Source organism: Leiobunum rupestre, chromosome 3 (assembly GCF_980474605.1).
Source record: "Leiobunum rupestre chromosome 3, qqLeiRupe1.1.hap1, whole genome shotgun sequence".
Taxonomy (NCBI): domain Eukaryota; kingdom Metazoa; phylum Arthropoda; class Arachnida; order Opiliones; family Sclerosomatidae; genus Leiobunum; species Leiobunum rupestre.
In genome coordinates this window covers 59779282-59848668 of record NC_143386.1, presented here as the reverse complement: position 1 = coordinate 59848668, position 69387 = coordinate 59779282, and the positions used below count along the sequence as shown (strand labels likewise).

At 38.0% G+C, this 69387-nt stretch overlaps 9 protein-coding genes across 11 annotated transcripts; 5 read left to right on the top strand and 4 right to left on the bottom strand.

Moving 5' to 3' along the window:
• Positions 1-9776: 9776 nt before the first annotated feature.
• LOC149953485 (pyruvate dehydrogenase phosphatase regulatory subunit, mitochondrial-like) lies at positions 9777-16173 on the top strand. Its single transcript, XM_090168858.1, has 14 exons — positions 9777-10179; positions 10254-10463; positions 10522-10685; positions 10746-10867; positions 10939-11053; positions 11281-11436; positions 11503-11627; positions 11991-12183; positions 12249-12407; positions 12736-13021; positions 13613-13901; positions 13966-14145; positions 15601-15772; positions 15833-16173. The coding sequence occupies exons 1-14, from the start codon at positions 9950-9952 to the stop codon at positions 16090-16092; spliced, it is 2661 nt and encodes an 886-aa protein (XP_090024984.1). The 5' UTR covers positions 9777-9949; the 3' UTR covers positions 16093-16173.
• A 4-nt stretch (positions 16174-16177) lies between these two features.
• Positions 16178-17495, bottom strand: RpL13 (ribosomal protein L13). The gene is made up of 3 exons (XM_090168859.1): positions 17355-17495; positions 16532-16957; positions 16178-16473 (listed from the first exon to the last, which is right to left on the bottom strand). The coding sequence occupies exons 2-3, from the start codon at positions 16949-16951 to the stop codon at positions 16234-16236; spliced, it is 660 nt and encodes a 219-aa protein (XP_090024985.1). The 5' UTR covers positions 16952-16957; positions 17355-17495; the 3' UTR covers positions 16178-16233.
• A 25-nt stretch (positions 17496-17520) lies between these two features.
• Irbp18 (Inverted repeat binding protein 18 kDa) lies at positions 17521-19197 on the top strand. 2 transcript variants are annotated; one of them, XM_090168860.1, is made up of 2 exons: positions 17521-17717; positions 18094-19197. In XM_090168860.1, the coding sequence occupies exon 2, from the start codon at positions 18096-18098 to the stop codon at positions 18567-18569; it is 474 nt and encodes a 157-aa protein (XP_090024986.1). In that variant the 5' UTR covers positions 17521-17717; positions 18094-18095; the 3' UTR covers positions 18570-19197. The 2 variants fall into 2 exon arrangements, with proteins under 2 accessions (XP_090024986.1, XP_090024987.1); XM_090168861.1 differs by lacking the exon at positions 17521-17717 and adding an exon at positions 17858-17980.
• A 582-nt stretch (positions 19198-19779) lies between these two features.
• Galphas (G protein alpha s subunit) lies at positions 19780-31727 on the top strand. The gene is made up of 10 exons (XM_090168857.1): positions 19780-20250; positions 20596-20668; positions 21296-21350; positions 21425-21544; positions 22211-22308; positions 22380-22508; positions 22580-22759; positions 22822-22952; positions 24942-25021; positions 27564-31727. The coding sequence occupies exons 1-10, from the start codon at positions 20112-20114 to the stop codon at positions 27708-27710; spliced, it is 1152 nt and encodes a 383-aa protein (XP_090024983.1). The 5' UTR covers positions 19780-20111; the 3' UTR covers positions 27711-31727.
• Positions 31728-33656: 1929 nt separating this feature from the next.
• Nup44A (nuclear pore complex protein Nup44A) lies at positions 33657-35442 on the bottom strand. The gene is made up of 6 exons (XM_090168854.1): positions 35264-35442; positions 35122-35172; positions 34956-35061; positions 34133-34707; positions 33982-34060; positions 33657-33924 (listed from the first exon to the last, which is right to left on the bottom strand). Exons 1-6 carry the CDS (start codon positions 35372-35374, stop codon positions 33731-33733), a joined length of 1116 nt encoding a protein of 371 aa, XP_090024980.1. The 5' UTR covers positions 35375-35442; the 3' UTR covers positions 33657-33730.
• A 70-nt stretch (positions 35443-35512) lies between these two features.
• On the bottom strand, positions 35513-36460 carry LOC149953480 (G patch domain-containing protein 11-like). The gene has a single exon (XM_090168856.1). The coding sequence runs from the start codon at positions 36341-36343 to the stop codon at positions 35558-35560; it is 786 nt and encodes a 261-aa protein (XP_090024982.1). The 5' UTR covers positions 36344-36460; the 3' UTR covers positions 35513-35557.
• LOC149953479 (neuralized-like protein 2) lies at positions 36321-39471 on the top strand. Its single transcript, XM_090168855.1, has 4 exons — positions 36321-37104; positions 37184-37352; positions 37419-37630; positions 39132-39471. The coding sequence occupies exons 1-4, from the start codon at positions 36768-36770 to the stop codon at positions 39251-39253; spliced, it is 840 nt and encodes a 279-aa protein (XP_090024981.1). The 5' UTR covers positions 36321-36767; the 3' UTR covers positions 39254-39471.
• Positions 39472-41436: 1965 nt separating this feature from the next.
• On the top strand, positions 41437-44671 carry LOC149953478 (zinc finger TRAF-type-containing protein 1-A). The gene is made up of 5 exons (XM_090168853.1): positions 41437-41707; positions 43095-43333; positions 43406-43617; positions 43767-43953; positions 44022-44671. Exons 1-5 carry the CDS (start codon positions 41501-41503, stop codon positions 44221-44223), a joined length of 1047 nt encoding a protein of 348 aa, XP_090024979.1. The 5' UTR covers positions 41437-41500; the 3' UTR covers positions 44224-44671.
• A 60-nt stretch (positions 44672-44731) lies between these two features.
• LOC149953477 (uncharacterized) lies at positions 44732-46276 on the bottom strand. Of its 2 annotated transcripts, XM_090168852.1 has the most exons (4): positions 46076-46276; positions 45767-45989; positions 45280-45702; positions 44732-45000 (listed from the first exon to the last, which is right to left on the bottom strand). In XM_090168852.1, the coding sequence occupies exons 1-3, from the start codon at positions 46151-46153 to the stop codon at positions 45284-45286; spliced, it is 720 nt and encodes a 239-aa protein (XP_090024978.1). In that variant the 5' UTR covers positions 46154-46276; the 3' UTR covers positions 44732-45000; positions 45280-45283. The 2 variants fall into 2 exon arrangements, with proteins under 2 accessions (XP_090024978.1, XP_090024977.1); XM_090168851.1 differs by having other exon boundaries at positions 44732-45702.
• Between the last annotated feature and the right edge of the window lie 23111 nt (positions 46277-69387).

Genomic DNA, 69387 nt, shown 5'->3' with positions numbered 1-69387 from the left:
TTTTTTCCTTATTTTACCCAAAAATATTTACAACTTTAACCCAAAAATGTTAAAATTTACCCAAAAATATGTTCCAATTTACCTAAACGTGGTCGAAATTACCTATTTCGTGATTTTAATTTTTTTTTTAAATTTTCGTAGGTAAAACCGAAAACATTCCATGCTTTTTAAAATGGAGATTTTTTGTTTAAAGTGGTCAAAACATTTTCAGCTTCCATGGCAAATCGAAAGGGAAGTGCAACGTCTCCTTTTGGAAAATTTCATATCTCAGATAGGTCTACATTATATCAAAGATAATTTAAACTCGTTGTTAAGAAACTGTTAAAACTATGTGGAATGTTAAAATTAAGAATTAAAAGTTTCAAAACTAAATGTCAAAAAGATAAAAATTAAAGGTTTTCTTAAAAAGTATTTTGTATTTTTAAACTTGTCTTTCTGTCGTTAATGATGTATTCGTACACGTTTTCGAGTTCGACAAGCCCTTGTAATGGCTGCCAGATGAGACCGGGGACCCCCGCATTGTTCGCGGATGCTCCTTTTCTAGAAGGCCCAAGACACGTGTTAAGTGACATCTTTTGGGGGGAGCGGAAAGGGAACGAGCGGGGTTTAAACGTTATCTTTGGCTTTTCGGACGCCAAAGCGTTCACCTTGTAAAAAATAAAAGTCCTCAAAAATAAAGCTATGTTTCTCGGTTTTAAATATACTTTGTTTCACTAGTTATTTCACCAATTCGATCAAACGATAGTTTAGTGGATTGTTTCAGTCCGATTGCTAAAATCAAACGCTCTCCTAAAATTAAAATTGTTACGAGAAGAAATAAACCGAAATTCTTCACTCGTACCCTAGATTCGAATACTGAGAGCTTTCCCATTGACGGTTTTGTTACGAAGCGTTTACCCTTTTCCGGCACGTGACTTCAGAAAAATTAATTTCAATAATCTTGCTTTAGCCACAAGCGGGCGTGACACATAGGAGGTTTAACTCTGCATAGTGTAACTAAATACATTTCGGAGAAATGGGACTTCGGTGATATGAGCTTTCGGAGTAAAATCAAGAATATGTCAATTCGGTGAAAAGGGAATTCGGTGATATGGGAATTCGGAGAAAGGGAAATCCGGTAATATGGGAATTCGGTGATATGGGAATTCGGAGAAAGGGAAATTCGGTAATATGGGAATTCGGAGAAATGGGAATTCGGAGAAATGGGAATTCGGAGAAAAGATAATTCGGAGATGTGAGGTCACTAAATACAATTCGGAGAAATGGGACTTCGGAGATATGAACTTTCGGAGTAAAAGCAATTCGGAATTATATCAATTCGGAGAAAAGATAATTCGGTGATATGGGATTTCGGAGAAAGGAGAATTCGGTGATATGGGATTTCGGAGAAAGGAGAATTCGGCGTTGTGAGGTCGACCCTTCGACAATTTGCATTTATTTATGCTTATTCAAAATCTTTACAGAGTACCATTTAAATCTCTATTTAACTCGTTTTAACTTTTAACCGTTTTTAATTGGGTGAATTCTAGGGATGTGCGAGTCATAGAAATAGAAATGAGACTAGAACCACTGCGCTATCCGGTAATATCAATGGAAACGGGCAAGCTAGAAGGCTTCCATGGGAGAGGAATCCCTACTAATCCACGCGGGAATGCGCCATCTATTAAAAAAAAATTGCTCCCACAAAGAATACTGGCAATTCCACTCTCATGGTAGCCTTCTAACTTGTACATCTCACCACAGTTTAATCTTGCTTCTAGTCTCATTTCTATTTCTATGGTGTGAGTACTCGAACATCATCGATTACTTGTCATTTTATTAATCGAGTACTCGAACTGGACCTCGAGTAAGTAATTGGAATACACTCTTCGATTATCGAGACCAAAAAATTTAATAGTCGGGTATCCGATTACTCGAATAAGCTGCTGTAAGTTCAAAGACGGGTTTTTGCAACTTTTTGGGGTGGAAATAAGAAACGGTACCTACAAGACGTACAAACCACAAATTCTTAAGTTCTTAAGTTCAGTAATAGCTTAACAAAGGGTCGAAACCCATCACGTCAAGACAATAAAAATGTTAAAAAAAATGTTACTCGTACATGTCCAGGTACGAAGAGAGTGCCTTCCGGAAAGGAACACGGCTCGGAATGTCTTTCAGATGCTCCGGAAGAGAATTCGCGGATGGAGGAGGGGAGGAAAGAATGTTTTCGAACGGCGAGGCGAAAACCGGGGAGAACCACAGAGGCCGCACGATTTCCTCTAGGGGGGCGATGCCAGCCAGAGATGGCCTTCGAAAGCGGAGCGAGGGCACCACAAGTGCGATGTACAACACTATTTACGATAACCAATCTCTTAAGCCGACGACGCGAAGCCATGTTATCCCATTTGAAGTTTTTGAGAACTCTGGTCATTGAGGTACTCCACGAAAAGCCAACACTGGCAGCGAAGCGGAGGGCACGCCGCTGAATGCGGTCAACCGCATGGACACCCGCAACAGTCGAGGGAGCCCCATAGAAATCTCATAGGTAACTAGAATGCTGCCGTGTAACTGGCAAATGGACCAAACGCCGTGGCAGACGATAGCCAGATTTCAGCCAATCAGAGCTCAAAGAGTGGTTCTGCCAAGAATTTAATGTCACCAGAGAGAATGACGTCACCTATCTCCCGCTATAGTAGCGGAACCAAGGAGGATTATTATCCTCCTTGGCGGAACCACTCTACGGCCTCTCATTGGCTGAAGGTACAAGGCGAACTGGCGTCAAGCTCGGCCGTAGGCGGCAGCATTCTAGTTACCTATGAGATTTCTATGGGGAGCCCAGACGGCAGAACAGTACTCTAGGATCGGAAAAACATATGTTTTAACTCCAAGAGACTTCGTGGTGAAGGAACAGTGAGAGAGGTGGCGGCGAATGAAACCCAGCGCTCTCGCAGCCTGCGCGGTAACCCGGGTGATGTGTGTGGTCCACTCTAGTGTATCTGTGAGCGTCACTCCCAGATACTTTAGGGAGGGGACCTGTCGGAGATCAACTCCATGGAGGACATATTTAGCGACTTGCTCTGGCTGGCCCACCCTTCGAAGGGAAAGGACAGAGCATTTGGCTGAATTTAGCGGTAGAAGCCAACGCTCGCTCCACTTGCCGATAGAGTCGAGGTCAGATTGTAGGATGGCGCAGTCCTGCTGCGAGAAGATAATCCGGGAGAGCGCCACGTCATCCGCAAAAATATATAAAGTGGAGACAACGTTTTCCCCAACGTCATTGACGTATATGATGAAAAGTAGCGGCCCCAGGACATAACCCTGCGGCACCCCAGAAGAAGCTGGAAGCCAGTCTGACGTGGCTCCTGGAAGGACAACCCTGAATTCCCAATTTTCAAGGTATGCCGACAGCCAGTTGAGAGTGCGGCCTCTTACTCCGTAAGCGTGGACTTTCGCTTTGAATGACCTTGGGGATGGATCCTGGTTTTTAATACGTAGTGCGCCTGCGTGGTTTTTCTTCAAACAATACTATTAAGTTTTAGTTTTGGTTTGGAGTGTCACTTCATGAATTCGGATGTCGGCCTAAGCAATATACGGACAGACGGTACATTAATAATTTTTTTTTATATTGTATTGTTATTTTACTATTAATTACTATAATTAGGCTAGTAGCTTAGTATACTAGTCTTTTTATATCCCACCAGTCACTATAAGGTTACTAAAGTTCTGAAAATTGTGTTTCATTTGAATTAAAGGAATATTTTTCAGCATTGAAAGCTATTTTATACTCATTTTAAATTTAATTTTCAATTACTCGAATAAGACCAGCTCCTAATCAAGTATACTCGATAACCCTACTCGTTAAAAATATTACTTTTTCTGAATTACTTGACTCGAATAAGATAAAATTTCCCCTTATAGGGGAACGGTCAAGCTTTAACCAGTTAGATAGCCCTATAGCCCATTAAAAACTAAAGTTTATGGCGAAAACCGCATCAAAAAATATTGATTGGTTAATTTTTAATGAAATCGAAAAGCGCGCGTCCGCCGTGACACCTGGTGAGAAGTCGGTGAGACAGAAAAACAACGTAAAAGCGCGCGCTGCTGAAGACGCAAAAAATTTGTTTTGCACGAGCGACGCGGCTAAGTTATAAGAGACCTAAGGCTAAATTGCGCGATTTTAAAAGTTAGGATAGTTCGCAAATCGCTCATACGGGGTTAGGGACGCTGGCGGCAGCCCCTAAGATGGGCCAAAAGCTATTTTTTCAAGACAAAAAAAGGTACGTGTTAGTATATTGAACGTCTTGTTAATCTTTTGATACGGAAATAAGGCCATATTTGGAAAAGCTTGGCCGTTCCCCTTTAAGCCGGATGTTCTTGACAGTGAGCTGCGTGTCCCCCAATACACCATCAATAGACAGGACCGTTTTGGCCCACACAAGGGAGGTGGTGTTGCGCTATTTTCCCCTTTCTTCCTGCATATCAGCCCAGTCCTGTTGCTGTCACTAATTCATGCTCTTAGCAATATGGGTTGGACCTTGTAACAGTGCAATGTTCTTTCCCGGCCTTGACTACAGTTTTCTGCTTACTCTCCATCTTACGTCAACCACAGCGAGGTAGACAACTTACTTGACAATGTCACTCGTCACTGTAACGCGATTGGAGCCTAACTTGTACTCTTGGACAACTTTACCTACCGCAACATCACAGGCATGGCCTTTAGAAAGAAAAAACCCTCCCTGGAGCAGATGAAGCCACCAAGACTTTCCTGAACCACGTCACTGAGCTGCACCTATTCCACCATGTCCATGACTTCACCCGCTCGGGACGTCTGTTTCAGAGGCCTAGCGTGCTGGACCTTTCCTTCACTACGACCGAACACTTTACATACGACATTTCACAGTTACCTCCTCTGGCAAAAGCGACCACCATGTCATCCTATTCAGACTAGTCTGCCGCACCCAACTGGGCAACAGATAACCCGAATCTGCAGGGATATCTGGCACAATTTAGGTGGGACGTGGAGCTTGCCCACGATGACGTGGAATGCTGTTGGACAAAATTTTTAGACACCCTCACTTAAGGCATTAAGTTCTTCGTCCCCTTCCGAAAAAGCATCAACCTGATTTCTCCGCGCGCTTTGAGCGGTCCCAAAATTATAATCGATCAAACTGCTGGCGCGATTTCGGAAATACCAATTAATATCGAGCCTAATGTTACAGATTTAGTTGAAAACCCCAAAAGCAACTCTGACATTGAAGAGGCATAAAGCCTCAACGCCTCGTCTAATTTAACTATTAGAAGTACGTTGAGCATTTTAGGAATTATTTTGGATAAAGATTGTTTGCCCGTTCAACCTACGCTAACTTCCGTTCCAAAACTTTGATTGATGGTAACTAGGGCGTCACAAAACCCCAACGGGTATTTTTGACAAAAACCTGAGCGGAACGAGCTAGCGACAATATAAATAATTCAAATATTGAACACACATTTAAAGAAATTAAGGTAATAACTTTTATTTTTATGACATACATATCATAGTAGTTTCAGCCTCTCCAGTTCTTTTTTTTTGAAAGCTAGCCCGGTCCTACTATTGACTTTCAAGTCGTTCTACGTTAAATCCGGGATCGAAAATTATGCCGTCCAATGTTTTTACGCGCTAAACGGCAACGTATGCCATGCCGAGAGCGAATTCGTTGGGTCCGAGATCAACAACTGCTTGCTCAAGTGTTAAGCCCTGGGAACGATGAATGCTGATTGCGTAAGCAAGTTGCAGTGGGAATTGCTTACGAGTAGAAGTGGCCGCCCCCTTTTTAAACGAAACGGTGACTGGTGGGATCGGTATCAGATTGTTGTATAACGACGGACCTGAGTATGTTGGAAAATTAACAAGCACACAAAGTGGCAACTCGTTTAAATACTCGCGAGTATTGGTGGAAATATAGATAATGTCAATGACTTTGCCTATAGTACCATTGCCAGTTTCCCTATCTCTTAAATAAAAAAACCCTCGAAGGGATTCCCCTCATCAATTACTGTTTTCGAGATATTGCGAAATTTCTGCGAATAATCAGAGCCCCCATCCCCCTCCACTTCTCTATTCATATATGAATTCTCTCTGTCTCTACAAAACGTTCCCGTACAACTCGCTCCTATCCCGCCGAGCGCCCCATCCTCTACCCTCTCGCAACCCGTGGCTCATACCATTCCTCTTTCTCTTCTGCTCCCCCTCCTTTGAAACTTACTAACGGACGACCGTTCCTATCCCCGTCTAGCACCCCCATACCCTCTCGCTTTCTCTCTCTCTCGCAACCCGTGGCTCATACCATGCCTCTTTATCTTGCGCCCCCCCCCCCCTCCTTTGAAACTTACTAACGGACGGACGGACAGACGGACAAAACTTTCCCATTGAACTCGCTGCTAAGAGAGCTACGCTCGCTCCGCTCAAAAATCCAGTCTTAAATTCCTTTGGTACACTAACAAGGAGACGACCCGAGGTGTAACGCACCAATTTGGTTGAAACTCGGGGGTTTGGCAACCAAAAATGTTTTTGACAATACAAAATGGAAATTTTCCTATTGAATATAACATGGGAATCTGACCAAATGTAATTGTTGGGAGCCCGAGCCCAAGCCCGAGACCACCCGTCAAATTGTAAATATAGTGAGCACAAGGCCGAGACTGCCCGTTTATTTATCACTATGTAAAGTTAGTCCGAGCCCGAGACGGTTTGTAGGTTTTAAATGTAGAGCTCAAGACCTCACATCGGCGGGGAAATAATTGGTGAGACCAAGGCGAGCCCGAGACCAACCGTAAGCTCGTATACGAATATTCAGTGAGGTGAGCTCGAGCCCAGCTCTTGGCGTTGACCTATGTTAATGACCACCATAATCTGGGCGTTATTCGTAATAGAGGGGTGTTATAGCTACTCACTTGGAAATTGTTTTATTATGCACCCAACAAGATCTCGCGCTTCGGGGACATAGGCCAGGCGACGAAAATGAAAATTTCGTTGAAATTTTAGAACTATTGAAAAGGAAATGTCCTGATTTAAAGACCAAGTGCGAGAGTATGCCAAATATATGCATAGTACTATTAAAAACGAACTAATTAATATTGTGCTAGTTTAGCTATATAGGAAAACCATTGTCCAAGAAGTTAATGAATCCGGTGGCTTTTACTCTGTTACTGCCGATGAAACTCGTGATAATGTAGGTGTTTGCGTTCGGTATACTAGAGAACAAATAGGCGTCATTGAGAGATTTTTAGGGTACACAGATTTGCATTAGTTTGATTCTGAAAACATCAGCTTCTAACGCAAAGCGGTTTAATAATTGGAAATTGCGTTGCACAAACGTACGATTGGGCTAGTGTAATGAACGGACACGTAACAATTGGAATTTTTGCTCTAAACCTAATGGTTCTCGAGATAATTTTAGTATGACCTTGAAGACATGGTTCAAGGTCATACAATTTTCCGAATATTAAAATCTCCTACCATGATGCGATTGTCTAGCAAATTTCGATAATGTAGCACGACTTGGTTTGGAGTTATTAGCGCTGTCTTGCAATTTTCCCTTTTACGACCTTTTTGCAGGGCCGGATTAACCAATAGGCCGAATAGGCCTGAGCCTAGGGCACCAAGCCTACAAGAGGCACCAAGAGGGATCGAAAAAAAAAATAAAAGTACAAAACTTTAATCATTTGCTTTTCACAAAATATTTTCCGGAGTAATTTTAGTAAATGCGTCCACCCCTATGAACCAAAAACGTTTGATTGTCACATTCTCTGACGGACTGCCGTCTAGCCCCTGACGACATACTAAATCTGGCAGCAAAATGAATTTTCCTTCCATTTCTCAATTATAAATTGAGGAAGGGGGCACCAAAATTAACTCTGGCCTAGGGCCCCATAAAGTCTTAATCCGGCCCTGCCTTTTTGATTTTGTTAAAATTTTTCTCGCCTTACTAATCCGATTATGTTCACGCTATGTAGGCATAAATCGTGACGGGGAACACTTTTCTAATTGGAACCAACTTTCTAACACTTATGGTTATCGAAATAGTTTTTGGATGACCTTTAAGACAAGACATGGTTCAAGGTCATTGAAATTTTCAAAGTAGGTTTCTCCTACAGACACTATGCGAACTTTATTTCAAATTTGGAGATATTTGCCCTGGTCCATATTTTAATGGACACCCTGTATTGGCAGTGAGCGAATTGCTTGGTTTAGTGCCCAGCAGCCCAAGCCGGTAACGGTTTTGTAGGCAATGTGTTTTTAATATAAATAAAATATGGCAAGATCAAATATTTTACAGGGGCATTCATTAGTAATACTATTTTATTAACCGTTGAATAAGTTGCGTATCTTCTCATCTATATAATAAAAAGCTGTTGGTTGGGTGGTAGAACCGTCAACCGATTTTGGAGATTTATTTCTCGATTTTCCGACGCTTTTCGCGCGCGCGTAACGGGCGCGAGGGTCGCGGGGCATTTTTCTACGTACGCTGCGATTCGCTTTTTCGCATCGAGTCGGCTTTGATTTCCGATTTGGTTTTTAAATTCTTTATTACAAATTTTCAAAAGTGACGCAAATGACACTAACTAACTTCCGTTTCCCATCAGTAAAGTTGATGACGCATATTTCGTCACGGAGTTGTAAAGCCCAGTTCACACTATAAAATTAATTGGGCCACTTAATTGAAACCAACTAATTGTAAGCAAGGAAATTGAATAGTGTGAACAGAAAAATTGTAACCATTGTTCCAACTTTTTCTGTTCACACTGTACAATTTTCTTGCTTACAATTAGTTGGTTTCAATTAAGTAGCCCAATTAATTTTATAGTGTGAACTGGGCTTAAGTGACGTAATTTACGTCATATCCCGTGAACAAGGTTTCATTAACGAAAATGCTTTTATAGCTTACTTATGAGTGATTATGTTACATATGTTAAAACGAATAGATTCATGGTTAAAATGAATATATCCATGGTTTTAGGTTAATAAGAGTAGACTTTTAGTCCGAGAATAGGTGAAAAGAAACCAAGGGTCGTTAAGAAGAAACCGCCAAAAAGTATTTGCTGTTGTTGGCAGGGTGGACATAAGGCAGTAGTCACGGCATTTGACTACTAAAATAAATGCTCTGACAACTAAAATGAGTCGAAATCTGCAAGCTCACTAGTCAATTTGACTAGTGAAAAATTTACCTAAATATTCATAAATAATAGCTAATATGGCCAGAAATACATGAACCGAAATTATCAGCGTCCTATTCCTCTAACATGGGAGGCAAGTTCCCCGTTTTCCCCCACCTTAGTGGCCGCGTGCTACCTTCCCCTCCTCGAAAAGAGAATCTCCCCACCTCCGCGGCGAAGGTTTGAATACGCTACATGGCGACGGCCGAGCGAAACTTTCTCGAAAAACAGATAAATGAAATATGCTGCTGGGGAAAAATTACAAGTGCATCATGTGTCAGTGGCGTTATCATAAATTAATCATTAATCAATCCCATTTTATTTTAAAAAAAATGTGATCAGCCAAAGTCATGTAAATCGAGTGATAATAAATTCCCATTAATTTTTGGCTGTCCTTGTTTTTATACCCTAATTTTTACCCCCACTACTACGATATAACGGAGGCAACGGTCAGTGACTCCTGAAATAAATTAAGAAAGGAAGCTGACTACTAAAAAAATATCCTCATGTCCAACCCTGGCTTTAAAGTTGAGCTTTCTGCTTGGTTGTCTGCTGGACAACTTCATAGTGTTTTTTGTTCCGAAAGGTTGTTCTTCCCGTTTGTCCATCCCAAAATGTTTATTGAGCTAGATAATTCTTCAACTATTGCTACATGTTGTATGGACATTTTCAATTTATCTTCCTTTATTTTTTGTTTCCTCTGCATTGCAGCATTGTTGGTAGAATATATTTGTTAAAGAGAAATCAAAGTCATTGGTTTTTGTACCACTGAAGAACTATGAATCATCAATACATTTTTAAAGTTAACTCCAACTTAAAGTTACTTAAGAGAATACTTCCATATCAACCTACAACACAAACAAAGTTATCAGTTTCCAATCAGTCTTATGAGAGTCTACCTAAACAAGCAACGGTTGTAGTTTGTGGTGCTGGTGCCATTGGAAATTCTGTTGCCTATCATTTGGTTCAACAAGGAATCTCAGATGTGGTAGTTCTGGATCAAGGAAGGTACTTAGTTTGAACTGGTCTGTATACATTTTAATACCACTGTTTTAGTACAATCTGTCCTTAATACTTTGAAGAATCGGAAGTGGGGTAACGTGGCGAGGAAATGGTCTTGTTGGACATTTTCATTCTGCCTCTGAAGGACGACTTACTCAGTATAGTACCACGCTTTACAGAGAATTACAAGAACAGGGCTATGATACAGGATGGAAGAACTGTGGTGCAATAAACATAGCCCGCACAAAAGATAGAATGGTACATCTACAACGTATGGTCTCTGAAATAAGGTTAGTACTGTAAATTTTTCCCCAATTGTGATTAGTTTTATAATTCCCTTTTTAAAAGAGTGCAAGGATTAGAATGTGAAGTTATTGGTCCCAAGGATATAGCAAAACTATTCCCTTTGATAAAAACTGATGATTTGGAGGGTGGCGTTTATGTTCCTGGTGATGGCTACGTTAATCCTTTAAGTGTTTGCAAAGTGTTAGCTCATTTAGCCCAGCAAGGAGGTATTTTTTTTTAATATGTATGAAGTTTTATAATAATTCTAAACATAACACATTTTGAAGGTGCCAAATACTATGAAGGTTGTAGAGTCAAAAGGATTTTAGTAAAAAATGATCGTGTTCATGCTGTGGAAACTGAAAAAGGTGTAATTTCTTGTGATATTGTGGCTTTATGTACAGGAATGGTAAACTACTATATTTCATTGCTATTAAACCTTGGAAAAATATTTTGTTTAAAGAAAATAGTTATTATTAGTGGTCTAGGCAACTTGGACTAGCAAATAGTCCTCGTTTTAAGATACCGATTCACGCAGCTGAAAGAACCCAAGCCTTGACATATCCTGTGCCAGGTCTTCCCGCGACAGTACCCAGTAAGACTTAAAAGCAAGGCCGTAGCCAGGACATCGATATAGAGCGGGCGAACCATATTATAGGAGGGGCGAATTGTCCCAAAAGGGGGCGTCGGAGTTGAGTTGCGGAAAAGGCTAGGTCGGGCGAAAGAGATCCCAGTACCGCCCGTACTGGCCCCCCTCTGGCTACGGGCCTGCTTAAAAGATGATGTTATTAGATCAATGAGCTTAACTGATGACTTTTAAAGCAATTCGAGATTATGATGGACGTGTCTACTTTCGCCATTACAATAAGGGCCTTTTAATTGGCGGATTTTGGAACCAAGGGAAACCAGTCTTCTCAAAAGATGTGCCAATGCAGTTTGAATTTCAGCAATTACCTTGGGACTGGGATTTGTTTTGCAGTCAGTATCAATTTAAATCTACTAATTTATGAGCGCATACATCAAATTGACTTTCTGACACAACAGAGCCAATTTTTGAAGAGGCTAAAAAGAGGTTCCCTTCATTGGCTAATGTGGAAATTGAAACAGTGATGAATGGACCTGATACGTTTACCCCAGACTGCCGGTTTGTTTTAGGCGAAACCTCTGAGGTTAATATGTTTCTTAAATCTTAGTCTAGTAATTGCTATATTTAACCAGAAAAATTTGAACGTATTTAGCTGTAAAACATTTGCACAGCTTTCACATTAGACAAGTTAGATATCTTTTCATAGGGGTAATGCCATTAGAGGAAAATTTTCTGAAATATAAAAATTTAATTTAAAAAAAATTAAAGATATTTGTTTCTTTTTATGCAGAATATTTCCTAAGTAGAATTTTGGTTTTGGTAAAAATTGCTTAAAATAGGGTTAGAAATTGTAATAAATTTTAATATCTATTGCTAAACAGGTTAAACTGTTTCCATACAGGGTGTTAACTAAAAAACAATATAGAGCCAATTACTCTTAATCTAGATAGACCGGCTTTATGTCGCTGTTGGCAGCAATGGAAATCCAGTTCAAGCTGCGGGTGGCTTAGGGCGTGCTTTAGCGTCCTGGATTGCGTCTGGTGAGCCCGAAGCATATTTATTACCTTTTGACGTCAGAAGGTTCATTGATGTTCATAACAATAGGAAATATCTCAGAGAACGAGTCCAAGAAACAGTTGGTAGGAATTAACAATTCCAGGAATCATATGTCTTGTTTCTTCACAATATCTTTTCCTTTCTACAGGAAGGTTTTATACCATAAATCATCCTTTACTGACCGAATTCAGTACAGCTAGAAAACAGCGTTGCTCTCCTCTGTATTCTGTTCAGGAATCTGTTGGCGCTGTATTCGGAGAGCGTATGGGATTTGAAAGAGCTCTGTATTTTGACCAAAATCTGACATGTTCGTTTAAATGTAGTATAATTTTGGGTAGATATGCTGCATTTAATATTGTACTAAAACTTTATAAATAGTCGGTGATTGTTATCTTCCAATGTGGCTTATGTCGTTGAAGAGGCTGATATAAAACTCTTTGCCATCTTATTTATTTCTGCAATCGGTGATCATTTTTTCGCCATCAATGAGGAAACTATGAACTTCATTTTCCGTGTGCCATTTCATTGTTATCTTGGAGTGCATCTTATTTCTATGTTTTTGCTACCTTTCTACCTGAAATTATGGTATTTAATTAGACAATGTGTGGTATTTTCTAATTAATGTTTATTTTTAGTGGAAGAAAGATGTAAATCACCACCAGTGACATTTGGAATTCCTCCATGGTTTGATTGTGTAAAGGAGGAGTATTATGCTTGTCGGGAACGTGTTGGTGTAATTGATATGTCATCATACACCAAATTCAAGATTCAAAGTGCTGGACCAGAGGTGGTAAACTTCCTGCAGTTACTCTGTAGCAACGATGTTGATGTTCCTGTTGGAACTATTATACAAACAGGAATGCAGAATGAAAGAGGCGGTTACGAAAATGACTGCGTCTTGTTGAGAAGAGCTGATAACAAGTAAAAACTTCAAATGTTTTCCATTTGTTGCCCTAGAAAACTCTGAGCACATCATCTTCATTAGTATTTTTGTTCTATTTGTGTGCACTGAGCAATTTTTCTACAGTCCATTTAGTGCACTTAAGCTATATAAGATCCTCCAAAAACTAATCTGCAAGACTGCTAGCAGTAATTGCGATGTCGAGAACTTGAATAAGGGAACATTTTCTTATACTGTAATCATTTAATGGAAAAACTTGATTGAGATACAAATTTTATTCGGGCAATAAGTTATGAATTAATTTTTTATTTGGTCAGTGAGCAGCTTATTTGAGAGGTTGGGTGCTTGTGTAGGCAAATTTTTGGTACCCAATAATTGACAAGTATCAATTTTGACATCTATGGATACAGGGCCGTAGCCAGTCTAAAGATGTAGACCGGGCGAAGCGTAATTTAGGAGGGGCTAGTAGTATTCAGTGCCGTCTTTATAGATTTAGTTCGAGGAAAGCCAGGTCGGGCGAAAACTGCCCCCACCCCCTAACTACGGGCCTGTATGGACATAGGTATACGTGTTCCGATCTTTAGTTTATGCAATTTTTTTTGTATTTTCAGTTATTTCATGGTTTCCCCTACAGCACAACAAACTAGAATTCGAGAATGGTTGCAAAGACACCTTCCTCACGATGGCTCAGTCTCTGTCAGTGATGTTACTTCCATGTACACTGTTCTTAATGTTGTTGGGCCAAAATCGAAAGAACTTTTGAAGGTTCTTACCCAAACAGACATGGATTTGGAGGCATTTACTTGTCAAGAAATGAATGTTGGATACGCGAGTGACGTTCTTGTAATGGGTTTCAGTAACACTGGAGAACCTGGATACTCTTTATATATTCCTTCCGAAGTAGGCGTCATCCATGATAAAAAATTTACACTCAGGTTTTAATTATAACACTGATTAATTTCAGTATGCTCTTCATGTTTATGGACGATTAATGTCAGTGGGTCGTGATTTTGGCATAAAAGATGTGGGATACTACACCCTGAGGTTTTTGAGAATAGAAAAATTTATTCCATTCTGGGGTGAAGAGTTGGACAGTAACACTACACCATTTGATATTGGACGAGAGACTCATGTTAAATTGGAAGTTAGTAATCTTAGTATCTAATTGAGGTGTTCTTTTAGAGTTCAATTATTTTTTGTTGTTGTGAATTTAAGTAACGCTAAATTTGCATTATTTTATCAAAAACATATTTGTACTTAGGGAGAATCACTATGTTTGAATGATTTTTGTTTTTCCAATCCTCCTCCTGCTCAATTGAATAATATAATCTTGAGTCTATACTTTTTATAAACCTCTGAAATATAGTTTTTACACACAATCCTTAGGATTTGTGTGTATTAGTCTCACGTACAGTGTAGCCGTTGCCGCCGTGTCGCGCATACCTCTTCAAGGGTTAGGGCTAGACGAGTCAATGATATCTCGTTCGGATGTACAGATATTGCCATTGATAGCCTTTCATAAAGTTTTCAAATCGGAGCCCAAGAAGTTGGGAATTTGCCCAATTTACTATTTTCGGTGATTTCCTTTATGTGGTAGATATTTTGTTTAAAATTAAGTCCGATAACCTTAAAAAAAATATTATTGGATAGGTTAGGATTCAGCGAACCTACAACTTCGGTTATATCTGTAAATATTAAATTTAAGTATAGTTTTCAGGGTAATTTACGGGACCCCAATTTTCGTGGTTTTATATTTCCGCCTAAAAATCTATATATTTAAGTCCGATTTTCATGAAAGTTATATTTTTGAATAGCTGTGGCTTACATTTAAACTAGAATTGCAAATACGTTCCTTAAATTTAATTCTAAGTAAGGTTTTTTGGGCAGCGTATACGGACCACCGCAATTTCCAACATTGTAAATCCGTGTGTTTATAGAGGTCCACGCGCCCGTTTCCCTCTGGCATTTATCAAGGCCGTTCAGAGTGGGCCGCGCTTTCAACGTATGAGCAGAAGTAACAATTAAGTATGACACTGATCGGCCTAGTCTTCGGCGTATGACCAGAAGGTACAAATAAGTGTGAAGTAACGGCTGACTAGTAGTAAGAAATAAGTGTGATCAGAAGTAAAAAATAAGTGACACTGATCGAAGGAATCTTCGATGCTTTCAAAGTATGACTAGAAGTAACAAATAAGTGTAAATATGTATATATGCATAGCCGTAACCAGGGGGGGGGGGCGGTCGGGCCGTGCCCACCCTGAACCGTATGGTTGTATGTACAATTTTTTATTTTTTTCCATTGCGTGCCCACCCTGAAATCAAATCCTGGTTACGGTGTTGTATATATGTGTGACCGTGTATATACTTTGGTTGCGTTGCAGGTTGCTGTGAATAGCTCAAACAAACTTAACATTTAAGGATTGTGTGTATTCTGACCGTCGTACGTCTTGTTATTAAAAAGGTTTGAACTACCTTGAAGTCAAAAATTAAAAAACCCTTTTTAGTTCATACTTGCCGCGCCTATTAGCTGTATCGAATATTCATCTAAATTCTAGAAAGAGTGATGATTCATAATTCATAAACATTTCAATGATTTCAGAAACCAAAATTTCTTGGTAAACAAGCTTTACTGGATCAGTTAAAAAAAGGACTTCACAAAAGACTGGTTCATTTTCAAATGGAGAATCATAACACTTTTGCTGATTTATGGCCTTGGGGTAGGGAACCTATCTTTCGTAACGGGGAATTTGTTGGAATGACCACTTCATCAGGTAATTTTAAATAAATGAGATGTATTATCATAATAATTCCTAACTAAAAACCCAATAAAGGTTATGGCTTTACCTTGGGATCTACTGTGTGCCAAGGTTTTGTGCACAATGTGGATTCTTTAACTCAAGAAGCGGATGTTGTCACTAATGACTTTATTCTAGATGCTGAATTTGAGATAGAAATAGCTGGGAAAAAATTTCTAGCTACAAAAGCATGTATTCACCCACCATATATACCCACGATTCCCATGATGGGATCAGCAAGTCAATATATACCAAAAGCCCGAGTAATATCTAGTCAACGTGATACTTTTTTATGAAAAAGAAAGATTTTTGCCCTTTAATAATGTTTATAGCAATGTGAAGTTGTTCTAGTCTGTAAATTGGTTTTTAAATAAATAAAAATTTCCAGTATACATTTTATTTTGTTTACGTTAACAAAATGATAATTTACACAGATATTAATCTTTTCCTTTCTTAGCCTTGGGGGCTGTGGCAGCATCCAAACTTTCAGCAGCTTCCTTCGCTCGCTTTTGCCTCTTACCCCATAACATAGCATGAACACGAGCTTGTCTTAATGTAACGTAAGCTTTGAATTTCTTTTCATCAGCCGTGATGACGCGAGCCTTTTCTCTCTTGATAATATTCTTTACTGGCATGATGGACCTCTTCAATTGGACTGCCAATTTCATTTCTTCAGCCTAAGTGGAAATAATATTTTCATTAGAAACGCTAAATAAAACACTAAATTAATCTTACCGTAGCATCTCCCTTCCTAGGCTTGTTTAATTTCTTGGGGAACAGGATTAATTTGGATTTGTATTCTTTTAATCTCTGCACATTTTCTTGTACAGACTCCACACTCTTATTCCTCCTCCTGAAATCAACTGTGATGCCTATAGTTCTGGCTTCTTTCTTGTGGATCTTGGCGGCTCTAAGCTCTTGCAAAGTGAAACCACGACCTAGCCTTTGTTTAAGGTTGTAACGGATGGTGGGACATCTTACGACCGGTCTAAGTGGACCCCCAACTGGACGAGGCGCAATCAAGCGAGCTTTCTTTACACGTTGAGCGTGTCTCCTCTTCTTTCTCATGGGTTGATTGAACCATGTCTTAACGTATCTCTGCCAATCCTTATGGAAATGGCCATTTGGAATCATGTTATTCCTTTTAGGGGCCATCTTGATCTGAAAAACAGACAGGTAAAATCATAAGATCAGTGTTATTTCCATGTGGCAACAAACCAAGGCTTATTGTATATTCGGTTAAATCGGTTTTAATCTTCAAATTTATAGCGAATAACTTGATAAATAGAAGAATTTAGTAACAAAGCGACTATTTATCTTTCATTTTACATGGATATTGATAATGTTTAAATTAAATTAACTAAACAATGTCTAATATTTCGACCCAAATGCAGCACTACCGAAGAGCTTTTTAATTTTCAAAATCCTACCAAAGCCTTAAACTTTCAGAAATTAAACGATTCTGACTTTAAAAATTTATGCATTTGCAGAATAACGAAACAATACAAAGATTAGCTTTTTCACATTGTTTAACGAAGGAATAAGGAATAAAGCTTACCAAGAGTCCCTAAACGTCCGTACGCGAAAGTTTATTACAGTCCGCTAAAAAAACGGAAGTGTGCATAAAAAACCGGAAACAGAACAGAGAAGTTTATGAAAGCGATCGGTAGATGGCGCTTTTTAATCATCTATTGCACAATTCGTGAAATTGACTCGTCGGTCGTCGCTTAAAATGACGTAATCTTTCGTTGTAAACAAGTGTGTCGCGGATGTAGCGTTATTTGGAAACTTCCTTCGAAAGTTTTTATTTAATTTTATGTATTGTAAACTTTATTATTTAATCAGACAGTATCAACATACAACAGTCAGAAGTCTAGTATTAAAATTTGAGCTGTTCAGGGTCGAGGAACCGTGAGGAAAGGTAATGAAGTAACCAAGGCTCTCTAAACTCTGGCCATTGGCCTAAAAATAAAGTGTACTCTAAAAAGGTAGACAGGTTTGGCCAACAATTATAGCCAAGTGTTTAGAATTTTTAAATTACTTCTTTAATTTGACTTGTCTCTTGATTTGGTCATGAGCTTAGTGAAGAGAAAATTTCTAATTGTATGTAAAAAAAAGAGATTGCATCATCAGTTAGAAGCATGGCATTGATCATGGTAGATTGTTAGGCCAAATCTTAAAAGGGTGATGAGTTTTATTCTATTTTTGTATTACTTTATTATTCATTAAATGCATATTTACCATTCATTTAAGAGGAGTTAAAATTTAATGTATGTTTTTTTTTAATTATATCGAAGCAATGGCACCAAGAAATAAACAGTCAGTTTCTTGTACTGATGATTCATCGGATGGCTGTTCAAAAACATCATTTGAAGAATCATGTAATGACTCAAAGGGAAAAGGAAGACGAATGCACATGGATAAGAATAGCGAAGAATACAGGAAGAGAAGAGAGAGAAACAATAAAGCTGTCAAAAAATCCAGAAACAAGTCAAAGTTAAAGACACAACAAACTCTGGAAAGAGTTAACCAGCTTAAACAAGAAAATGAAATGTTAGAGGCAAAAATAGCTCTGTTAATGAAAGAGCTAAGTTTCCTCAAAGATCTTTTTCTGGCCCACGCTGGCAATGCCCACGGGCAAGAACTGTCAACTACTGACTTGAGTTTCTTGAATGAAACTAACACTGATTCACTTTTGGCTAAAAAAGAGACTAATAATGATGCCATTCAGAATGATCATAAATATACGCATAATTCAGGAGTTTCAGGTTAATACATCCATCTCATTGCCCCGAAAAATATTTTGCATAAAATAAAGTGCAACTGATATTTTATACCTTTTTATGTTCTTTTTTTTCACAGCTAATATCAATTTTATGTTTAGCTATTATGAAAGAGATGGTTAACAGGTTCAAATAGGGTATATTTGTTTGGGGAAAATTAAATTCATTTTATGTACCTTTTATGTTTCAGTTTTTATAGTTATGTCAAAATTGGTTTAGGAATATGAATTTTTTTAGGCATACAAATTTTTTTTTTTTCTAATTTCATTTTTGTTTATCTGTTTTATTTGAAACCTAAAAGTAAAATTCCACAATTGTTTTTATAAAAACGTAAATTTAATTTATAAATACCAGGTAGCCCTAATTCTGTGGAACCTATGCCTTCAAATATCTCTAAATTTAACATTGTTTTTGTTAAAAAAAACTATTAATATTTTGTGCTGTGAACCTTTTGGTAATTTTCTAGTGCCATAACACCTTTGGCTTAAATACATTCCCTTTTCCTCAACTTCATGATATTGTGTAGATTCTCCCCCCCCCCCCCATATTTTTTATTATATAAAAAGAAATCCTGATGTTGTTGTACAGCTGAAATAAAGTGACAGGGTGTAAGTGAAATTGTGTGACAATCGTCTTAGTTTTTGATAAAATGAATTATTCATTTTAGCAAAACATAGTAAACGTATCTTTGTAAATAATGAGCATTCTTAAAAAATAAATGGGCTCCCAATTTTATCAGGTGGGTTCATTTTCCAGATTTTCAACCTTAAAATACAAATTGACCTACATGTGATCCAATTTTTCAGCTGTCCTGGTCAAAGCCTAGATGTAATTGTTTTAAAAAGATAAAACCACACTGAACTTTGCAAATTAAAGAATCTTCAGCTTTGGTATAATTATAAGCCTTTTTCAGTTCACTAAGAGTCACCTAGCGGCCAACACTTCGCTTTTGATCTGCTACGTGTTGGCCGCTAGGTGGCTCTATGTTAACTGAAAAGGCTAATTCTAAATGCGTCCTTACGGAAAAAATGGCGTCCTAGGCAAAATTAGTTTCAGTTTGGGTATGTTTGCAGGGCTGCTACATGGAATATAAATTTAATTAGTCACCACGAATAGAAAAATATACTTTTAGTTGATAACGAAATATAATGTTGCATTACCGCAATAATAAAGTTTTAAGTTAATTCGTTTAAAATACAGTATTATTTCACATAATATTAAATTTTTTTATTTGACGGTAAAAATATGCAGACATCAAAATACCCAAAATGCCTCTGCGCGTTTTGGTCCCACCCATTTTGACTTTGTACGCGAATGGAGATTTCTTCCAACACACAGATGCGTTACCGAAAAGTGAAAGATTTGTTTTTTACCGAACATGGGAATTACGCGGTGTTTCGTTTGTAGTCGAAAAATGACTGGGAATTAAGTGAATATTTTGTTAAAAGTGATCTAAAAGAGAAATAGAAACTGCGAAGATTTCGGAAGGGTCGGCAGTCGGCGGTGGACCATCGCCGTTAGGCCTTGGCCTAATGGGTTGTTTCGGTGGTTCCAGCACCAAAAACGACGCGGAAGAAGATAAAAGACGCAAAGAAGCGAATAAAAGAATTGAAAAACAAATACAGAAGGACAAACAAATCTATAGAGCCACCCACAGATTACTTTTGTTAGGTTTGTATACACCTAAATTGTTCCAATTCAAATGCCTTGGACTAATAAGTCTAAGGCTTAGGTAATACAGCTAAGCTTGCAAGTTCCAACTTCCAAAATTCTAAAAATAGATCATAACTTTAGTAGACTTACTGATGCTAGCTTTGAATAAATCATTAAAGCATGAAAAGCCAATTAATTGTGCATTATTTAATTCCCTAATTAAGCAATAGGGCCAATAATTTAAGAGATTAAGCTACATAGTTTGAAGGATATTAATTTTTTTGTACTTTAATCTTTAGTATATTGGTGTTGTACGTTGAATAAATGTCAGAACATAGTCTAACCAACTTACATGCATTTCAGGTGCTGGTGAATCTGGAAAGAGCACAATTGTAAAGCAAATGCGAATATTGCACGTTAATGGATATACTGAAGAGTGAGTATTTTTTCACCTTAATATCATTAGTGCATATATTGTACCTCAGACAAAGTCTATATATGTTATACGAGTTATCTCTTATTTATTTACTTAATAAGAGGGATAAAGTACTTGAACACAATGGCTTGTGAGATATTACTCTGAAATATTAAGAGGTATAGGAAGGAAATATGGGGAAAATTTTACTTTTGTTGAAATTTAAGTTAAGCATATTAATTTTATCTCCAAAAGGGAAGAGGCCTTTAATAAATCTCCCATTAGGAATAGGTAATCAAAGCACCATAAATTAGATTGTAAGATTCTTTGGTATATTGAAAACATTTCTTTCGGTAATTGGAAGCTATTTGAAACGTTTTACATTCACTGGGATTGCTAAATATAAAATAAAATTTTGCAGCTGGAACATGCATTGGGAGGTTAGGCTAGATTTAAAAGATTGGATAATTTTGAATTGGTTCCAAAATTTTCCCGTCTTCTTAGGCCTAAATTTCTTAAAACTGTCAAGGTGTATTAAATATTTGACATAGCATTTTTCACAAGAACTTTTTTATTTTTAGTATTTTGGTGCAAAAAATTCAATTTGTCCATACTCATATAACATTGATTTTTTAATTTTAAAAATAGTGAAAAGAAACAAAAAATTGAAGATATTAAGAAAAATATTAGAGATGCAATTTTGGTAGGTTTCCACTTTCTTGTTATTTGTAAAACAATTTGGGATGTTTTTAAAAAAAAAATAAAAAATTGTCACAGACAATAACTGGTGCCATGAGCACATTAGTCCCTCCAGTACAACTCGAGCATCCAGAAAACCAGTGGAGGTTAGACTTTGTCCAAGACGTTGTCAGTTTACCCGACTTTGAATATACACCAGTGAGTTTAATATTTTCTTCATTTATTTAAAGATTAGCATTAAATGGAGTTGCACTTTATGAAAAAATCAAACTAACACGAACTACAACCTGTTTTTAACGTAATTAGCACCAATCACCCATTCACCCCCAGCTTCAGTTAAACCTGGTGGTGGAATGTGAAATTCTTTGATCCACTTTAAATAGGGAAATTCATACTCCCTTAAAGGATTAAGTATTTTAAGTGGTTTTAGATAAATAGGGAGTAATGGACTTATTATTTTGCAAGTTTAACGGTAATAGTTAGTGTAGGGAGCTGTTGGCTCGCGTGGCATGAAGGTCTTGCCACCACCCTCCTACGCATTGTAACCCGGCCAACCGTTTAAAGGCATTATAAGTCGCTAGATGACTTGGGCCTAAGGTGGTGTCTTGGGTATTAGCCTAGCTGATTGTTGTTGTTGTTATTAAACTACCTTGTCCGATAAAGGTGTGTATTGTCTCGTGTAATAATCAAAATAATTGGATTCCCATTGTCTTTTACATTGTATAAAACAGTTGTAGTGCTGTATAACTCCCCCTTTAAGTAAAAAATATTCTAAGATCCTTCTGTCTAACCAGTTAAAATTGAAATTTATAACTTAGCTTTCGGTTGGTTACCTCGCTAATAACTAATACATTTTTCGTTTAGGAGTTCTATGAGCACACTGAAATTTTATGGAAGGACCGAGGTGTTCAGTCCGCATTTGAGAGGTCAAACGAGTACCAGTTAATAGATTGCGCTAAATAGTATGTTAATTTTTCTTTAATTGAATTATATTATGAATGGTTTCCTTGAATTTCCCGTCATTTGTTTTCAGCTTTTTAGATAGAGTAAGCGTAATCAAACAAAAAGACTATGTACCCTCTGAACAGGACATTCTACGATGTCGAGTCTTAACCTCAGGAATCTTTGAAACCAAGTTTCAAGTTGAAAAAGTGAATTTCCAGTAAGTTGAATTGCTCAGAACATTCTGTACATATTCTTATCCACGAATGCCTAATTTTCTTTATTAAACAGTATGTTTGATGTCGGTGGTCAACGAGACGAACGACGTAAATGGATTCAATGCTTCAATGATGTCACAGCAATTATTTTTGTAACTGCGTGCAGTAGCTACAATATGGTGCTCCGAGAAGATCCAAATCAAAATCGTCTTCGGGAGTCTCTGGAACTTTTTAAAAGCATTTGGAATAACAGGTCTGTCTTTCTTTTCATTTTTTCTCTAGTCTAAATAGTCGTTATATGGATTTTTTTGTCAGATGGTTGCGGACAATATCTGTTATTCTCTTCCTCAATAAACAAGATTTGCTAGCGGAAAAAATTAAAGCTGGAAAATCAAAGTTAGAGGATTACTTTGAAGAATTTGTTCATTACCAAACACCCCCTGATGGTGAGTTATAGCATAAGTGTATAATATTGTTACATAAGTGTGACACTTCCTATACTCCACGTGTAAAAGTTTTACTGAGAGCAATTCACAAGACAGACTGCATAACGAGCCGTTTTGCGTCCGCTTGCTAACGCGTCACAAATAGCCTTTGACAGCGCCTCGCTAGGGGGAGATTTTCTTCTTGTAATGACGTCACTCCATTACTAGCTCAGTAAAATATTCCCCAAAGTGACAAACTTATGAAACAATATTATAGACTTATGGTTATATGAACAGATTTTTTATTTTTATGACTTACTGACTTTTAGAAATGGTTTTTTTGCTGTGCTATTTAATGTTATTATTATACTCGAGTAGCTCAATAAGGTGTGTATAAAAATAGTTAAGATACACAAGAATGTATTTATAGGGAGAATGACTAAGTTGAGATGATTTTTAGTGTTCTAACAGTAAGCTCCTTTCGCTTAAACAAAATCAAATCGCCAGGTATCTCGGTGGTTTCATAAAACTTGCATGTTCCGATGTGATTGAAGCACATGCCTGTGACCAGTGCTCGAAATTAACTTATTCACGAAGCGGAACGCGTTTCCTTTCGAAGCTTCCGATTATTATGAAAAACAGGAGCTGTGCAATAAAAAATAATCTTTACTGACCAGAACGATATGAGGAAAAACGTTTTGTTTCATATTTAAATAAATTTTGGTGAGTTCAAATGAACCTCCAATTGAGGGGGACAGGGGTTGGTTTAAAGTTCAAAAGTATGCTGCCTCCCTTTGGTGACTGGTCGGCGGGTCAAAAACAAAAACTAGGGGGAAATCAAAAGAATTTAATTATTTAATATAGTTATTTTGCTTACTTTATTTAGTTTCTAATTTAAAACAATAACAGCAGACAATTTCCTACTTAGAAAGTGAGTGACATAAGTAAAAGAGGCTGTTTACACTTAAGCCGCCTTTAACCGGTTATAACTTATAAAACCACTGGTCTGGCTTTTTTCAACCCTGACCGTTGTTCTAGAATGTTAAGGGTAAAACACTGGCCAACTCTACGCGAGAGTTTTCAATATAAAAATTAGAGCATTACTAAATGTTACAGGGGGGAGTCATGTAAGAAATTATATTTTTATACTGCAACCCAAATTTGATTGTTTTTAGAACATTTGCAAGAGCTGGGTTTTCTCATTTATAACAATGGTTATTTTTTCAAAGTAAGCATGAACTAAATAGGCTTGATTTTGAATTTAATTTAATAATATTCAGGTTTATTATGACATTACAATTGAGAAGAAATTAAGAATGTTACATAATTTGGGGGTTAGGGCATTTGTTATGAGGTGAGGGGGTTGTCAAATAAATATATAAGTGTCTGTCCCTGGTTTAGTCCTAAAAATCATTTTGTGCATAAAAATACATCTCCATATTGTAGTTAGTCATGCGAAATGTAATTTTTAAAATTGGTCAATTTTTCAATTTCAATAACATTACAAGGCTTGGCACTTTTTTTGATTTTTTTAAAATCAAATCAATTTTGAGCAAACTAAATAGAAATTAAATTTAATTAATTAAAATTTTAGTTTGCATTACTGTTTCAATAAAATTATTGATCAGTTTATCTAGAAAAGAAGCATAAAACCTTAAAGATCAAAAGCCATAAAAATCTTAAATTAAATCTTAAAAAAAAACAACCCTGTGTACAAGTGTTTGATTATTAACAACTCATCTGCAGTTGTTGCTTCTTTAATTTTTTATTACTCTTGCACAAGAAAAAAAAATTTAAGTACATATTGTTACTTTTTTTGTTAGAATGTTCAAGATAAAACATTCCTCTAATATTAAAAATTATAAAACTTTCAAAACAAGGATTATCCTAAACTTGTAGAAAGTTAACCGTAATAAATTATGTGGACCATCCAAAATTAATATAAGTCTAGATTTTCAAACCTGGGTCTTTGAGTTAGTAATTTGGGTTTATGTTTTTTCCGTGTTACAGACCACCAAGCAGCTGTGTTAGAGTCATCCGAAGATCCGGAAGTAATAAGAGCAAAATACTTCATCAGAGACGAGTTCCTGGTAAGTTCAGTTTTATTTTTTTTTATTGGTGTTACTTAAGATTTTAACTATTCTTCTTTTTCCATTATTGAAAATTGATAATTGCCTTGGTAGCTTTTATGGTATAAGTAACATAAATGGGATTGACATGTCTTATTCTAATTGCTCTACTAGTAGTCTGTTTTATCAAGAATGTATTTATATATATTTAGGGGGAATGACTGTTGAAACAATTTGTAGCGTTGCTCCCAACCCCCCTCATACTCAGAGTTCATCCTTCTGCCAAAAAAATCAAATTAGCCCTGTACATCATTGGTTCCTTAAAACTGACATTTTCCAATGTGATTGACATGATTGCCAGTGACATTTTTCCTTCCCCATCTCAACATGATGTCCACGTATTGCCTCAACTAATATTGTTTTCCATTGGGATTGCTCGAAGCATCCTCTGATTTGCTTCTATCATCACTCGCTCGGAGTTTCTCAGAGGATCCGACGTTGGGCCCATGGTCAGACCTCACAATGGAATACAAAACTTTTAAGGAGCACAATTTATCAGATACGCAGCTCTCATTTCATTAGTGGCCAAATTTAAAGCTAATATTAAGGGCACTTTTTTGGCACCTTCGTCCCTCGAGCTGGGCCTGCTCTGAGAACTCTGTGAGGGGGCAACAGGGTCAATGGTAGACGTGCCTCCTTTTTGGAGTTGCTCTTTTTGACCCAATGGAATACGATTTTTTTTCGGAGCACTCCGGCAGTGCTCGTAGGTTCCCAATTCAAAACGCTAATAGTCTAATATAAATACAATCTTGGTTAAACATTATGAAGAGCACAATGTTGGAAAAACTGACAACCAAATCGCTAGCAACCAATTAAGGCTTACTAAAAATTTTCATATTTTCAAAAGCAATGCAAAAAAATTAGTCATTGAATTGAACCATAAAATATACTATTACAAACAATGACCTTTTAGAATTTTAGACTAATATTAGCTTTGAATGTATCACCAATAAACCTAACCTAGTACTAATTCTAACTTGCCAGTAGGGAGTGTTCTTTGACACTAACACAAAACTATAGTTTAGGGACATGTTACTTATGGAGCCAACAGGTTTTCACATTATAATAAACAGTAGTTTTTAACATTAAGAATAGTTTTAAAAGTATACTTTTGAAAAAAAACTGAATTTAAAATTTTGAAGGATAAAACAGACCCAGAGCACTAGAATTTATACATATACTAACACATCTTTAATTATACTTGATATAACGATTATCAAAAGTGACATAATTACGAAAAGTGTGACAATCCCTGTACTTTCGTATGCTTAAGGTTTAATGAATGCTCGACTCGAGATCGACCACATAAAAGACTATTAATTGTCGCCTTTCTGGATCTTTAAGTCTATGGTATTATATCGTAGGTAGATGGCGATAGCATTTCCATAGAACGACGAAAAATAACAAAATACACAACTTTGACCAGTGCTATTTAGTTCCTCCGTTCCTCACTAGGAGGCGTTATTTGTTGGTTTTAACTTCCTTCCCTCGCCAAGGCATACTTTCCTTCCTCCGCTCCCAACTAGTATTTAGCTAGTAACATTCATTAAGAAATAAGTCTGATTGACACACCTTAGGTAATTATGTCACTTTTGCAATTATGTAGAAGACAAAGCAAGGGACAATAAAAAATTATTAAAAAATGTTTACCCAGTGAGTCCAATAAAAACAATATCCTAGATCTTCTGATGTTGATACTCGCGAATCTTTTGAACGCATTTATTCTGAAAAATATAAATAGCATGGCCCAAGCATTGCCTTTTCACCCAAGGTTCTTGATGACCTAAATACGTTCTTGGAGCTATAAATTTGATCTTCATGATCAGTCCTTAGACCTACAAAATGAAGTTCGTTAAGTTGCCTATTTAATATCAGGGTGTGGTACAATGTATTATTGTAATTTGTATTTTTAACCAACCAATCTATATCAATGGTTCTTTATAATGAGGAAAATTAACAGTTGTTAAAATAGGCTAATCAGGTTTAGTTTACAATTCTTCCTACATTAAGGCTCTATCAAAACCTAAAGCTTGCTACTGTAAAATTTTAACCTATTCTCAAGAACTTAATTAGACTGTACTGAAAATCTGTCAAGGAGTAGTTTTAAAATATTTTTGCTAGACACCCTAGTTGAGAATCTACCAACTATTTTGCTTTTTATAATTCATCTTTAATTGAAGTAGCGTAAACTAAATTAAGGGTTAAATTTAACTTGTCCATAAATTATTTTAGTTTTCTTAAAAGATAAAAGAAAACTTTGTTATATCTGATACTAATTGGCACTATACAATTTGTGATAAATTAAAAGTTTCTGCTTGAGAGAAGAGATTAGGTATCAGATCATGTTAGAAGGCCTGAAATAGTATGTAAATAAGTCCTTGATGTTATGAATCTTTAAATTAAAACGCAGTAATTATATAATGCTAATAATAGGGTTATACACTTAGCACTGTATAGCTACTGTCAGTATTATAATATTTGTTTTTCAAAATAATACTAACAGCGCATCAGCACAGCGAGTGGTGATGGCAAACACTATTGCTATCCTCACTTCACGTGCGCCGTAGACACCGAAAATATTAGACGCGTGTTCAACGATTGTCGAGACATCATTCAGAGGATGCATCTTCGACAGTACGAACTATTGTGATGTTGGCAAATTTAACGGCAAAAAAATGAAAAAGAGATAAAAATCCAATCTTTTGCGGTTGATTTTTTTATCGTTTCTGTTTGTTGTATAGACCTGAATACCCTAATTGCAGTGCAATGGGACACCTACATTTGAAGAAAAAATTATATATACACAAGCTTCCCCTCGTTTAAAACAAAGAAAACAAGTTTTAAGATCTATTGTAAACAAGTGGTAAGTCGAAGTCCACTCGTACACCTGGTTTTTTTGCAATGGCTGGGGGAAAAGCCAATTTATGAAAAAAATGGACGCTGTAATTGTCTCCATCATTTTCAGGATTCATTGCTATGTTTCTTTATACATGTATAAAATGAAATCCTATCCTCGAAACAGTTGTGCCGTCATACAGCCCATTTCTCACCCCTTTATCTGTACTATCCCCTTATTATTGCGTTTCTGAATCTATAAGAAAGAAAAAACCGCAAACAACAAGGGAAAGTTTTAAAAACAGCAAGAACCCATTTTTTTAGATTTTTAGCTTTTTTCTTTACACTTTTTTAGTAGAACTAATTTTTATTTTAGTTAAAGTAAAGTAATTTTAAATCTCTGAAATTAATTTTTGGGGAAAAACCTTTTTTTATTACGTAAGGCTTAAACTTCTGATTGCTTTTAGGCTTTGATAAGCTTTGTCTTTTTATGCTACGAAAAAGTTGTTCTCGTAAAACAAATGTCTGATGAGATAAAAAATATGGTTCCTTTTTCTTATATTCGCACTTCCATGAGTCTTCCTCGAGCGCCCCTTAAAAAAATAATAAAAATATAAAACCTTAGGTTATTCTGATAAAATAATGGAATAAACAATGATCCACACTTGTGTTTTATCGTATGTAGAAAGTAAAATGAAAAACATTATTGAAAAGTCAAATTTTTTTCGCGCACTAAACAAAAAATGAAATGCACAAAACTGTTTGCAAGAAAATTGATCCTAGTCTTCTTTTATAATTTTTTTTTGTAAACAACTTAGGTTTTTAAATGTGAAGATTATACACGATACCCCAAAAAAAACAAAGGTGTAATAATCTTTTTTAGTAGGGAAAATCATTTGTGTAAATTTTGTTTCCCATAGTGAAAAATATTTAAAAACAAATTATTGGTATAACAAAATCAGTCCCTATCTCAAACTTTTTTCCATTACCCATGTCCTGAACCCGTATATAATTTGCTTGCTTGTTTATGCGTGAATGGTATAGAGTAAATGATATTGAATAAATCAATTACGTGTATAAAGATTGTACTCGCAGCACTGTAGGTCACATGGTTCAGGCAGCTAAGGCTATACCCTATTGAAGAAAAATGTATAATAAATGGAAGTTTGTGATTCGATTGTTGCATTTCACATGTATTTTGGCGCTTTCAGTTACAGTATGTGTAATAATTGATTGTGTGCATTCCCTCTAACCATTTAAATTGTTACGTTAATGTTAAATTTGCAAATTTAAACTTCCATTGCTCCATTTTAATTATTTCCAAATGGTAGATTGAACAAGCTTCATTTTAAATCAGTTTTAGCGTCTTAAGAGTCTGTTTGAAGATTTATGTTTGATAACATCCCACAAATCTTCACTTTTTTGAAATCTCAATTTTTATTAGTTTCATTATTCTTTTGCTTGTCACGTACATGCGGAATACATCATTTATTTAAGAATAGTTTAAAGAAACTTTTTTTTAATTTGAAAAATAAATCTTAACTTTTAGGTAATTCCATCCATTTATTTGAAAGAATCCTGCCCTTTTTAATTTTTTTTAAACGAATGGACTTGTCCCGATGAAAACAACCAAAAAAAAGTATTTTTTAACTTTAAATACTGAGTAGATAATTTTCCGGTGTTGGTGGTTATTGTACATTATTGTATTGTGAAACACTACGAGGGATCGCTTGTCACATTTTCTATTAAGCTATAGATTGAGGGTTTTGTTTTCATTGAGATAACAGCTACGATGCAATGAAGAGCTTGACACGAAAAACTCTACTACATACCTAAAAACCCCCTTTTCCCCAAACCCTTGTGTAATGCAAAGGAAGATGGAAGAATTATCGTGATTTCTTTGCCAGTTTGTGGAAAAAAAGTATAGAAAAACAAATGAAAAAAATTTGCTCATTAATGAACTTGAATGAAAAATGTCTCTCTCGGTAAAGCTGGCCCAACTAGATCCGTAACGTATTTAAAAAGCTTTGTTTTTTTCATTCTTTATGAAATTCACGCATCCAGTTTCATTATTTTGAAACTAAAGTATTAAATTTAGTGAACTGATAGACACTCGCTACTTTGAAAAATTGAAGGTTTAAGTAGTATATACCAGCCAGGTACAGATTTTATTAATCCACACAAAAAACCTGAAGATTTACTTTAAAGGTGGATAGAAATATTGTGAATTAAAAAATACCAAAGAATTTGTTGTTTTTTTGTTGTTTGGTTAGATACTTAAAATCCTGGTAAAATAGCCGCATTTAATATTGCGCTATAGTTGTTTATTTAACTTCTTCACAGGGTTTTAAACAGTTAATATCACCACCAAAAGTCTTTGACTGAGCTGATTGTAGGTTTAGGTTCTCCTTAAATTTTTCACGCTTTTGTACAAATAGATGCAAAAAAGAAATCGCAGAAGTATAATTAGGTATGCGTATTACCGTAATTGATAGAAATTGTGGCGTGGTGCTTGCCCCAAAAATTGTTTTAAATCTCCATGACAATTTTATTTTGAAGAAAATATATATATAGTTGTTGACTGTATTCCAGGGTTCCAGCAAAGCTGTTACGAAAGGGTGGTTTTTAATTTCAATTTGTTGTTCTTAGTCAAAAAACTGTACCTTGGTTAATCATTTGAATCATTTATATGAAATATATTTTTTGTTTTGTTAAAAGAAAAGGAGAAAAAGTTACGACAAAAGCTACAGACTTCTTAAAATAAGAAAAAATTTCTCTAAGTTATATAACAGTGTGTGTATATTTGTAACTGTAATGATAACCTAGTTTTTTAGGTAGGTGAATAATTTTATTGGCTACTTTAGTAAGTTTAATGAGGACAGAATTTATTGTGATAATGTAAAAGAAGCATTTGTGGATTTTTTTTAAGTTCTTAAGAACTGATGTTTGAAAGAAAAACACTAACCATGTCTCAAAAAATGAAGTTTGAGTACAAAAAAACCTATTGTGTACTAAGCAGAAAGGGCTTTATCTAATTAAATGTTATTTGAGAAGGGGAGAAAAAATATGGTGCGTAGTTGTACCTGCTTGTAACCCAACATTCGTGTAAAGCGAGTCACTCGCAGCAGCTTCAAAATGCATCTGCTCCGGCTTTGTAGAAGGGGAACAGATACGTTACGAAATTGTTGCAGTGAAATAGCTTACTGAGGAGATTTAGTAAATATAAATTGCGAGGGAAATGGATTTCGTTTTCCCCAGTTTGAGAAGTAAATATATATATATTTGAAGTAACACAGTGCAATTTTTTTTGTTTAACAGAAAATGAACTATATCTTTCTAAAATTTAACAATATATTTGTCATTGTTTGAAAAGAAATCTGGTCACTATTAATTGTCGGATTTTAGTGAAACAAAAAGTGAATTCCCCTCCCCCGTAACCCTTAGGTATACCTGGTATACCTGCGTAATGAGAAATACCTCCTCTTTTTTGTAGATAAGTCTTGTATGTACTGCTGCTATGCGTGACTCGAAAGTTTACACTTTTCCGAGTGGTGTGAATGAAGTTTCTATAGTTGTCCTTTTCTCAACCCTTCCGAAAAAGTGCAGGGGGAAAATCTATTTTTATTTGCCTTAATTCTAGACCACTACTATTATATACTACACGCTGCTGCTCGCATTTAATTTATGTTGAAAACAGATATTTCTCTCAATATCAATTTATTTTGTCTCCCACCCCCTCAAACCTCCGATGTTTAAAGGTATATAGTGTACATAATGTCTAACAAACAATTGCACAGCAGCATTAATAAAAACGTGTTTTGTGTTAATTTTACTTAGTTGTTGTGAAATTTTCATCTAGTAATCAATAGTAATGAATGTCAATTTTTCTAATTTTCATCTAAATTCCAGAAGCATATAATATTGCTTAGGGAAGTATTCATTTCCTTAATCTGCTAACACTGGTGTAGCCAGAAATTAATCAAAAAATTAAGAGGGGTCAAGATGGGGATGGAAAATTAGTACAGTTAAAAGACATCCTTGTGCAAATGGAATTTTTCTCACTGAACAATCGATCTATTTAATTCCCTACCAGTTGATGTTCTCTCTTGTTTTCATTTTCAGCTAGGCTAATACCCAAGGCACCACCTTAAGCCTAAGTCATCAAGTGACTTTAAAAGCCATTAATTCAGGTGGCCAGGTTACAATGCGTAGGAGGGTGGTGGGAAGCCCTTCATGCCACGTGAGACATCAGCTTCCTACACTAACTATTACCGGGGGGAACCACTTTAACCAGTGGGGAGAGTACTTGCAAACTCAACACTGAAGGAGTTGTTCCAAGTTTTGAACCCAGCTCTTCTTGCTGCGAGGTGAAAGTGCTAACCACTCCGCCATCCCACTCGTCCTACTCTCCGTCGCTCTGTTGGAGAGATTGTGCGACGTAAACTTGACCAACTTCCCTAACTTTTCATCTTTACTCCACGTTATTGCATTCTTACCCAAAAAGCCCTGATTATAATAATAACTGTGATATCTGTTTTGCTTTATTCTTCTATGACCTTTCTTTAACTTGCCATTTCACATTTATATATTATTTTTAATAACCTGTAAATATGTAAATTATAATACTGCAACTGTAGGGCCGCACATAAGCTTATTCTAGCTTAGTGACCAAATTCTTGATAAATACATTAATGGAAACCCCTATCCACACCACTGACTGAAAAATATACCTTCACAATTCCATCTGTTTTAATAATTTCCGAACAAATAGTAATTGAACCAATGTGATTTTTCAATTTTAAATAGATAAGAGTACATTTTTTAGTCTTGATGTGGTGTTTGCTTCCAGCTTGGTGGGAAAATCACACCCATTGAAAACAATCTCTACACTGCAAAGGTACATGTCTTATTTCTACAGGGTGTTCACTAAAAAAACGAAAAATGATAACTGAAAAACTTCAAATTTCTATGGAACATTCCTCATGCAGGGAGACATTTACTAGTGTAAAATTGAAAGACCTTGAACCATCTTGAGAATCTTTGGGTTTAGGGATTTGGTTCCAATTAGAAAGTTGTTGCTCGCCATATTATTAGTTCAAATAACTTTGATTTGACCAATCAGAAGCCGAGAAATTGAAGGTTAATGAATTGAACCTGATTTCAGAAAGATTGGTTATTATGAGAACAAGAAAGAATAATTAATGCCTTCCATGACATTTCAATTGAAACGTTGAACAACACTATGAACTCCATCATTAAACGAGCTCTAGCATGGATCTTAGATGACAGTGGCATAATGGAACCGTTGTAAACTATTCAGTATTTATTTGATTTAGTCACATTAAAACTTATCAGATTATTTTTTTATCAAACACTAAATTCATTAACCTTCAATTTCTAAGCTTCTGATTGGTCAAATCAAAGTTATTTGAACTAATAATACGGCGAGCAACAAACTTTCTAATTGTAACCAAATCCTTAAACCCAACGGTTCTCGATAGTTTTTGAATGACCTTGAAAACATGGTTTGAGGTCTTGAGGAATGTTCCATAGAAATTTTAAATTAAAAAAAAAGTTTTTTAGTTATTTAGTGGACACCCCCAGCTTTATAGCCAGATGGATACTTTTCTAAACAAACTTCTGCTAATATCCATTTGTGTCTTAGAAAATTTGTGTTGGCAAGTTTTCTATTCATTTTCAAAAGAATTATAATTTCCTCGGTTAATCCAGATCTTAGTTTCGAATAAATTATTTAAAATACTAGACCAGAATCATATCTTTATTAAAAGGAAAAAAAATATGGTAGCAAATTATGACAAAAGTAAAAATGAAAATTTAATGCCAGGGAACTTGTCCAGGGTGACTAATCTGGCCCATTTTATAGTACCTAGTTTGATTCAAGCCTACATTGCTGCCTGTACTTCCTAATGAAGGTCCAGTCGAAAGAGATGTTGAATTTTTATCACCAGTAATGCTTGTTCCATCACCTTTTAGAGTTGCGACACATTTCCAATTCTCAAGGTAATTTCCTAAAATAAAATCTTTAATTTTTGACCAAAAATGTTTAAATTTGCATGTATCAATACCTTTCCAGAGACGTACACAGCCATCATCACCAGCTGAAGCTAATAGGGTTCCCGTTACATTCCAACATACCCTCCATACCTGATAATAAATTGGTACTGATAAGATTGATTTAGTGAGTTGTAAAAAATTTTATAGCTAAAGATCCTTTACTTGAGAGTTATGATCGTCAAATTGGCCAGCTTGTCTAATTTCAAATTTTGATAAGGCACCGTGAGTGCTGATTAAAGTCGGATCTTGTTCTATTGGTTTCAAAGTTATAATACGGACATCTTTTGAGGCAATGGCCAAAAGATGGTATGATCTCCCCAAATTAGCAGCAAAAACCAAATCATGAACTGGGTCGGTGATGGTCAGAGTCTCGACTTTTACCCATCTGGTATTGTTATTGCTGTATTCATAAAGAAATACTTTTCCACCAAGCGAGGTATTTTGTTCATCACTACCAACCGCAATCATTGGAGGATGTAGTCTACAAGTTGAAGGATTCCATGCAACGCAGCTACATGGTAGTTTGCAGTTTATTTCATGTTGCAAAGACCATTGACTTAAGTTCATCACATCAGGTGCTTCGTAAATTCGGACTATTCCATCAGCAGAACATGTGGCTAGCTGAAGACCCAAGTGTTTTGGAGCAAACCTAACATCCGTGACAGAGGTACGACTGTCAACAAGACTAGTCCTTTTAACCCAGTGAGATTGATTTCTTTCATTAATACTGTCATCAACTGTAAATTTGGATTCAAAGGTTTTAAAATTAAATCAATTCTATGACAGGTTTGAAAGGAGTTAATCAGCGGCTAACTTATTCAACTTAATTGTTCAGTTACAAATCAATCATGGAACTAAATATTTCTGTATAAGAACTAGTAACTTTACAAAGTCAATATGCAACCAACCAATCAGATCTCCGTAAATTCTTAAATATTTTTTAAGTTACAAAAGGTGACCACTGAAAAATAGCAAATTAAAAAACCTAGTTCTTCCCAAACTGAGGCGGTTCTATCAAAGGAGCAGGTTGCTAGAACTTGTCCAAACTCAGGATGTGCCCAAGTTACTTTCCAAACTGAACCACTGTGTGTCTAATAACATAAGTAGTTAATTAACTTTCACATACATTGTAGAACCTTTAACAAAAATACCTTCCAATTTGCGGTACAGTGCCAATCTCCATCATCCCCCAAATCCCAAACCTACGACCAAAGGTAATTTTGATAAATTTAAAATTAGCGGTATGATGGGAGGGTAATAAGCTTAACAATTAAGGTCCGAGGCTTAACGTACTTTCACGCTTTGATCACTAGAGCAAGTAGCTAACCGTCTTCCATAAAAATCATATGCAACGTCGTGAATAATATCGCGGTGATCAGCATTAATCCGCTTTAGTTCATACATAATTATGTTAGTAAACAATTTAAATTTCAACTTTTGTCTCCACTTTGTCAGTAACTTAGTAAGAGGTCTGAGTCGTCTAACAGAACGACTGTGGAGCCATCTACTGGTAACCACATGAATTATATTTTCTTTACTCCTTAAAACTTTTTAATGATTAACAAGATTTTATACATTTATTTGACGTTATTCATGATCGTCATAAGTGTTTCCTGGACAATTTCTATCTAAATCATCAGAATCATCAAATTTAACTCCACACCACAAACAGTATTTAAAATTTGACCTTAAATAGGATGTCAGAATTAACAACTTTTCTTCGAAGTTTTCCCTTTCTTCATCTTCTTCACTCTCTGCAGCTTCATCATCATCATCATCATTTTCAGTACTTTTTTGTTTAGGCCAATACCAGCTTTCCTTAGGTTCAATTATTTCACTTTGTCCATCAAGTTGCTCACACGCTTTTTGGCTCTTCATAAAATCACTTAAAACTCTTTTGTTGGTCCTTTCTTTCCTAACTTTCTCTTGGTATTCAACAAGGAGCTGTTGAGAGTTTTCAACCATCTTTTTGTGACTTTCAATCTCGAGTTCCATTTTACGTTTGACCAACCGTTCTTCTTCCTCTTTCTTTCCTAATCCACTTCGATCATTCTTTAAAGTAATACTTATTGGTTCTTGAGCTTTTCCTTCTTTCTTTCCAATGGCGGTACCAGGTTTATAGCCCATTCTTTGCATCATAGCGAAACCTTTATTGTCCGGCTCTATTTCTTTTTTTAGCGCTTCATCTCTTCTTTCCATTTCTAGAACTCTAACTGGTTTCCTTCGATTTTTTTGGTTTAAGAATTCGGTTTTTTTTTCCATTTCAAGTTTTCTTTTTCTTGATGATGTAAAATTCAAACCTGGCCGAACATCCAGAGAAGAATCTGGAATAAAACTGGCCGACAAATAATCATCTTCGTCAATATTTGACATTTTCTTCGACGTGAGACACAACCAGCTACCAAGTCAGAGGCCTCCACGTGAGGTCAATTTTGACAAGTAAAGTGATGGAGGTCAACAATTCAACATCCACGTGATAGTACACGTGATCTTGATATTTGACTCGGCCTGACGTTTTCAGAAAACTTTTCACCCGTTAGTCAATTTGATTGATTTTCAGTTTCTTTGGATTTAAAAGACTTAGTTTTCTTGTGAGTTACTCTGTAGTTCTATCTCACTTAGAGATTTTCAACCTTTTAAAAAACAATTTTCAAGTCTTTTTGTAGCAAAAATCGACGTTTTATATGTAAGCCTTGGCTGTGCAACTGTTTGACAAAGGCTAAAAAATAATGTGAAAATAAAAACGGTGAACAAATACATCAAATATGGTGGCGCAGAAAAATAGTTAAACATAAACATGACGCTTAATCGTTTTCACGAATATCATGGAAAAAATATAATCCTTTATGACAATAACTTGGTAGCTTATCGTAAAGCCAGTTTCGCACACGCGATCACTTTTTCTGAGAAACCATTGTTACCTGGTGAATTATTTCTGTTGGAGATTGAAAAAAATGAAAGAGGCTGGACAGGCCATATGCGATTGGGTTTGACCCAGCATGACCCCTCATCTCAATTTCCTTTGCCTCAATATGCTCTTCCTGATTTAGCAAATTCAGGTAGATCATGGATATTCTCAATTAACAATGCGGAAGTGGAACTAGCAGAACCTAACTTAAACATTTCTCTCTTTGGTAACTACTAAAGAATTATTACTTAATATTGTTTTCAATAGCTATGAAATCAGGTTTTTTTAAATTATATTTTTAAAAGGTTCAATCGATCAAGTACACATTCAACCTGTAATTCAACCAAATAACGGTGTGATATCAAGAAGTATGCTTCAACCAGTTCAACGTAATTCTATGCGTGAAGGAAAGGGATCTGATGGTGAAGAGTCTGCTGTGGATTCCAGTCCTGGAAATGAATCTAGGAGAAATAGGTATTAATTTTGTTTAAAAATATGCTTGAAATGAAAATAATACGAATATTACAAAATAAATTTCAGTATCAAAGGAAACATTTTAGCAACAGACGTTCGAAGTAGGATAGGAGTCATGTACGTTTTGAAAGGAGATTGTGCGGAAATGCATTTTATTGTAAATGGAGAGGACCAAGGAGCCTATGCGACTTATATTCCATACAGAGATGGCCCATTATACGCAGTTGTTGATGTTTATGGCACAACTAAGCGAGTCAGAATTGTTCAGCTACATGGAGGTGAAGAAATTTTAGTATATTTGCGACAAAAAACTAGCGCTACGCCCCCTTTGGTTCACTATTGAAACCTAGATAGGTAGCGTCTAAAACAGGCATTATTAGTTTTCCTCATAATTATTAATAAATTTGACTTTATGGAAAAATATCAACACACCAATGCCTGTCCGATTTTTTATTTTTTTATACTTTAGACAATACTAAACATTTCTGTATCAATTTTTTTTGTAAAATTCACTGAGATATTAATTTTTAAAATTAATGTTTTTTAACTTTACCTTTCTCTAAAATTTAGCCCGCTTCGTTTTTGTAGGTGAAGTAGGATACGCAACGGGCTTAAAATAAATAAATATGCTATAAAAGTAAAGCATTGTCCAATTTTAATTTGCGGAAATGGTTAGACTAGCGTAAATTAAATGATAGTAAAATTTTTTACATGGCCACACTCCTCTGCACAATTTTGTTAAACTGCCCGCATGCCCTCTGCAAAATTTGCGCCTATCTCCGAATACAAGACGAGTGTAAAAATGTTTCGTGGAAAAATACCAAAATATAATCATAAACTAAGTGTGGTTGTTAATCACGATGGGCCATCTAGCATCGCAACCTAGAGGACATATTACCAAGAAAAAATAGAAAATACTTTGTCCCCGCCCAATATTGCACAAAACAAAATTTTGTGTACCCTATTATACCACAAATTTTGACACAGAAATGTTCAGTATCGTCTAAAGTTTCCAAAAAAAATCAGACATGTGTTAGTGTGTTGAAACCCAACTTTATAACTAATGATATTTGCATTTTAATATAATGTTTGCATAGTTTGTAGGGCTGTGCGATTAGTGGTTTTAGGCAATCGAGTCGGTTTTTGAGTGTCAATTTTTTCTCATCGAGTAATGTTGAAGTCAAGTCAAGTAATCGATTACTTGATTAAATAGAAACTTATTCGAGTCGAGTAACTAAAAAAAACCTTGTGATATTTTTAACGAGTCGGGTTATCGAGTACTTGATTAGGAGCTGGTTTTATTCAAGTAATTATGAATTAAGTTTAAAAGGAGTATGAAGTAACTTTCAATGCTGAAAAATATTCCTATAATTTAAACCGAACCACAGTTTCCACAACTTTGTAGGTACTGTTTATTGCCCCCCAAAATGTTGTAAAAACCTCTCTTCAAACATTGAAGCAACAACGAGTTTAAAGAGCAGCTTATTCGATTAATCAGGTACCCGACTATGCAATAAATTGGTACTCTGAAATCGACGAGTATTCTCCAATTACTTATTTGAGGTCGACATAAAAAAATGCTGAGTACTCACACAGCCCTATTAGTTTGCTTACATTTTGATAAGTTTATTTTACAAAAAAGGTTCTTATGACTTTTTAATTTGTCTGTAGCAGATGCTAAATCATAGGCGCTAAGTGCGTCTACGCCCCAGACTCGTTTTGGTTTAAATGTATGGAAAAAAAATTTTAAGCTATAATCTTTTAACATTGTTTTTATAGTTACTTCGCTTCAGTCTGCTTGTCGAGACATCATTAGACGTTGTGTTCCCCCTACAAATGTTGGAGATTTACCCCTTCCTACGCAGCTCAAAGAATTTTTACAAAACAACCATGTATACTAACGAGATATTGGTTCTCAATTACGCAAAAACACAATTTTTCGAAGGAAGAAAGATTGCTTTTATATTTAATTATTCTGTGTATATATATTCTACGAGAAAGTGAAACGAAATATAAATGTCATATTTGTGTTTGATAGCATTTGCTTTTTCTTTAGAATGGAGTGCTCTTTTTTTTCCTTATTAGGATTTCTGAATTAAAAATATTTTTACGCGGTTAAATTTGTCAGTTATTTTGCATATATTCTAACAGTCATATTACAGAACCAATTAAATTCTTTTTAAAAGTTTATATGACAAATCCTAATATTAGTATAGTCTTTGCACGCAGGAAAACTCTTAAACGCACTCCCGCCAGCTGAATTTTCTCACATAGGTAGCTTTTAGTTCTTTTATTATAAAGAGATGGCGTTGGAGTCTATCGCGACGCGTGCTACGAGTTATTCCAATCTCACTTCAATCTTTATTGTGAAAGTCGAACCTTAGAGTAAAAGTATATGTGGGAAGGAATGAACTATATGCCTCGAAGAGTAAGAAATCAGTCACTCCAGGGGGGTGAAAATACTCTCTCCGCTACCTTTGGCTGTACAGCGTAGTTAGAGAAACCTCCGCTACTCTCATTGCCGCTACTATCTAATAGAAAAAATTGAAAGAAAATAAGTAGTCCCGAACTCGACGTTAACACAAATTTTGAGCTTGCGAGAGTGCGTTTAACATTGAACGAAATTATATATTTACTGTTTAAATATTAGGGTGTTTTTAGAAATAGGAAAAAAAATTATATTATTAATATAAAATATTTTGTTTTATTTAATTTCTTATAAAAGAAGTATTATGGACTCCCCCAAAACGCAAAACCACTTCTTCAGATCCCGACTATAAAATGCATAACTAACTAACTAACTCTGCGCATGTGCACAAGGGGCGGCCATTTTAATATGGCTACTATTTGAGTATTTGTGATACTTTTGTTGTTTTGCAATTTGCACCGACGTCCGTCGCTATTACCCTATATAACATAATTACACATAAGTATGCCTCTCCTGGAACATTCATTAAGGATACCCAAAATTTATTATAATCCTTGCGCTATGGGAAAGGTTACCAATCACGTGATCTCGAGGTTTAAGTTGGAAACAAGCGAGGAATTCTTCACAGTGGCGTAACGACAAAATTTGGGCTCCCCGCAGGATATCAAAAGGGCCCTTTATATATATAAAAAAAAAACAATTTATTTTTTTCCCCATTTTTACAAGTTCTCTGAAAATATTGCCTGATTTCTACATTTTTACCAATAGTTAAAGCATATTTTTTTTAATTTATTTAAAAATTTAAATAAATTAAAAAATCAATACTTAAAACGAAAGGGCCCCCTATTTGGTGAAAATGTCATGGGCCCCCTCCGCGACCGCGGAGTCTGCGGGTCCTTAGTTACGCCACTGATTCTTCACTAATTTCCGTTAACTTTCCCATCAGTAAAGCTGCTGATGACACGTTTTTTGTCACGGAGCCGGAAGTGACATAATTAACGTTATATCCCGTGAACACGTTTAGTCGTACCATAAGTGTATAATATTGTTACAAAAGTGTGACACTTCCAATTCTTCATGTGCGCATGCAAAAGTTATTCCTCCATGGTTTTACTGAGAGCTATTCACAAGACAGACGGGCTTCGTCGCCGTTTTACTTCCGCTTGCTAACGCGTCACACGTAGCCTTTGACAGCGCCTCGCTAGGGGGAGATTTTCTTCTTGTGATGACGTCACTCCGTTACTAGCTCTCAGTAAAATATTCAACAAAGTAACAAACTTATGGAAAATATTATAAAATATTATCGACTTATGGTCGTACATACTAATATTTTTATTTTTATACACTTATTTCAATGGTGTACCCCTCCACGAAACAAAATCCTGGCTACGCCACTGATGATGTTAAAGGAGCTCGCTCCAGCGAACGTCCCTATGTAAAACAATTTCTATGGGAGTATGGTAAAACTGAATTTTATCGAAATCTCTAACTACTTTCGTAGCAGCGCAAAGAGAAACGTCATAGGTTTAGTCATACGACAATGATGGTCCAAGTGGAACGAGCCAACCAATCAGAGAACACTGATTACATAATTTTTACAGCTGTTTTATCGGAAATATCATTGGTTAACAGAATCACGTGGCTACCGTTAAAAAACAAAACGTTGAAAATTTATTTCGGGAATCGGGATCGGAAGTTGCATAGCTGTGAACTATTTAAAATGGCGGAATTGTTGGAAGCAGCTCAAGCGGGTGGATCCGCGCAAACGGTTTTTAATCAATCCAAAGATGAAATTGTAGAACCAATAAAGAAAAAGTTGAGAACCGAAGGAAAACCTGACGCGAAGGGTGAAAAATTGGAACATAGGCTTGGAGGAATCCTGTGTTGCGCCGTTTGTTTAGATCTCCCAAGGACGTCAATATTCCAGGTTTGATACATCAGCTGTTTTTCTCTTTTGTTCACTTTCCTCTGCCCTTCCCCCTCTCGTTCCAAGTCATTTATCATTCTTTGCATGCCTTTTTTTGGTATACTATAAAGTTATATTTCTAATACGGATAATAGTTTAAAAATATTTATCTATTAGTTTTTATCGTAATACGCAATAATGTTGAAATTTTTTGAGAATTAAAAAAAAATATTTCTGTGATAATTACGAACTCCAAAAAATGCAAACTCCAGTTTACAGTACTGTTGGTGTAGATTTTCTAATGAAGGGTTATAGCTGTTTAAAACTGGTTTTGTGTGTGCCTGAAGCAGGTGATGGTAAAAAAGAGAAATCAGAAGGGGGTTATAGAATTTCAAGGAAGAGAGGGTATTGGAACTTACAATTCTAGGAAAGACTTTAAATTATACCTTGTGATACAGGCATGTTGGAGCTACTACGTTTCATGTTTATTATAAAATAGGGACTCTAAATGAAAAAAAAAAAACCCTATTCAGAATGGTATAAACAACTCCTAAATAATTGGATTAATAGAAAATTTAAATGTTTAAAAAATTTTAACTATTAATTTGCTCCTTAATAACGAAGAGACTGATTTAAACCTAAACCAAGACTTTTCAAAGTTATCTTTGTATGCTCCACTATTATCAATAAAGTTTTACAATGCCTTATCCAGTGATGAAATCTTTGGTCTTTTTTTTATTTTAAGTACAACACAGATAAAATATTACTTCGTTATAACATTTAGGATAAAAGTGGTAAACGAGATAAGATAGGGTTAAAAATATTATCCATACTAGCTGTTGTATCATAATATTTTTCCTTAGAAAGATATAAACAATAACCCTAGCTTGAGCAAATGTAAACATGTGTTCTTGCAGTTTTTATCTGATTTGTTCTGGCAAGTAAGACAAGAAGATTCACTTCAAAACAAATGCAGTCTTTGATGCAGAACTATAAATGCCCTTATTGTCATTTTTTTATCTAGTCATTTTCTTCCCTTCCAGGTCAGCCTGGTGCGAGTGTGCCATTCACTGGGTGGTCCTTATTAAGAATGTGGAGAGTTTCAAAATAAACCTTTCCGAAGTTGCCGAACCTTTTCCTTCCTTTTACAAAATTTAAAAAAAATATCAGGCGTTCCTTTAATTCTTGTATAATTTATAGACCATATTCTAACTAAATATTTTAGTATTATATAATTTTATTAATATTCTTTGTTTAGGTGTTGTTAGGAGGTAAGCATTGTATGTGGTAAATTGAAATTGTACTGATCCAGTTTTTTCTCATTTCAGTCTGTTGATAAGTGGTTCTTTATCGGCCCTCCTGTTAATTTAGCTCAATTTTTTTCTTTTTGTGCGTTGTGAAACCACAGTGTAGCAATGGACACCTAATGTGTGCAGGGTGCTTCGTTCACCTTCTCGCTGATGCCCGGTTGAGAGACGAGACCGCAACATGCCCCAACTGTCGTATGGTTATCAGCAAAGATCTCTGCTCCCGTAATTTAGCGGTTGAGAAAGCTGTCTGTGAATTACCAGCCGAGTGTCAGTTTTGCAGCAAGGAGCTTCCAAGGGCTCAGATTGAACACCACCAAAATAAACTTTGCGAAGAAAGGTTCGCGTTGTTCAGGGGTTCACATTGATTAGATTATTTGTATGTTGTTTTGTATTTATTTCCTTTGAATAGAATAACTAGCTGCAGATACAGTCGAATTGGATGTAGTTGGAGGGGACCCTTCCACGAGATGAATACTCACGAGAAATCCTGCGCTCACACCCGAAAAAGTGGTTTAGAAGTCATGGAAGCTCTGGAAGAAATAGACCAGAAATTGTTGGAAGAGCAACAACTTTATATTCGCATTTTTGAATTGCTTTCTTTTGAGAAAATCACCTTCAATGGTAAACTTGTTTGTTTTTAACCATTTTCAATTGTACTTATGTAGAAGGTTGTCTTGTTTCTAATGTGAGAAGATAATATTGTTGCAGTTTATAGGTGTACAAGCATTTTTTAATTTGCAAAATTTCTATTTATTGACTTTATTATCTAGATCTGCAATTCAAGCCATACAGAACCGATGAATTTATTCACAAACTTTACTATGAAACATCGCGGTTCACCGCTTTCAACAATCAGTGGGTTGTGAAAGCAATGGTTAATGATAACCAAAGGGATCCCACTCAATCATCTGAACGTCAGCTTTCGTACCAGCTTGTTTTGAAGAGTAAAATTACTAGGTAAATGGGAATGAAAGATTTAAGTAATTTGACAACCACTGATCATTTCTTTCCCTATTTAAATTTAGCCCTCTTGGTATTCACTTTTTGGTATTGAAAGGGCCTTTTGGCGACACTAAAATTCACCCTCGTTTGAACCATCATGAATTCAGCGATGGAGCCAGCGAAACCATTTATCAGCATTTATTTATTAGCTCTGCTGAATGTAATAAGCTTTTAGCCGCAAAAGCCATCAATTTTCGACTAATTATGTTTCAAGTTACCAAATGAAGTCAAAATTACAGAATATCAAGCTTTGGATTAAGCTCAATTTTTTATTTTATACTTCTTTCCCAAGTAGAAATAATTAGTGTAATTAAAATTCTACTCTATAATATAAAATTATAAATTGATTTATTAGAGTGATATTTTCCTGGGACCATTTAATTTACAGCAACGTACTATCCCATAGCTGTAGTATGTGACAACTGTCTTTGTATTATTTTCATCTCTTTTACATTAGCCTAAATTTTGTAAAGTTTTGCGGTAAGGTAACGCCCATGTTAACTAAATTTATCCCATTGTTAGTGTAAACGCTTGAGAAAATATCTATTGTACGCATTAGTAGTTTGCTTATTGGTCCTTAAATTTTGGGACACGTTATTACACTTTAATTAAAACCAAATTATCAAATAATGTAAATAAGAAAACTTCATGTTAATTATATGTGTAAGATGGTTTAACAACAATATATATTGTGTATATACTCCCTAAAATAAATGAGCTTTGCTTAATGTGTAAAAAACATTTTAATATTTTAAGAGATTGCTCTTTTCACAAATTTTCATACAAAATTAACAGGATATAATGGTATTTATACATTTTGTATGAAACCTTCGTTAGGCATAGTTAATAAGTCATCGTTTCTACCCAATTGCACAGGTTAGATAATAAATATCACTTAGCACGTAATAAGAAATTAACAGTCAAAAGGATTAATAATTTAGGACATATGGGATGGCACTTTGTGAACTACCTTAAAATAATATAGAAAACTTTCATTATGACATGGAGCAAGAAAGCAAGGAGATGAAATTGGGGCGAACTTATCTCCCTATCCCAGAAGTCGCCCTCCCCCAACTGGGAGTATTATGGGGGAGTTAAAAAGGGGGTAACCTAGTAAATTTTTCTCACCTAAGCAGAAGATAGCACTTTAAATCCCCCAAACGTTTACCAGGATTCGCCCCCCAAACTCTCCCACCCAATTGTGGGAGTGTGGCATCAAAGTTCTAGGAGCTATCCCTATTATGAATTCATCTCCTTGCTTTCTTTCTCCATGATTATGACCAGATCAAAATACAGAAGCCAGGCCCCTCGATAACAAGAAGAGAGCGCAAGACAAGGTATAATGAAAGGCATCGACTGCTGGCATTCCAAATATTGTTCCTTCAGTACCAATAGTTAAACCGGCTAAAGCGACAAGCTGAGCTCCTAGTAAACCATCCCAATTTTGGTGTAAGAAACTAACAATTATAATGGATACCACTACAGCTGCTTGTTGTAGTTTCTCGAGAATAGCACTTAGATGATTGGGTAATACTTTATTGGCAGCTAATACCACAACCACATCTAGCATATGAAGCCATCCAGCTGTGGATTTTTGATATATAAAAGTAAAATTAATGGATAATAGAGACATTCCTACAAATCCCGCAAACCAGGATGCAAATTTATGACACTTTAGAAGTAGCAATGGTGGATCTTTTAATCCTAAAAACAATCCTGTATTAATAAAATGTTATAATTGTCATCAATGTTTATTTGTAAAAAATACCAAATCTAAACACTCCAAGTGTTGCTGCTATAGCTATAGTTAAAAAACCAAGTATTCCAGTTGCCGGAGTTTCTTCAATGCGACTGGTTCCCACTAATAAATGGAGATGCCAGTTGCTAGAAGCATTGTGTATTCTCTGAATGGCCATTATGGTTGAGATAGCGAGTACGGCATCGGAGAATGAAGTTGAAACTTCCGATGACACCATTTTTAGTTTTGATTTCTATGAGCAAAATTGTGTCACAACTTTTTTTTTCCTTCATTACTAAATTTTTTTTTTTTCAACTCAAACGATATGACATTGTATACCAAGTTTTGTTTAAGATTCAATCGCATTTGGTAAAGTGAAATTGAGCTTGAAATATCCTCATTCGATTCCTCTTCCATTATTTATATAAAATTTTCGTTTTCACCTTGAAATGATCAGTATTTTACAATGGGAAATGGTATCTTAAGCTAATCGGAATTGAAATCACTTTTCCTTAAATCTTGGCCAGCTGTTTATTTTTAATTTTGTATCGTCTGCTAGTGCTACCCAACCCATAGAAATCTCATAGGTAAGGTAACTAGAATGCTGCCGCCTACGGCCGAGCTTGACGCCAGTTCGCCTTGAACCTTCAGCCAATGAGAGGCCGTAGAGTGGTTCCGCCAAGGAGGATAATAATCCTCCTTGGATCCGCTACTATAGCGGGAGATAGGTGACGTCATTCTCTCTGGTGACATTAAATTCTTGGCAGAACCACTCTTTGAGCTCTGATTGGCTGAGATCTGGCTATCGTCTGCCACGGCGTTTGGCCCATTTGCCAGTTACACGGCAGCATTCTAGTTACCTATGAGATTTCTATGACCCAACCTGCCCATAGAAATAGAAATCCTAAGAGGATGGAAATTATGGGGTAGGTTGGCTTGGAAACGTTAATCCATTGAACTTAATACAATATAGACATCTAGCGGAAATAGTTTGAACTTAAAGCAACTGTCGGCTCTATCATTGCCACCTGTGAAGTGTGAATCTATCCTATTCTTAGAAAAAACGACTTTACTGGATGAGTTCGATAAACGCCTATAATAATGAAATTTCGGCGTCGTTTGTTGCTTTGGGAATTAAACAGAAGCAAGGTGAACCATTCCAAGAATTTTATTCTCGGTTACGTCTAGCGATTGAAGAATGCAAATATGGAAGCGCCATGGAACGAATGCTGCGGGATAAGCTGGTACATGGTTTACAAGATAGATCCTTACAAGAGCGACTTCTCCGGGAAGCTGGAAGGAAAGTGAAGTCATTAAGTGAAGTCATCAAATTAAATTATTAGCGAGTGTAAGGCAGCCGAATTGTCAAAAGCTCAAGCAAGTGTCATGAATGAACCGCGCAGCGAGGTGCATTCCCTAAATGGATCAAAGTTCGTCAGCAAGTCTAAAAAACGGAAATACGATGGAAAGTCAAAGACTACGGAAGTGAAAGATTGTGGATATTGCGGCTTGAAGCATGCGCCGAGAAAGTGTCCTACATATGGGAAAACATGCATGAACTGCGGGCTGAGGAACCACTTCACTTTTCAATGCCGTAAAGACTAGAAAGATAAAGATACGAAACCTCAACGTCCGCCACAGAGGTATCAACGAGTCGAGGCCATTACTCAAGAAAAAGATGACGTGGTATATATTGGTACAAGTAGACATTTTTTCTCCAGAGCTTGAAGCATCTGTTCAAGTTATTGGAGATACTCAAGATTTAAATGAGGTCTGGTATGAAGATATATTGGTTGAGGTATGTACGGTCAACTTCAAGTTGCATACCGGCGCCCAAGTAAATGTCATTACGAAAGCGGAATTGTCGAAGATGCCTAGTAAGACTGTTGTTCGAAAAACCACCCAAAGAGTTCTCGGTTTCAGTGGAAATAAAGTACCGGTATTGGGAGACTGTTACTTGACTTGTACTACGGATGTTACGAAGAAGTCGGGGAAATTTCGGTTCATCATAACAAGTTTGAAGGTCAAACCCGTCCTTAGTGCGAATTCCTGCGTACAGTTGGGTCTAGTTTCCAGAGTCAAGAAGATAAGTCATAACTGTTGTATATATTGTATATTGGTATTGGTATTGTATGTTTAGATTAATGGTTCCCTATTTGTATCTCACGGTATCTTGGGCAGGTGGCGCCACTGAGCCTCCTTGATCCCCGACCTCACAGGTAGCTCAGCGGCTCAGTCGCTCCCGGAGACCGCCATGTGATAGTAATAAACTTGTTAATAATCACTTTAACCAATGTGTATTTATTCATTACAACATACACAACATGGTGTCAGAAGTCACGATCCTATCGCCTTCGCTTTTCTGCGTATCGTGAGTTTTTCGCTATAGTTTTCAACTTCAGTACTATCCGATTTTCTTAGGCCTCGGCAATATGGCGACGTCGATTGCTATCAAAGGCCCCGACCAATTTGAACCAGGAAAGGATAACCCTGCCGTTTCTTGGGCCCAATATAAAGCAGCTTATAAAATTTATGCCACAGCATCTAACTTGACGACTGAACCACAGCCACGCCAAATTGCCTTATTTTTACATACCATTGGCGACGTTGGACGACGTATTTACGACACCTTCACAATTCCCCTGGGTGCAGAGGAACAGCTAACTTTGGATCGCATCTATAGTGAGTTTGATACCTATTATGCTCCGCATAGGAATCTAATTGCATGTCGCTATCAATTTCTACACACTAACCAACGTTCACACCAGCCTTTTGATGATAATCTAACAGAATTAAAAACACAAGCAAAAAATTGTGAGTGGGGAGAGCTCGCCTCATCTATGATCTGTTTGCAGATAGTTAGTGGAATTTCAGACGATGAACTTAGACAGAAATTTTTGGCTCAAAACGACCTCACTTTAGAACAAGCGGTACGACAAGCCCAGGCAAAAGAAGCGTCCCGTACCCATGCTGCTATTCTTACACAAGATCGCTCAGAGGCTGTTTCCTCCCGTTCCGTTGATTTTGTATCCAGACAAAGGGGAAATCGTAGAGGTAGAATGCATTTTAGACCTTATAATCAGAGAATTAATAATAGATCAGGGCTATCACAAAACCAACATCCACGATCAGCTGTACGATCTCGCTCATTGCAGCAACCCTACTCTCACTCTCCTCAAACACAGCAGAATGAGCAACGGAGGCCTCAGTATTCAATGCAAAACTTAGGATCAGCTGGATCCGTTGACAATTTATGCGGGAACTGTGGAGGACCACAACACCCACGACAAAACTGCCCAGCCCGCAATGAACAATGTTTTAACTGCTCGAGAGTGGGTCACTTTGCTGCCCTTTGCCGTTCAACCGCACGATCTCAACCAGTTCACCTTCTTGATGTTGCGGATCATTCTCACGCACAACAATATTTCATGCCTCAAATGACTGATTCCTTAACCACCTCAACACACCTGGCTCAGCAAATGCAGCAGGATGAGGAACCTGATTGGACCTTATTTGAACTTACCCTTTTTTGCAATGCTACCAGTCAACCAGTGGAGGATGACCAAGACCAGTCAATATATATATACAATATATTTTGCCAATTTTCCGATACGAATGAAAATCGATACGGGTTCACAAGTTAACATAATTAACCTCGGCATATATGACAAACTAACGGTGCAACCACCCATTCGTAAAGCTCCATATTTGGTATTGATATTGTTGGAGTGGTGGATTTATCGTGCGCTTCGGTAGCAGCAAAGTCAAGACAGTTATTTTATATTACGCCTGGTAAGACCGTCCCCATATTGAGCGCTAAAGCGTCCGTGGATTTAAAGTTGATTACTCGGCATAAGTGGCCACAAAAACAGATAGACACAATAGTACCAGACCCACCGACATCTATGGTGAGATCAAGCCGAGCGGAAGCAAACTATGAGGACATGTCGTTCCAAGAAATCATTGCGCAATTCCAAGACCAATTTGATAGGATTGGGAAATTACCAGGGAAACATACTATCAAGCTGAAGCCGAAAGCAACTCCATCTATCAGCTCTGCACGTACTGTTCCAAAATCTCTTCAAAGTAAAGTCTTGCAAGAATTAACTCGCAACAAGGCATCATCGTGCCAGTTATAGAGCCCACAGATTGGGTACATCCAATGTTACTTGTGACAAAACCCGACGGTTCCCTACGAGTGGTATTGGACCCTCGGAAGCTAAATAAAGTTATTCGAATGGATCCACACCCGTCTCCCACAGCCCAAGATATTTTTGCAAGTCTGGGTGACCTTGATGTATTCACCGTCCTAGACGCCCAAAGTGCCTTTTGGCAAGTAGAATTGGATGATAACAGCTCCCGACTTTGCACATTTGCCACCCCATGGGGATGATTTCGATTTTTACGATAATAATAATAATAATAATAATCAGCTAGGCTAATACCCAAGGCATTAGGAGTCTGCGTTTCTTCTTCAATATTCCAGCGCATTATGCACTCAATATTTCCTCCGACTCAATTTCCGACCACATTCATCTCAACAGACGATTTTTTAATTGGGAGTAAAGGCATGAGTGAGCGCAAGCGCCTTTTGGTAACGATTTTGCAAAAAGCTGAACGACATGGTTTGACTTTCAGTACGAAGAAAATGCAATTAGCTCAACCAAAGATTAAATACTTGGGACACATTATTAGCTCACAAGCACTAGAGATAGATCCCGATAAGGTGAAATCTATTATAGAAATGCCTTCACCTACAGACAAGGCAACGTTGCAACGGTTTTTGGGCATGACGAATTTTGTAGCCAAGTTTTTACCACAATTTTCGACCTTATCTGTCCCATTGTGAGCTCTGCTGAAGAAAGAGAATGTGTTCCTGTGGGATTCCAACCATGAGCACATTTTTCTGAGATTAAAGGACCTCATAACGCATTCTCCAGTATTGGCGCTATACAGCCCACAACTACCTTGCACAATTTCGGTGGATAGTAGCCAGTTGGGAGTGGGGGCTGTGCTATTACAAGAACAGCGCCCTGTGGAATATGCATCAACCTCTTTTACAGAGACTCAACAGAAGTATGCCCCTATCGAAAGGGAACTACTTGGAATAGTGTATGCGTGCGAGCGTTTCCATTACTACGTCACCGGCACGATATTCACCGTAGAGACAGACCATCGTCCATTAGTCTCAATTGTGCAGAAACCAATGCACCTTTTGTCACCTCGTCTTCAAAGTTTGCTATTACGATTGTTACGATACCGAATGAACGTGGTATACGTCCCAGGGTCCAAGATGTACGTGGTTGATACACTATCAAGAGCACCATGTAAAAGCAGGGATATTCAAACACCTGAATTAGAAGGCCCTCATGTGGTTATACATTCGCTGTCCGTGTTACCGGAGCACAAAATCAAAGAAATGGAAAAGGCTTTGGCTAAAGACCACCCAAGTCAAGTTTTGATACAATACATTCAAAAAGGCTGGCCCAAATCTAGTGAGAAATGTCACTCAGAGGTCAAAGTTTTATGGCCAATTCAAGAAGAATTCTATGTGGAGGATGGGCTGATTTATAGAGGCGAACGTTTATTCGTCCCCTCTAATTTGCGACACCAGGCACTTAATCAAATTCATGCAGCACACCAAGGGATAGTTGCGTGTATTGCTAAAGCAAAACAGCAAGTTTATTGGCCTGGAATGGCTCAAGAAATTACAGATTTCAAACGACAGTGTACAACATGTAGAGAAAGGGATAGAGCCAACAATGAGCCACCCATCATTCCATTTCCAGTTCCATCACGCCCATGGGAAACAGTCGGTTCTGATCTTTTTCATCTCGAAAATATGAATGTAGTAATATTGGTGGACTATTTCTCCAAATTTGTGGAGGCAATGGAACTTTCATCAACAAACACAGCAGCAATGACAAAGTTTTTAAATCCACATTTTGCGCGCTACGGTGCCCCGCAAACCTTAATATCAGATAATGGCCCACCCTACAATTCATACGTTTTTAAGCAATTTCTGCGTCAATGGGGTGTCAACCATGTGACAGCAAGTCCTTATCATCCTAAAACAAATGGATTTACTAAGCGAACAATTCAGACCATAAAGAATCTGGCAAAGAAATCTAAACAAGATGGAAAAGATTTGCAATATGTACTTATGGAGTACAGGGCGACACCGATAGGGGAGTTACCATCACCCGCAGAAATGCTGATGGGACGACCTATTCGTACACCCTTAACAACAACGACAACAGCTTTGAAACCAAGATATCCAACGACAGCAATAATTAATTCTTTAAAAAGACGCCAGCAAGCAATGATGGAGCAACAAAAAGGGCGACGACCACTAAAACCTCTGCTATTAGAAGTTAATATGCCAGTATGGTATATTACAGGGCCCAGAATATGGAAAAAGGCATTTATAGTTGCACGGGCTCACGAACCACATTCATATATGATTAGGGCAGAAAATGGTAAAGTGTTTCGCAGAACACGTGAGCAGTTAAGAGTGGACTATTCGGTTAAAAAACCCAGGGTGGAACATCAATATATCAATCAAGATATCTATCCAAATCAAGATTATCGAAAAGGACAGGAGCGAAACGCTACGGCACCACTAGGTACTAACGCAGATTAATTCCTCAGTGTCTGTCATTTACACATACCCTATACAAGCTACACGTTCAAACACCGTACACTCGAAGAATCATGAAAAATATGCAACACCACCTCCATCTCCACAGAGTGACCAATCGGGTCCAGTTGACATAGAAGATGGCGCTGAAAATGAGGAGCACTCACTACTAGCGATTCCACATCTCTTGGGTGAAATGGATCTTTTAACACATCCGAAGGATGTGTCAATAGCAAGGGGAGAAAGATCGGTAATATTTATTTATTTATATAATTGCTCAATAAGCCTCAGGTGGGCTTTTGTTTGAGCATCGCTACAGAAAGACGCAAAACCAAAAAAATAAAAAATAAATAAATAAATAAAGGGAGAGACGAAAACAAATGAGTAAATTTGGAAATATTGGTTAAAAATCAAGTAACGCGAGAGGTATCTTTAAAATGAAAAAAGGCAGAGACATGGCGGCGAAACGTGTGGCGATTGGGGATAGAAACAATCTCTTGGGGAAGGGAATTCCAATCATTAATCACACTACAGGAAAAATGATTTAGACGCTGAGCGGTACGAACTCGGGGCTTGGAGAGTTTGAGTGAGTGACCCCGAGTTTGGGAGGAACTAAGAGAGAAGAAATCGTCCAAATTTAGATTTAAGTTATTATAAAAAAAATCGTGAAGCAAACAGAGATCATTAACACGGTGTCGAAGATGTACCGGGTCGATGCGAAGGTACTGCAAGCGAGAGGCGGCAGGGAGAGACGAAATTTTGTGGGGAAGCTTAGCGAAGGCATTTTGAGCTTTTTGGAGAGCAAGGATATCCGATTGGAGACGAGGGCGCCAGATTGGGGAACAGAAATCCAAGTGGGGGAGAATTAGGGAATTATATAGGGTACGAATTAGCCTAGGAGAGCGGAAGAAAATATTGCGACGGACAACACCAGTAATAGAGCGAATTTTCTTAGAAATTTTATTAGTGTGTCTCGAGAATTTCAGAGAAGGATCCATAATAATGCCTAAATCGCGTTCAGAGAGAGTGGTGTTAATTGGGGCATCCCTAATAAAATATGTGTGATTGGGGTTATTCCTTCCTAAGTGTAAGACGGAGCATTTGTCGGTGTTAAAAGATAACCCCTTAGAGTCGGCCCAGAGAACAACAGCGTTAAGGTTAGATTGAAGACACAGACAATCAGGAGAGGATTTTATACAATGAAATAATTTAGTGTCATCCGCAAAGAGCTCAATGAACGCATCACGGACAACATCAGGGACTGAGTTAATTAAGACGTTAAACAGAAGGGGACCAAGGACAGAACCCTGGGGGACACCACAATGGACATCAGCCCAATCAGAGACTTCACCGTGAATCACAACACGCTGTTTACGAGAAGAAAGGTAATCCGCGAGCCAAGCAAGCGTCTTGAAGGGCGGAAAGAATAGCGGCGTGGGGGAGGGAGTCGAACGCCTTTCTAAAATCCAGAAGAATTACGTCGACGGTGAAGCCCTGATCAAGCCAACTTGACCAACGATTAGAAGCAGACAGGAGGTTAGAGAGACAGGATAGTTTAGGTAGAAAGCCATGCTGGGCATTACTGAAAAATTTTGAGGAAGAGAGGAAGCTAAGCAGCTGTTCAAAAGCCAAGGTTTCAGACAATTTAGGAACCTGGTTTAAAACGCAAATGGGGCGAAAGTTAGATGGAAGATCGCGGGGACCCTTTTTGTGAATTGGAGTGACATTTGCCTCCTTCCAAGAAGGAGGCAACGAACAATTCGAGAAGGAGAATGAAATAAGAAGGTAAAGGGGAAAAACAAGGGAAGCGGCACAATTGCGTAATAAGAGTGGATGAATACCGTCGGAGCCCGGAGACTTGTCAATTTTTAGTTTCTCAAGTAGACGACTAATATCAGCTGGCGTACAGGTAAATTTGTCAAAAGTAGAGAGAGGGGCAGCGCAAGAAGGAGACGGGACATAGGGCAGAGGTTGAATAGCAGAGGCAAAATACTGATTAAAAACATTGGCGGCCTCCAAGGAAGAAGTCGTAGAGGAGCCATCAGATTTTTTAATTTCAATTATTTTATGGCGAGTAACGCGAAATCGATTGACGTGAGAATAGAAAGCTTTAGGGTTGACGTTTACGAGACTGGAAAGAGCTGCCTCAGATTTTCTCCTCAAATTACGCGAGTGATTAGTGTGGCCGTTGCGAGCCTTACGATAAGAGGCAACATGTCCAGAGATAATTGACTGGGAAGCGTGTCGTTTTTTAGATTGATTTAGGCGACACCAGGCAATAGATTTAGCTTTTCTGCTTAAGGCAGAGCGGCGGTTAGAGTTATTATTACGCTGCTTCGGCTTACTAAATGGGATAAAGGACGAAATACCGGCAGTTAAGAGGGAACTAAAGGCAACCCAAGAGTCAGCGAGGGAATCACGGGAAAGCGTCAGAGACCAATCAATACGTGAAAGAAAGTCATTAAAAGCGTCATAGTTCCCTTTGTAAAAATTAGGTTTAGGCCGAAAAATGGGAGCCATACAAAGCAAGGCAAAATTGAAGAAAATAATACCGTGGTCACTAGTACCCAAAGGAGGAAAAAGAGAAGTGTTCGAAACCAGACCGGGGTCAGAGGAAAAAATTATATCAAGAGTGTTGTCGCGACACAGTGCACCGCCAGATCTAGTTGGGAAATTAACAAACTGGGAGAGGGAGGAATCAGTTATACATTCAAGAAAGAGTTTCGTTTGGGCACAGGCACCTACACGCGGAATATTATGAAGCCAGTCTATAGAGGGATCATTAAAGTCTCCTAAGAGTAATAAACTATAACGCTTCGCGTCACAATGAGAACAAAGAGCAGAGATTAAAGAAATAACATACGCGTGGTTGTGATAATGTGCATTATTCGAACGATATATAACGCAAATAACAATAGTTAGATCGGAGGTTACGACCTGGACTGCGACAGATTCGACACCATAGAGATCAGTGCCCATTGAACAGTCAATAGCAACATCATGAAAGTTAAAAGGCCGAACCAATAGAGACTCTTGGATAAACAACGCAACACCTCCATGAGGGCGACGAAACCCCCAATAGGGTCTTTAACACGATCGTGGCGAAACAGCGAGAAACCTGGTATGTTTAGTTCAGCGCGAGAAATGTCTTTGTTACACCAAGTTTCGGTAATAGCGACAAGAGTTATTCCAAATTTTAGGATCAGCGAGTTCAGTTCATCAATTTTATAACCCGATAAACCACCAGCATTACAAAAGAGAGCATTAGAGACTCTAGGGGAAGTATCAGGGGGCAAACCTAAAACAGCGTCGGAGGTCCGATGGTATAAAGTGGACAGTTGGTCCGTTAAACATTTAACGTAGGTGGGTCGAGAAGGACGAAAGGCAACTAGGGGATAGTTCAAAGTTGAGTTGTCTGGAGTTCCGGGAGCAACGAGAGTTGGGGAACATCATGCACTGTATGAAGAGGCACCGTAGTAAGGAAATGATCCTGGCGAGTTCTGGAGTGGTGGTGGCTGAAAACGTTGGCAAGGTGCCGGCTGCAGAGTAGGGAACGTGGAATTCTGGGAGCTAACACGAAGAGGCGACGAAATTCCATGAGATTGCGTTGGATGATGAGAAAATGACGCCTTTGGGACCGCACTGTTGGCAAGACTGGAAAGCGGACGCAAGGGAAGCGAGGGTTGGTTCCACTTTACAACATTGAAGTTACGAATAGTCCAGCCCTGCTCGCCGGCGTTGATCTTCGCGTTCAGTTCGTCTTTGGCCTTGATGAAACGTCGACGCTGATTTGGGGTAAAATCAGAGCGGGCAGCGAAGGGATACGAGTTGTCAGCCATGTGCTGCTGGCGGACGAAGAAAAAAACTTTCTCCTTGTGGTGAGGGAGCTCCAATACCACCTTGATGGGGCGAGGCCGAGAAGTAATTGGTGGAATCGTGCGACCAAGTCGGTATAGCCGGACGAAGCTATTAATACCACACTGAGAGAGAAAGCTAGCGACGTCAGCATGATCACCAGCGGAAGAGGATTCCGGGAATCCGAAGAGAAGTTCGTTGTGCCAGCGCGAAATGGCTGAGGCAGATTCACTGCAGGCAGTGTCAATGGCGGCAGAAATCGTGGATGAAGACTTGGAAATCATTTCAGCCACTTTGGTCTCGGAGCAAAATGTTGATTCCAGTTTTTTAAAAGAGTCTGAATCCCGTTGAGTTAGAACAGGAGTTAATTTGCTTAAAACATCGTCAGCGATAGACGAGGCTTGTTGGTGAAGTAATGTAGTCAACGCTGCGTGGCGAGAGTTAAATTCATTCCTAACACTTGTAGTTTCGGCAGAGATCAAGACTGATAGGTTATTGATTTCAGTCTTGTTGGAAATTTCAAATGCAGTAAATTTAGATTGGAGATCAACCACCGAGGAGTTACATCGGGAGATTTCATCACTAGTGCCGCGCAAAGTAGTTTCTAGTGCGAGGAGCCTGTTATTAGCAGATTGTTCGGAGTGGCGCAAGGATGCGTTATCCGATTTCAGGAGATCGAATTCTTTCTGGAGCGTAGATTGAGTATGCTCGATGGTACAAAACTTACAGGTAAAAGGAGTTGAGTCGTTTATATCCTCGAGCTTGATTTGGTTGAATAGCGGCGTATTGTCGAAGAGTACCCATCGACGACGAGCTTTACAACTAACCCAGTCAATACTACTGTCGATAACATCACGTTTAATGTATGGAGTTTGGAAGCTCTTGGAAGCAGAGTCCGCCTGGACTCTACTGTTTTTGTCCTTGTCCTTGTCCTTGACCATGGCGAAGATCACCAAAAGAAGTCTTCCAAAAGATTTTATTTAACTTGTGTATCACTTTTGTAAAGCGAATGGAGTTCCCACCAATTCATAGAAGTATCACAAACAAAAGACCCTAACCCTAACTTTAATTAAAGAAATATACTTGTAAATAAATATGCTAGGCCTAACATATATAGATTAGCTAAGCCTAACTCTTAAAAAAAAGAGAAATTCAAAACCAAATTTGAAAAACGGCGCGAGAAAAAAAATCATGCGACTGCGCGTGTCAAAACATTTCTAATAGAGGAACAAGGAAGTGGAAATGGGATTTCAAGTCAAGGAAGACTACATGAACGGGTTCAACCAGGAAAAGATACCAAGGATTACATGGCAGCACGCTTATCCGTTCCAGATAGAGTGTTGCAGGGAAATTCCCCGGCGCCTTTCTACAGTTTAGCACAATTGCAAGGGCCAATTCCGTTCCCAAGTTCACCAGTAGTCCAGAATTATGAACAAGATTCACAGGAACCGAGTCAAAGTGTAGTTCTTAATAGGAAAACAACCCGAACCAGACATAACATTAAACTTCCTAGTCAGTACAGAGATACTTAAAAAAAAAAGAGCATGTTGTATATATTGTATATTGGTATTTGTATTGTATGTTTAGATTAATGGTTCCCTATTTGTATCTCATCCGACAAAATTAAATTCCGAAATAATGCGTCCACATTATCAGATTCCAAATGGTGAGAGGCTCTTTGCGGAACTTCAGGGATGTAGGATTTTTACACTACTAGACGCAAAGGATGGATTCTGGCAGTTGCCACTAGATGAAGAGTCATCGTATCTTACTACATTTACGACGCCATGGGGAAGATATCGCTTCCTGGTCTTACCATTTGGTTTGAATAATGCCACAGAAGAGTTTCAAAGGGCCATGGGCGAAATATTTGAAGAAGAGCCAAACGTCAGTCCTTACTTTGATGACACTGTCCTGGGATCTAAAAATGTGGAAGAGCATTGTGTTTTATTGCGAAAGGCTTTGTCCATTGCGAGAGAAGCTAATCTGAGGTTTAATCCAAATAAAGTCCAGTTGGCTAAAACGAAGTTAAGGTATATTGGTCATATAATCTCAGAGAATGGCCTGGAAGCGGATCCAAGTAAAATTGAAGCTGTAACGAAGTTTTCGCAGCCGGAAAATAAAGAAGATCTTCGTCGATTCTTGGGGATGATTACGTATTTAGCCAAATTTACTCCAAACCTTTCTTCTATGACTCACTCATTACGCCAACTTATGAAGCAAACGTCCGATTGGCTGTGGGATGTGAATCTCCAGAGACACTTCGACGCTATCAAGAAAACATTAGTAAACGCGCCTTGTTTACGATTCTTCAACCCTGAGCAACCAGTTGTCTTATCGGTTGATGCCAGCCAATATGGATTAGGGGCTGTTCTTCTTCAAACGGAAGGTCCAGTTGGTTATGGGTCAGCGTCGCTAACCGAAACCCAGCAGAGATATGCTCAAATTGAGAAGGAGCTATTAGCTGTAATTTTTGGTCTCGAGCATTTCCATTACTATACTTATGGTCTTCCAGTCAAAGTGCAAACCGACCATAAACCTCTACTGGGACTAAGCCAGAAACCTTACGATATCATTTCACCAAGACTCCAGCGAATGCTATTGAAGTTAAATCGATATGACATCAAGTTGACTTACGTTCCAGGAAAGGAGCTTTTAGTCGCCGATGCATTATCTCGATACAGGATACGCATTTCATAGAGGAGCCAACTTCGCTACCAGTTCAAGTCTGTCTCTTGGCTACTGCGTCAAAGACGAGATGGGAAGAGTATGACTGAGTGATAATGACCCGGAGCTTCAAGAAGTTATCTATCATGTTAATAATGGTTGGCCAGGTGCCAAGACAAGTGCTCGGTTGAGAGCGAGATCCGATTTTCACTGTAGAGACGAACTTTACGTATCTTCAGATGGAATACTTTGTAGAGGGCAGCGTCTAGTTGTGCCAGTAAAAGCCCGTCGGGGTATACTCGATTTAATTCATGCTGCTCATAGAGGGGTCGTGGCAGGTAAAGCTATAGCGAGGGAATACTTTTATTGGCCTGAAATGAACCGAGAGGTTGAAGATTACGTTACAAAATGTACCGTTTGCCAAGCATATCAGCGAAATAACCAGCACGAGCCCTTGGTAGATCGTGAGTTACCCACTAGACCTTGGGAAAAGGTTGGGTGCGATTTCTTCGAGATTAAGGGGAAACACTACCTCCTTATCATCGATTACTTTTCAAAATATATTGAAGTCCAGCTTATGCATGGTACCACCACCGCGCCGGCGGTGATAATGGCCATGAAAACTATCTACGCCAGATTTGGAATACCTGAAGAAGTTGTTAGCGACGGAGTCCACCGTTGGACTCTACGGCGATGCGAGAGTACGTAGTTATATTATCTTTGCTCCAATCTTGTAGATGCGCCAGAAAAGCTCAACCTGTTTTTCAACTATTTTTTCCAATAAACCTGCTTCTTTTATTTGACAATGCAAATTTATTTTAGAACGTGAGTCTCCGAGAACTTCATTAATTTGCAAATTAATTACATTAACAGAACTTGACACTATATTGTAGTTCATTTTAGCTCCAAAGCCTTGGTTGTTCAAACCGGTTTGTAAGATTTAAGAGATTTAAAATTTATTAATAGACCCGTATAAAATACAACTCTTTTGAAACAGAGCGGCTCACCACCATATGTGGGTTTTAGTCGGAAATAAAATTACAGAAATTTAAAGTTTAGAATTAAAAACTAAAGACGAAAACAATTATAGTAATGGTGATAGTTCATATTAACAATTCAGCCTACGCCATTCAGATTTGTATTTCTTCCAATAGACTAGTATATGTTTCATCATGTTCAAATGCTCGCACCCTCCCGTAAAACCTAACATGCGCCATTCCAGCAAGGAGGATACGAAGAGAGGCGAAGTAGGAGGGATGAACGCGCCAGCATCCTTGTAAGAAGCTTAGCGTGCGCTCGGCGGGAAAATTTCGGAAAAATGGCGGAAACACGTAGCGTAGCGGCCGCAATCTTGCCGCCATTTTTCCGAAATTTTCCCGCCGAGCGCGCGCTAAGCTTCTTACAAGGATGCTGGCGCGTTCATCCCTCCTACTTCGCCTCCCTTCCTATCCTCCTTGATTCCAGGATGTCCTCAGCCACTTCCGTCTTCGGGGGTTGAAGGAGAATTATGTGACAGAGCTTAATTTTCCCAGCCGCAAAGCTTACAATTTTAAAAGCGCTACAAGTTATCGCGACGCCACGTGTCCTTAGCACGTTTCCATACACCAAGGATGGTCTTAACTTGTTCCAGATCGCCATCGTCGGTGGTGAAGCCCAGAAATTCCTCCGTAGATTTCGTATTGTTAAGTGTCCGCCATTCATCGATGTCTTCCTTTATATCCAAGGCCGGACAAACTAGTAGAATGTGTCTGATATCCTCCAAATCCGGCACAATTTGCACGAAGGTGAGATATTATTCATGAGTTCGGATTGGCCCAGTCTGGTTAGGAGAGCGCCTGAACGTGCGTCAAACAACAAGCCACTAAACCAGGAACCGTCATAGAATGGTTCCGGTGCAGGTTTACTCTTCGTTTTATACACCAAAAGGCTACGTTTTTCAGCAACTTCATTTAGCCATAGTCTTTCCGCAGCATCCCCCGAACCTCCTTCGTTACAGTGACGCTCCATTTATGATCTGATGTCGATGCTCCCCTCTGGGTACCCTTTCCATAGATCCTATCTAACTGGTCTACTCTCTTAAGGAGCTTCGTTCTAATTCCAGCCTGTCGGAGGTTTCTGAACACTATACCAGGAAGCATGTTGGCCGGCAGCAGTAGAAGGCGTCCTAAATACTTTAATTTGCTTAGCGCTTCACGATCCCTCATTGTGCTCCAACCCATTTCTCCCTGAACAGCCGCATTAGCCGAAAAGGGTCCCGCCGATAGGGCACTACAACCCGCTTCTCTTTGGGCATAATCCAAGGCCTTTAGCGTCGCATCCGAAAGAGTAAGAACCTCATTTGCATACGTCACCGCAGGGACAGCAACGGTTTTCCACAAAATACGGCTCACGGTATACTTATTGTAAGAGTTTTTTGCCAGGTTTTTACCGCCCATCTTAACCGCGTGGCCTTTAGGGTCAACTTCCTTTCGTGTACCTGGATATAGTTGTCTCCTACCGTAGATAAGAGGACGCCAAGGTACGTATACTCCGTGGTAACATCAATTGGTACATAATGTAGAAAGAACTTATCACTGGTAGCTTCTTTTCCAAAAATCAAAACCTTCGATTTAGCACTTCCAAAGTGCAAACCCTGGCGATCCGCAAAAGAAGAAGAAATGTTGAGGAGATTCTGGAGATCAGACGGACTAGTAGCCAAGAGAAGGATATCATCAGCAAATAACAGAGCAGAAACACGTAATCCATCTTCACCATTTACGAAAGCTCCGAAGCCAGAGCTTTCCAGCTGATCAGCCAATGCATTGATGTAGATTGAGAACAGAACTGGAGAGAGAGGACATCCTTGGCGAAGCCCAACGGAATTTAGCATTGGTGAAGTGGTGACACCCTGTGCACTATATATGCTGGTAGCGCCATTGTACATGTTTTTCAACTCTTCAATCGTTTTATCTCCAACGCCATAATTGAGGAAGCCGAACGCTATCAATCGCCTTTTCTAAATCCAAGAATCCACAAAATAGAGGTCTGTTCCTCAATCGATACACTTCAATGAGTTGGGTCAGCACAAAGAGGCTGTCCGCTATTCTACGACCATGACGAAATCCATACTGTGACTCATTTAAAAATCCATTAAGCTCCACGTAAGTGGAGATCCGTTCTTTCCAGAGAATAGCGTAAATTTTGTACATAACAGACGTCACTGCTATTGGCCTGTAAGATTCCAACTCTTCTGCTGGTTTGTCTTTTCCCTTGTGGATAAGACTAACTCGGCAAATCTTCCAATCGGCAGGGATGTCACCAGACTCTTTAATGTCATTATAAATATAGCAGAGACAATTTAGTGCCCGAGGACCAAGCGACAAGATGCTTTCAGCATAAATTCCCTCAATACCCACAGCTTTCCCACGTTTTAACTTTTTAACTGCACCTTCAAACTCCTTTTGGTGTTAAGTTGCTCAGGGGATACACTTCTTGGTTCTTTCGACTCAGGATTTCTCGTGGACGAAGCACCAACAGGTCATGTTCTAAGCAGATATATATTCTTCTATACGCGCAATCATTGCTTGTTTCTCGTACAGTAGGACTCCATTTTTTCCACGAAAGCCAGTTTTCTTAGACGCTACAGGAGAAGCACTTTTCCGAAGCTTAGACAAATATTTCCAAAACTTTTTTCCCATTGATTTTCCCGACTTAACAATATCGTTCTCGACTCGCTTATTGACTATCTTTATTTTACGAGCTACCATCTCCTTAACAGCTTTCTTCGTCTGGAGTAGGGTGGTCCATTTAGCACGGATAACATCTTCAGTTTGCCCCTGGGACCTAGCTTTCCTGTGGTCATGGCAAGCCTGCTGTCTTGACTGAATAGCCTTGGCAATCTCTTTATCCCAGCATTTCTTTGGAAGGACACCACGTTTCAAAGTCTTCGAGGGAGACTTTTTCGCTAGACTCATTCGAACAGCTTTCAACAATGCTTCAATGAAGGTATCATAGCTAGGAGCACTTGTTAGACCAGAGGCCCAGTCTTCCATCATATCACGAAAATTCACCATGGTCTCCACGTTATCAAAGTCCCAAAACTACTTTTGCGTGACACAACTATAGGAGTCGGAACTGGGCAAACCCGGGAACCAGGATTAGTTTCAATTTCACATATGACCAAGTTATGGTCACTTCCCAAACTCGACTGCCCTGTTTCGTCAATTTCCATAAGTAAGACGTTTTGAACAATATCTTCACTAAGGAGAATGTAATCAATGGTAGACTTGCTGGTCCGATTGTTCCATGTCGTTCGTCCAACACAACACTCCAACATGTTACCAAATGTGAAACCATGTACTTCCGCAAAAACTCGCAGCAGCTCACCATTATCACACTCATAGCCATCAAACTCCGCCAAATGACCATTCATGTCACCATCAATACAAAAGCCTCGAAACCCATTTGATGTGAATTCTAAGACATCTTCACTTAAGCATGTATAGATTTTCTCATTCCATATTCTAGCTCCTTTTCCAGTAGCACAGTAAACCAAGGCAATAGCCATGTCCGGTTGGGATTCATGGGAAAACCACATATGCTCAGAGCAGGTCTTAAGTATCTTAATCGAACCGTCATTACGAGCAAGAACTCCAAGTCCACCACCTTTTTTCACACTACCCACTCAATTTACTCCAAACCACGATAAACCAAGAAGCATAGGTGGTAAATTACCGTCCCTCAAATGCGTTTCTGACAGGCAGAGAAAGTCCAATGTATTATCAAGAATTGTTGTGCTGAACTTCCATCCACTTTTGTTGCGAGGATGCTTACATGTTCAGGTAACCAAACTTTATAGAACTCTTTACACTATATACAGACACGAAAGCGGTACGTTTTTTCCCACGTCGATTTCCTCTGCGTACCTTGTGAAACCGTCTTCGAGACCCATGGAAGATGGTCACATCAGAGGTCGGGGTGACTTGCCGGCCTACCGAACCTGGTTCCCCGAAGACAGACCCGGTGGCACATTTTTTGATGCACCACCACTTCGGTTGGACTTCAGGGAGAGACCATTCGAGTGAGGCAACGTTTCTGTCTTTTGAGTGCCCGGAGGCAAACTCTGGGGAGCGTTCTTTGACTCGACCCCACCACTTTCCAACGTTGCCGGGGTGCTTTGCGACTTCACTCTGTTAGTGAAACGTTTATTCTTCCATAGTTGAAATTTGTAGAACATCCTTTCCTCAGTAGAGCGGTCTGGAGCAAGCCTGACCTGTCTATATTCCAGCACTTGATTGGTTCGTAGTCTATCTGACGCATTTAGAATAATTTTCCTCTTTTCAGCACTATCTAGCTCAATCTAGACAGGTTTATTTATATTCCCCGTACGTCTGCCAAACCGGGAACAGCTTTTTACCGCTAAAGGTATATCTAGAGGCTTGCGCCGCCGCTAAACGCCGCCGCCGCCGCCGATAATTTTGAACTCGCCGATCGCACCGCCGCCGATCGTTCGAAAATCGGTGCAAGCCGCCGCCGCCGCCGATACAAAGAACGGCGCGCCACTGTTTCTTTTTTTCTTTATACACTTTTTTTGGTATATTAAGCTTGGTTTACATTTACGCGAAAATAACTACATTTGAACACGACGTCGAACGTCAAATTTTGGTTTTCGGATTTCGGTCGACGCAGATTAATAGCATTTTCACTTAGTGTCAATAGATTCCAGCATTGCTATCTTTTTAAATTTAAATGTTGCTTGGTTTATCGATATGTTTTCTAAAATTGCATTATAAAAATCAGTGGCGGACTGGGTCTAATATTTTTGGATGTCGTTTAACGTCAGGCCAGTGGCCTACCTTGGAAGGACCATGGACTAATTAATGCACTTCGCACATTAAAACATTAAAACAAAAGTTTTACAAATTGAGCCAGCCCCACGTGTTTTCCAGCTGCTGAGCTACATTTGTATTTTCCCTCCCCTTTCGGTCATTTTGGCCACGCCGAAGACGCCGCCGCCCTAGGCCTAAACGCCGGCGTAAGCCGCCACCGCCGGTATATTTTGGGTCAAACGCCGCCGCCGACCAATATCAGATCGGCGCAGGCCTCTAGGTATATCATTACCAAGTTCAAGATTTTTCCTTAGCCAATTTTCAGCTCCTTCAGGCGTATCCAAATCATCAAAGGACACTCTGAAAGCCACCATATTAGAGGCTAAAGTATCCACAGTATCCGACACTTTGGTAAGGAGATTAGCGCTTGAATCTGCAAATTTCTGTGATTGTTCCATCATTTGATCAGTAAGAGTGGCCACCTGCTAAGATAAGACTTGAAAAGACTCCCGAATTCGATCAGTCTCCGCCTTTTGATCTTGAAATTGCATATTATCGACTGATATCTGTAGCCTTTCGACTTGAATCTTCAGTTCCTTATTCATTTCTTCCTGATCATCTTGTCTTTTCTCAAGTGTATCGTACCGTGCCTGGAATATTCTATCCCTTCGTCCAGTTCGTTAACCAGAGTCGTCTCCACACTCGCCACTCTGTGTTCCAGTATGGCAAACTTCGACGCCAACATAGATTCAATGCCATTTAGCAGCACTTCAAGTGAAAAACCGATCACGCCTTGTTCTTTCACGACCATACCACCTTCAGCATTATCGACAGCGGCCATCTCCCCAAGCACTGACTTCCTTGGGGTCACTACCGGGGTAGGGTTTTGTCCAATGGTGCGCGTTAAGGCGTTGCTGGTACCATCATTATCCTTTGGAGACTCTATTTCGTTCGTTGAAAAGCATTTCATATATTTAAAAGAGTCCTGAACATCGCCTGGAATTGTCCTCTCATTGTCTACCAACACACATTGTATCGAGGCACACTCAACATGGTACCAGTACAGACACTTTTCCCAGCGAATCCACAGATCCTTGAAACCAGTGCCTTTATTCAAAGTACATTCATATTTGAAACAGGTCTGGCACTTTTGACTGTCATCCTTACGCAGAGTACGACACTTTCGTAGACCATAGGCTTGAGACATAGCTACAAAAAACAACCCTACCGCCCGCTAGACGATGCCTCTATGTACAGGGCGCGCCGACTAGCAAACGGCTACTTCGCTAAGCCGAATACTCTGTAAAATATATACCTAATATTTTTTCTAAGCCTAACGTTTAGATGGGTCAATAAAAACGAATTTGAAAAAGAGCGCGAGAAAAATTCATGCGACTGCGCGTGACTGTACTATCTTTGTTTACTAAAATAATGGCCGTCGGTTTATCAGACGGCATTATCGGCATTTGAGACTCGATGACGTCAAATATGACATCAAATATTACGTAGGGTACGGATGACGCAATATCTGTGAAACAAACCGTTAGTGGCATACTTATGAGTAATTATGTTACATATGCTTTAACTGTTCATATTCAAGAAATAGTAAGCCATATACGTTATAACAAAAGTGACATAAGACCCAAAAGTGTGTCAACTCTACCTTTGCATCCGTTAAAATATTTACTGAGAGCTAGTCTCACAATAGACTACATAACCTACTAGTTGGAATAGTACTAGCAACTGTATATTTATTTAGTCTATGGTTTAGCCCGATTTTATCTCTTCGATTTATTCTCCCGTAGACCAACGTTCTAAAACGCCTCACTCGGCGGCGCTGAAGTGGAGGAAATTACAAATTTTGATGACGTATTTTCAACCCCCTCTTCCACTCCCTCTTTTTACTTCGCGACAAGCTCTCATTAAACTTTATACCGTACTGACACACTTTTGGGTCTTATGTCGCTTTTGGTTATAAGATAGGCTAGATATTTAACTACTTACATATCGGTCAATCCATGTCAAATCACCCAAGGTCCCCACGCTACCCCTTCCGATTTTAGTGAAACTCTCACCAAATTTAATACCCGCCTGTTTAGTACGAAATCCAAAATTTCAGCTCTGTATTCAATATAGCTCTTGAGATACTGGTTTTGAAATTTACCCCTGGACGCGGTCGAAATTTCAAACCTTTCAAAAATCCCATTTTTAACGAATTATATTTCAGGAACGGCTTCGCTTTCCAGAATGCCTTTTTTTTATTTTGATAAAACAGTTGCCAGAGTCCACAAATAAGGTGTCATAATTGAAAATAAATGAGTAATTTATTTTATAAAAATTTTCAAAGATGCTTGATAAATCACGGTTTTTGTTCGACAGATTTATTTAAACAATTTCCCAATTCCGAACAGTAGATATTATATTGTTAATTATGACTTGTTGTAGGTAAAATAGGGTCGGGAAACTCAATTCGAAACTAAAATCAGGCACCCTCGTTACTGATTTGCTTTTGGTTATTGTGGCGTTAACGTAAATTACAGTTACTTTTAATCAGTATGTTCATAAGTTACATAATACGCATAAGTATGACACTGAATGATATCGGTTAATGACAGTCTCTCACAAAGTGGTTGCGTATATAAGCAGCGTAACCTGAGGACTTGTAAAATGAAATTCGACACTGCCTAATAAAAAATAATAATATCAGCTAGGCTAATACCCGAGGCACCACCTTAGGCCTAAGTCATCAAGCGACCTTTGAAGCCATTAATTCAGGTTACAATGCGTAGGAGGCTGGTGGCAAGCCCTGCAAGCCACGCGATCGAGTCAACAGCTCCCTACACTAACTATTACCTATCCTTTTGTGGCATTATATATCAGCCAAAAAATATTTAGATCTCAAATTCGAATATAAGTTCCGCCATAAACAAAATGAATGCATATAATGCTATTGAAAAGTTTAGTCCTTACCCGGTAATGATATATATGGTCATAGACAAATCAGATTTATCAATAAATAATTAATAGTTAGGAGAACAGGTTGTTTCGTACTTGTGTATATGATGTTACTTATGTTATTTTTATATATTAAGTATAATTTAGGTTAAAGTTGATTTAGAATAGTGCCATTCTATTCTACAACACATTCAGATCCTTAAGTACACATTGCCAGCAGTAGATGGTTGTTAATTCGCCTTTCGTTTCAAGTCGCTGGAAGGTGTTTCCACCCAAAAGAGCCTTCTGATAGTTTTTTTTTAATTTGATAGAGCCGGTACTCGCTTTAACATAGCTAAAGCACTCTTATTCAATCTGAACTATCCTACTAGCACCCGCTAACGGTTCTGCGATTAGCAGCAGTAGAATCTGATTAAATTTCAACTATAGCGCGTAGCCCATTTTTATTTTGTGTATTCTGTTCCTTTAATTTAATTTCTTGTACATTTTGGTCATTTATTTATACCCTTGAAAGTAATATTATTTTGTCATCTTCTGTCAATGAATAATAATATTGAATAAATCTTGTCGTTTTACTTAGTAGTATCAGATGGCAGTCTTCTTCCAAGTTAGTTCAGGGTCTTTAACAACGCCGGCGGTTATATCATTGCCACCTGTATTATGAAAAGGCCCCTGTTATTAGAGATGGCCAGGAATCTTAGCCAATTCTTTGAAAAACGTGACTTTACTGGAGAGCGTGGTGCCATCTATTTATGGCAAAGGAAGCTCAAATTCGAAATAGCCAAAAGATACCGTCGTCAGAAAGTCATTGTAGAGTATTATAGTTATACAACTTATCTCTATTTTGTGAACTTTAATCTAAATTATATATCCCATCTAACAATTTTGTTTATAATTGCTATAATTTATGTTATTGACCAATTTACAAGCAATCCAATCATCGAGAGGGGTACTTATCAGTACCGCCTTTTTAATTTCGACGCTAGCGACATCTATTGAGAAAAGAGCTACTTCACGTCAAGCCGCCACTTGCTTTAAATATAATCTACTTGTGCTAATCGCAGAACCGTTTGCATATGCTAGTAGGGTAGTTCAGATTGAATAAGAGTGCATAACATAAACATAAGCCATGTTAGTAGGATAGTTAAGATTGAATAAGAGTGCGTAACATAAACGTAAGCCATGCTAATTAAGCGAGTTTGAACTCTATCTAATTAAAAAAAATAGAAAGTACTTCTAGATGGCAGCACCTTCCAGCGACCTGAAACGAAAAGCGAATTAACAGCCATCAATTGCTGGCAATGTGTACTAAAGGAACGGAATACACAAATTTAAAAATGGGCCAGAAATGTGTTGTAGAATAGAAGGGCACTATTCTAAATCAACTTTAACCTAAATTATACTTATTATATAAAAATACCATAAGTAACATCATATACACAAGTACGAAACCACCTGTTCTCCTAACTCTTAATTATTTAAGGATAAATCTGATTTTTCTATGACCATATACATCATTACCGGGTAAGGACTTAATTTTTCAATAGCATTATATGCATTCATTTTGTTTATGACGGAACTTACATTCGAATTTGAGGTCTAAATATGTTTTGGCTGATATATAATGTCACAAAAGGATAGGCAGTGTCGAATTTCGTTTTACAAATCCTCAGGTTACGCTGATTATATACGCAACCACTTTGTGAGAGACTGTCATTAACCGATAT

Excerpts from the sequence above, each read along its gene's own strand:
- LOC149953480 (XM_090168856.1), bottom strand. The coding sequence starts at position 36,343 with ATGTCAAATATTGACGAAGATGATTATTTGTCGGCCAGTTTTATTCCA.
- LOC149953485 (XM_090168858.1), top strand. The coding sequence starts at position 9,950 with ATGAATCATCAATACATTTTTAAAGTTAACTCCAACTTAAAGTTACTT. Across the intron at positions 11,054-11,280 it reads TCTTCCCGCGACAGTACCCA|CAATTCGAGATTATGATGGA; the intron begins GTAAGACTTAAA and ends TGACTTTTAAAG. Across the intron at positions 14,146-15,600 it reads AGACTCATGTTAAATTGGAA|AAACCAAAATTTCTTGGTAA; the intron begins GTTAGTAATCTT and ends CAATGATTTCAG.
- Irbp18 (XM_090168860.1), top strand. The coding sequence starts at position 18,096 with ATGGCACCAAGAAATAAACAGTCAGTTTCTTGTACTGATGATTCATCG.
- LOC149953478 (XM_090168853.1), top strand. The coding sequence starts at position 41,501 with ATGGCGGAATTGTTGGAAGCAGCTCAAGCGGGTGGATCCGCGCAAACG. Across the intron at positions 43,334-43,405 it reads AATAAACTTTGCGAAGAAAG|AATAACTAGCTGCAGATACA; the intron begins GTTCGCGTTGTT and ends TCCTTTGAATAG. Across the intron at positions 43,954-44,021 it reads TTGAAGAGTAAAATTACTAG|CCCTCTTGGTATTCACTTTT; the intron begins GTAAATGGGAAT and ends ATTTAAATTTAG.
- Nup44A (XM_090168854.1), bottom strand. The coding sequence starts at position 35,374 with ATGTATGAACTAAAGCGGATTAATGCTGATCACCGCGATATTATTCAC. Across the intron at positions 35,062-35,121 it reads ACTGTACCGCAAATTGGAAG|ACACACAGTGGTTCAGTTTG; the intron begins GTATTTTTGTTA and ends TTATGTTATTAG. Across the intron at positions 33,925-33,981 it reads CTGTGTACGTCTCTGGAAAG|GAAATTACCTTGAGAATTGG; the intron begins GTATTGATACAT and ends ATTTTATTTTAG.
- LOC149953477 (XM_090168851.1), bottom strand. The coding sequence starts at position 46,153 with ATGGAAGAGGAATCGAATGAGGATATTTCAAGCTCAATTTCACTTTAC. Across the intron at positions 45,990-46,075 it reads TGAATCTTAAACAAAACTTG|AAATCAAAACTAAAAATGGT; the intron begins GTATACAATGTC and ends TTTTGCTCATAG. Across the intron at positions 45,703-45,766 it reads ACTTGGAGTGTTTAGATTTG|GATTAAAAGATCCACCATTG; the intron begins GTATTTTTTACA and ends GATTGTTTTTAG.
- LOC149953479 (XM_090168855.1), top strand. The coding sequence starts at position 36,768 with ATGACGCTTAATCGTTTTCACGAATATCATGGAAAAAATATAATCCTT. Across the intron at positions 37,353-37,418 it reads AATGAATCTAGGAGAAATAG|TATCAAAGGAAACATTTTAG; the intron begins GTATTAATTTTG and ends AATAAATTTCAG. Across the intron at positions 37,631-39,131 it reads AATTGTTCAGCTACATGGAG|TTACTTCGCTTCAGTCTGCT; the intron begins GTGAAGAAATTT and ends TTGTTTTTATAG.
- RpL13 (XM_090168859.1), bottom strand. The coding sequence starts at position 16,951 with ATGGCCCCTAAAAGGAATAACATGATTCCAAATGGCCATTTCCATAAG. Across the intron at positions 16,474-16,531 it reads CTAGGAAGGGAGATGCTACG|GCTGAAGAAATGAAATTGGC; the intron begins GTAAGATTAATT and ends ATTTCCACTTAG.
- Galphas (XM_090168857.1), top strand. The coding sequence starts at position 20,112 with ATGGGTTGTTTCGGTGGTTCCAGCACCAAAAACGACGCGGAAGAAGAT. Across the intron at positions 22,309-22,379 it reads TTAATAGATTGCGCTAAATA|CTTTTTAGATAGAGTAAGCG; the intron begins GTATGTTAATTT and ends ATTTGTTTTCAG. Across the intron at positions 22,953-24,941 it reads TTACCAAACACCCCCTGATG|ACCACCAAGCAGCTGTGTTA; the intron begins GTGAGTTATAGC and ends TCCGTGTTACAG.